Below are 72,089 nucleotides of genomic sequence, written 5' to 3'. Positions count from 1 at the left end.
GCAAGCCATACCTGGATAAGTTCGTTATCGTCTACATAGATGATATCCTCATCTACTCCAAAAGCGAAGAAGAACACGAGCAACATCTTCGACTAGTGTTGGAACTCTTGAGACAAGAGCAACTTTATGCCAAATTCTCCAAGTGTGAGTTTTGGTTGAAGGAAGTCCAATTCCTGGGTTATATTGTAAGCGATCAAGGTATCAAGGTTGATCCCACAAAGATCGAAGCTATCAGCAAGTGGGATACCCCCACTACACCGACTCATATCCGCCAATTTTTAGGTCTCGCCGGTTACTACCGAAGATTTATTGAAGATTTCTCTCTAATTGCGAGTCCTTTGACTGCGCTGACTCACAAAGGGAAGAAGTTTGTTTGGGAAACCGAACACGAATTAGCATTTCAAACCTTGAAGTAGAAGTTAACCACCGTGCCTATCTTATCACTTCCTGAAGGCAGTGTCGATTTCGTCGTATATTGTGATGCCTCGAAAAATGGTTTTGGTTGCGTATTGATGCAAAGAACGAAGGTCATTGCTTATGCTTCTCATCAACTGAAGATTCACGAGCGAAACTACACTACTCATGATCTCAAACTTGGAGCCGTTGTTTTTGCGCTCAAATTATGGAGACACTATCTTTATGGAACTAAAAGTACTATCTTCACCGACCACAAAAGCCTGCAACACATATTCGATCAGAAACAACTGAACATGAGACAGCGACGATGGATCGAGATGCTGAACGACTATGATTGTGAACTTCGTTACCATCCTGGCAAGGCCAATGTTGTAGCCGACGCTTTGAGCCGAAAGGAGAGGATGTCACTTCTTCGTGTCCGGGCCCTGAACATCACCATTCATTCGAACCTCAATAGCCAGATCCGAGTAGCCTAAGATGAGGCTCTCAAAGAGGAGAATATTTCTCATGAACACTTGAACATTCTCGTCTCTCGATTCGACGTTAAGGAGACTGGACTCCGATACTTCGCCGGAAGAATTTGGGTGCCTAGTTATGGGGATTTGCGAAGCCTCATTCTAGACGAAGCCCACAAGTCAAGATATTCGATTCATCCAGGAGCCGGTAAAATGTACCACGATCTCAAGGAACAGTATTGGTGGCTTAATCTTAAGAAGGATGTTGCAACTTATGTTGGGAAGTGTTTGACTTGTTCAAAGGTTAAGGCCGAACATCAGAGGCCCTCTGGGTTACTTCAGCAGCCAGAAATCCCGCAATGGAAGTGGGAAAGGATAACGATGGACTTCATCACGAAACTACCAAAGACGGTGGGCGGATACGATACCATCTGGGTTATCGTTGACCGTCTTACCAAATCTGCACACTTCTTAGCCATGAAAGAAATGGATACAATGGAAAAACTCGCTCAACTATACATAAAAGAGATTGTATCTCATCATGGTGTGCCTTTATCGATTATTTCAGACCGAGACGCCCGTTTTACTTCTAGATTTTGGCGTTCTTTGCAAGAAGCCTTGGGGACTCGTCTCGACATGAGTACTGCGTATCACCCACAGACCGATGGACAAAGCGAACGCACGATTCAGACTTTGGAGGACATGTTGTGTGCTTGTGTTATTGATTTCGGAAAGGCTTGGGAAAGGCATTTGCTGCTAGCCGAATTCTCTTACAACAACAGTTATCATTCGAGTATTAATGCTGCACCTTTCGAAGCGTTGTATGGCCGCAAATGCCGTTCTCCTATTTGTTGGGCCAAAGTAGGCGAAAAGTAAATCACCGGACCCGAGTTAGTCCATGAAACAACCGAGAAGATTGTCCAAATTCAAGCGAGACTCAAGACAGCCCGTGATCGCCAAAAGAGTTATGCCGACCTTAAACGTAAAGACTTCGAATTTAACGTGGGTGACCGTGTAATATTGAAGGTCGCACCTTGGAAAGGTGTGATCCGTTTTGGAAAACGTGGAAAGTTAAACCCGCGATACATTGGTCCTTTTGAAATCTTGGAGCGTGTTGGACCCGTTGCTTACCGTTTGGATCTTCCGACTCAATTGAGCTCAGTTCATCCTACCTTCCACGTATCAAATTTGAAGAAGTGTCTTGCCGAACCGAAACTTGTCATACCACTGGAGGAACTTACGATTGATGATAAACTCCACTTCGTGGAAGAACCTGTTGAAATTATGGACCGTGAGGTCAAAACTTTGAAACGCAACAAGATTCCGATCGTCCGAGTCTGATGGAATGCCAAACGAGGACCCGAGTTTACCTGGGAACGAGAGGATCAAATGATGTAGAAGTATCCTCACCTTTTCCAACTCCTCCATCTACCTCAGCTTAAAATTTTGGGACAAAATTTTCTTTAACAGGTGGGTAATGTAACGACCCTGGATTTTCCGACTTATATTATTAATATTTATTATTAATACTTGCGTTGTACTAAATGTATTCTTATACATTTTACTTATTACCGTATTTGACTTTCCATGTCCCGACTTGTCTTTGTGACACACGCTTTTCACGAATAATATTTAGAATATTATTTACGTTCATGATTAATTATTATTAATCATTTTTAATTAACTAATGTAAGTAGTTAATTACTTGGGCTTTTATTAATTTATTGCTTACTTATACTTGGGCTTATATTATTGGACTTGGAAGCCCACCCTACTTTTCTTAATGGACTACTAGTAAGCCCACTATTATGCTAATGATTCTTTAAGGTTAAGCATGGATTAATTAGTTAAGTGTGGAGACAAAAATGTTTCAAGCATGCATGACTATCTTCCCATGTATTTAACTTTATACCTCATACTAGCATTCACCACCTTCCAACACTTGAAAGTTGAGTTTTGACTTCCCCTCTTGGCCATCAAAACCGTCGGCATTGGGCAAGGGATGAGTGAGCTCCATTTTTCTTTTTTTTTGTTACTTATTTGCTAGTTTGAACTCATTCCACACACACCTCATTCTTACACTACTTTCACTATTTCTTTTTCTCTCTAAATTGTAAGTAAAGTATTTTCTTTCTTTCTTTTTTCTTCCTTTGAAACCGAATTGTATCATCATCAAATTACTAGATTGTTGTTTGTTGTTAAAGATCAAGCTTTCTAGCTTGTATCTTCAACTAATCTTGCTTCTTCCATCCTTTGTTTTGATGAAGAACCAAGAACAAGGATCTAAGCTTGTTAGCTTATGGTTCTACACTTGAGATATTATAAAGATCTAAAGTTCATAAGCTTTAAGATCTTACTTGTGTTCATGTTTTGTAAACTTAAGGTTTATTTTCTTAAAGATCCAAGCTTTGGCTTGAATCTTCTTAAGTATGAAACAAACATGAACTTGTTACTTGTAGATTTAGTTTATTTCTTCCTTTTGTATGTATTTTAAATTTGAGATGTTGTTATTTTGGTCAAGTATTACTAGTTAAACTTGATCTCATTTTTCTTGAAACTAAAGTATAAACTTTGTAAGTTCAAGAACATGGAAGTTTAACTTTCTAGTTATAACTTCATACACTTATGTTAGATCTAAGTTTCCATAGCTTATGGTCTTCCAATTTTGTTGTAAACAAAAGCTTATGAGCTAAAATACATTCTACAAGATTAAAATCTGAGTTTCATAACTTATGGTTTTATTAAAGTAAAGATCCAAGTTCCATAACTTAGGGTTTAACTTAAGAACACTAGATCTAGACTTTCTAGTCTAGGATCTTCAAGATCTAACTAAGATCTAAGTTCTACAACTTAAGATCTTGTTTATTTAGTTTACATTCAAGTTTATAGCTTAATATTACTATTAGAACTCATGTATGTGTCGGATCTAAGATCTTGATGTAACTTTGGTTCATCAAACTTCCTACAACCCTTAAATGAGTTGTGCTACATATCTTAGACATACACTAGTGTTATAATGGTCAAAACTTGGTAAAGATGATGCAAACACATCAACGAGTGTACACTTCAAGCTACAAGCATCAAGGATGAGAGCCGTGATGAACATCAAGCACCAAGAACCCACCGGAGCACTTTGCTTACTTTTTTGAGGTCTGATCAGTAACCTGGGCTACTGGAAAAGTTAATTTCCAGAATTTTCGGTTCGATTAGATGACTTTTCGTTTAAGACTCGTCTTAATCCGATTTACGGTTTAGGATTTATAACCTTCCGAAAGTCACTACACCTTTGTAACGTTGTGCTGAAATTTCTGACCTACTCGCACTTAAACTGTCGCCACGGTCAAACGAAGACGAGTTTGGTTCTGAAAAATTGGTCAGTGGTTAAAGGACTCATATACGGAGCCATAATCACTAGTCTCACCTCATTTCAGTTTGTATAGAGGTCATAGCAGCTGAACGAAGTCAGCCTTTGTTTCGATCTCTATTCTTGATTGAAAACTTACTTTACTTTTTACCTATGATGATGAATGATGATGATACTTAAGACCTAATTTACATACTTTTAAACCTTTTGGAACGATTTACTGACTTAGTAACTTTTGACTTAGGTTGAGGACCTTTCGGACCAACTACTTGCTTACTTATCTCGTACCGACTTTACTACTTTTCACTGTGAGTTATCGTATCCCTTTTTACTTTAACTATTTTGGGAACTGAGAATACATGCATGTTTTATGTTTTAAATACTAGGCACGAGTACTTAAACTTTATATGTGTGGGCTATACAACGGCATAAACTTTCCCCTTAGCTCGGTAACGTTTAGTCATTGATCTTTGAACCGGTGAACGCGAATCTTAGATATGGATCCATAGAGTTTGACATCCCCACTCGGGCTAGTAGCGCTAGCATTTAACGGGTGTTTAATACTTCATAAACTTACGCACTCGCCAAGTGTACTTTTAGGGGGTTGGTGACCATCCTAAATGTATCTAAGTGTGTTTTACGATTACAAGTCATTTCTAGTTTAACCTTGAGATCATTGTTCTTCATTTATCCTTAATTAATCACTAAGTGATTTTTAATAGCAATCATTGTTCTAGTGATATTGGCTTGCGTGTGTTGATACTTGATGATCATAATAAAAATATCTAGATAAGAATTAAGATCACAAGTTGTTGATTAACACTTATGTGTTATGCCTAATCTTGGTTAACTTGTCATTAAGATGTCATTAGGCGTAATTAATCACAATTAGTGTTTTTATGACCAAGACTCAATTGAGTATGGAGAGAGCATCTATCCTAAGTATGTTTAGAAAGGTTTCATGAATTATAGATGCCGGGAACTAGTCAAACTTTATTTGGTCAAAATTTGAGACAGAAGAAACTGCGATCGCACTGCGGTTGACCGTGGTGGAGACCGTGCAACTTGTTTTCACAAAACTTCGTTGCAATTCAGTTTGGAGTTTCACGGTTGACTATGCGGTCGACCGTACCTCGACCGTGTGTTTGCCTGAACTTTTAATTTCATTCTTTAACCTTTGTTTGGCTTGGTCGTTTGCAAGATCAAGTATGGATTAGTGACCTTGCATGTTTTATGTTAAGATGTCAGTGATCACTTATGTGTATGTGTGTGTGTCATCATCAAAACATATTCTTTGGTTAATTACACTTTGGTTAATCATACTTAAGTTTATCGTTTAGTGTAGTAACCCACATTCAACTGACATTCTCCCCCTTTTTGATGATGACAAATCATACAAGTGATGAGGGACATTTTGCTATAAATACGCAAGTGTTAACACTCACTTGTATCCATCTTTCTCCCCCTTTTGTCGAAGCAAAAAGGTTAGCTACCCCTGGAACTAAGCTCGCCCTTAGAACAAAACTCCCCCTTAAATTGTACACGTTGGAAAAACATATATAATAAAACACAACAAGCAAACATTTTATTCAAATTAAGCACGAAACATAGTAATGCATATATGAAAATATGCATGGAGGGTACAACAATTGAATGCAGCTCTATTAAGCATGGGTGATGATGCATTTGATTCCTTAGGGAAATGTGAGGTTCAGTGCGTTGAGATGCTTGAATAGAAGCGTCAAGCGACGACCATAAGGATAGGATTGTGAAGGATCTTGTTTAAGATCTTGCATCCTGGAAGCCATTATGTAGGTAAGATTTACTTGTATGGACTTGGTTAAGCACCACATGAGTCCAAGTTTAGTCATGGAAACTTTATCATCATCTTCTTTTCTGAAGAAGATGTTGTGACTTATGATCATTTTACATGTTCCATACTCTGGTCGAATGTCATTTTCAAAAACTCCTTCTTGACAGAGAGTACTTAGTTTTAGTTCTGGATCAATGAAGAGTGAGGTTAATGCTCTTCTCGGAATGAACTTTGGAAGGATTTGTATATGATTCTTCGTATCATAGAACTCAGCTCCTTTTGTGGGCACTCTAAGGATGTATCCAAATCGCTTAAGCGTCATCACGTGGTCTTGATCAAGCAGAGTGAATTTTACCCTTCGGTCAGAGGTAAATTCAAACTTTGAATAGAATTACTTGACAAGTGAAGGAAATGTGTAGGTTTTAAGTGAAAAAAATGATCCCCATCCAATTTTATCAAACTCACTTTGAAGAGTAGGATAGTCATAGAACACTTCATGTTCTTCTTGGATGTGTCTTGAATCATCTTGAGAGTTCTTCTTTTCATCACATGGAAGTTTGTTGTGAACTTTTATCATTTTGAGATTTGAGTGATGTTTGGAGTTTGAGAAGATAAAGGGTTTTGGAGAGCTCATTGTTTTGAGGTGCAAGAAGTTCTTTGAGAATTCTCAATTTAAAGAATCTTGAGTAGAGGATTTTCATCCATTTTGAGTAATTGTTTTGTTCAAGAATTTTAAAGAACAAGTTAAGTTTGATTGCTTTTAGATACTGTTTGTAAGTTAGTGGTATAGATTTGCTATTGGTGTGTATTTAATGAGCCTTGAATGAGTTGCAGTTAATTTGCGATTACTTTCACTGTCAGCCGTGTCTGCGACCGTATGTCATCTGCAGTACATTTTAGCCTTTTTGATCTTTCGCAATTTTGAGTACGAATAAGGCATTACAATATTTAAATGTGTTATGTCTACATTCAACCATAGCATGATTGTTTTACATATTCCTTACTACAATTATCTTTCTTCAAGAAAGTCTTAGAGTTATTCACTTGAATCCTCATCCTCGGTGTCGCTTTCCTTGCAGGTCAACTTCTTTATTACCCCTTTCATCATCTTCACAACTTTTGACTCCTTTTTGAGATTCTTAATCTGTTCTTTGTAGAATTTGTCCAACTTTCCCATTATCTTACTTTCTTGAGCTTGTTCATTAGCTTCTTCGTCTTCACTGTCAGGTATCACAGTGTTTTATCTACTGGTTCCTACTTCACCAGACGTCCTTTTTCGTTTTAGGGTGGTTGCTTCTGAAGTTTTAGGTCCTTTAAAGATGGCTAGTGTAGGTTGATGAAAGTTATCGCTTGTGACACCCAGATAGTCAAACACTTTATTGAGGTGTAGTCCATAAGGTATTGCACGAGTGGTTTCTGTAATCGTTCTGTTCATCCTCGATGCCATGAGATACGCGATGTTTACTTCGATGTCAGTTTCTAGGCACCACATAAGAGAAAATTGAGTGGCATGGATATTTGCGTGATTACCAGATTTGCAATAGACGTTGTGGATGATGACTTTATTCCAAGTGTCATATTCAGGGCGAAGGTGTTTCCCTTGTACACCAGACTTCTCTATTTCAGCTCTTGGAACATCATTTTTGCATAGTGTATCGATTAGAGGAATTTTGTCTGAAATGAAGTCAGGAAGATTTGAGAGATCATGTTGCCTGTTGTAGAAATTTTCTCCCTCAGTGGGAACATCCAACATGATCCCGAAATCCTTGAGTGAATAACGATAATTTACCCCCAGAAGGTTGAAAAATACTTCGTCATTCACAAAGTTGAAATTGGCATAAAATTCTCGAATGAGTGAGGGATAGATAGGACCTTTTAGAGTGAGAAAGGATTTCCATTTGAGTTTTTCAAACTGCCTTACAAGTTCAGGCATTTCAGTGTGAGCAACTCTTCTTCCTTCGGCAATTTTTCTGCCTGACAGAAATTCAATGTTGTAGACAATTCTTTCTTTAAGATCAGATGGTGGATCATATGAGTCTTTTCTTTTTGCTACAGCAGTCTTGCCTTTTCCTTTTGCCATTTTCTACGCAATGACACTTTTAATTAATTCAAAGTGCATAATTCAATTGTAGGCAACATGTTTTGCAAACTTTAATTATCATCAATACTTAGGTGTTTTGATGTTAATATTCTTCACATTTTCACTCTTCATTAGTGTTAATGAGTTTGCAACTAGATTAGGTTTTTCACAAAGTTCATTTGTGTTCTAGACTTTTGAAATCATCATCAACACATGTTTTGACATTCAACATTACTACACTCAATTCGCAACAATGTTATTCATATCATATGAACAATGCTTCTATGAAAATCTAATCTAGATGTATAGTGAACCCTAGAATCGTTCAATGTTAAATCAATGAATAGATACAAGATAATCATTACTACAATTGTTTTCAAATTGTTCTTCAAGAGCAATTTCAATTGTTTACATCAATTTAGGTTTTGATTCATTCTAGTTAGGGTTTCTTCATAACCCTAATTCATTATACAAACACAATTGAATGTTAGGAAATCAAGGATTAATCATACCGAATGTAGGATTTGAATTTGAAGGAATGCGCATTTTTCTTCGTGCGGTCGATCTCCTCAGACGTGTGTAGGTGTGTGTGTTTTGAAGTAGGTTAAAAAGAAATAAGAGTGAGGGTTTAGTTTAAATTAAAACTGAATCAGACCACACACGATCGAAGCACGATCGACCGTGGTGTTAGCCGTGTAGATATTTTTCCATGAACAGGGCAGGGGTCTGCGGTCGAGTACACGGTCAGCCGTTCTGCTACCGTGGATCCTTCTGATCACTCGTTTCTTCACTTCTTCTTTCTTCAAGAGCGTTTTGACGATTCTTAGGTTCTATAGAATACTTGAGGACAAGTTTTCTTTTCCTAACATTGAGTGATTACATCCTTCCGATGTTTAATCATCAATGACACGTAATATACTATATCTATACGTATATCTATACATACATACATACATATATATATATATATATATATATATATATATATATATATATATATATATATATATGTTCAATCACACATAGTATACACAAAACGCATCAACCTATTATTTAGCATGCAATACATGTTTTCACATAAACACACAATCCTAAGGCAAGTAACCTTCCTACACTTAATCTTTTAAAATCATTTGTTTCAAAAACAATTTTGCATTTGTAAGAAAAACCTTTCTTTTATACAAAGTCTTTTGATAAGGTTATTCTCATTAGCATTTTGATCATTGATTTTGATTGATTTTAAGATTACCCAATCCTTGACTTATCCCTACCATGGAATTGCTAGCTTGGTCCATTTTTCCCATATTTTCAATTTTCCTAATAATAGATAATGGACTTTGATTACAAGATTTGTGTTTGCTAGAGTCGTGACACACATTCATTTCATGTTTTCCTCTTGATGAATCAAGTTTTCTTTTCAAAGTGTTATTTTCATCAATTAGAGCTTTGTTAAGTTGTGTAACTTTGTGTAATTCTTTCTCCAAAAGTTTTACTTTGTCACGACTACGATCATACACAAATTTAATAGTCTTGTAATCATCTAACAATTCTTCATAATTAGAAGGATAGAATACATGTACCTCATTGCAATCCATGTTGGAGACATCATCTTCTTTGAACGGAGATTCAACCTCTTCTTCACTTTGACCATCTTGATCCATGTCATTCCAAGAGCTCATAAGGCAAAAGTCTTCATTTTCATTCAACCCTTTTGCTCGAAAATCACCAACCCTTTCAAAGCCCTTCTCTAATCCTTTACCCTTTAAACTCTTAGAGTTTAAATCTTCTTGAGAACATAGTGAGTCCCAAAATTCTTTTGCACTTTCACATGAGATTATCTTTAATCTTTCTTCACTAGAAAGAGTTTCATGAAGTAGTGAAATTGCATCAAATTGTTTCAAAACATCATAGTTTTGAAAAGTTGGCTTCACTAGTCTTGAACTAGCTTGTGGTACAAAGTCTCCTACTTTGATTATTCTCCACAAGTAGTAATCCTTAGATTTGAGGTAAGACTCAAATGTTGATTTCCACACATCAATATTCATTTTATCAAAGATTGGTGCTTCTTTCACCAATTCTTCCAAGTATCCCATCGTTTGAGTTGATCCGAGAATCGTTGACTCAAGTTTTTGCACGAAACGAATTGTGACGCTTTCGCGATCGTTTGTAGCGCAATGATTTGAGCAACCGCTCTGATACCAATTGTAAGTAACTAGAGGGGGGTGAATAGTTACTTAATACGTTTTTAACATTTTTTCGATTGATCACCAAATTTGATTTTACTTTGATCAACTAATTCAACTCAAACTTGATGTGTGTGGTGTATATGTTCAAAATGATAAATGAAGTAATTTAAAGAACATAGACACATGGATTTATAGTGGTTCGGGTGGATGTTAACTAATCCACCTTAATCCACTCCCCGATTACACTAATCGGGATTTGTTGCTTCACTAAGCACTTTTCTCCAAACCCGGTGGAGATCCGATTTACAAGTCTTCAATCTTCTTTAGTAGACAACAAACCTAATCTTTCTATCCATTCGAAAGATCAACTCTAACCTAGATCAACTTGTCTTCACATTGGACAAGTATTAATCTCCAAATAAGATTAATCAACTTCCTAAGTCCCTTTAAGGAAGTAGATCACTAAGCTAGCATATGCTTCCACTAATTGAAGTTACAAGACTTATACACTCTGCAATGATGATCCTAACATAATACTAGGACATACATTACATTAAGTAAACTCACAAGATAAATGAATTTGATTAGTAAGTTTACAACAACCCAATTCTATATCTATAAGATCATAGAATCTTCTCTTGCTTGATCACATTTGAGTAGTAATTGATGCACTTGTGATCACTGGAGATATGCCTTTTAAATGTGCAAGAGGGGCAGCTTTAAATGAACTCAAATGTTTGCCTTTTATAGTGAGATTCGAAAAATAGTCGTTGACACACGGTTCCCAGCACGGTCAACCGTGGTGAGACCGTGCGTGCTCCAGTCCAAAATTGGTATCCGTTGTATAGCCGTTTGACTCAGATTTTGTAAAAACCCGGATTTTTTCGATCTTTTTATACTTATGAGATTAATATTTACATAAATTAAACCTTACCAACATGATAATCAATCCAAATTGTTGAGATTTATGTTTTTAAAAAAAGTTTTACACAACGTTTGACCGTCCAATTTGACCGATGATATCACGAACTATATAATAAACGATAATTATATGTTTGTGTATATATATAAATATATTTATATATATTTAACATGATCTAAGAATGGTTTAACGTCTTATTGTGTACTAATAACAATAAGTTATAAGTATACTTTGAGACTACTAACTTAAGTTTTCAAAATGATAAATATACGTAACGTTATTTGACATATATACCTTTAACCTATAATACTTATACAAGTATCGTATAAATATGTATTTAATCACTTTTAAAGGGCTTATATACATAAAACAATATAAATATATTTACAAAAGATAGCTATATTTGAATTCTCGTTCCGTTTCCTTAAAATTTCTACATGTATACCTAGAGTATATGTACTCGTATCATACCCAGCTCCTATACGTATTTACTATTAGTATATACACATCACAATCACTTTATTAGCAGCCATGAGTCAGCCAATTTTGGATCTTAGCATGCATGATTAATCAATTTGGCATATTACAAGACTTTTGCACAATATTACAAATTTATACATCTTTTCACCACCATTTATACTCCATTCCAATTTCATTTTTACGACACATTTTCTCTAACCAAAAACACACTCTTAGGAACCTTAAGTGTTCTTCAACAATTCAGCAAGTTACCATGAAGATCTAGCTTCAAAAACAAGCCTTAATCTTCATAAGAAAAACCTTCCAAGAACACTTCAATAATCCTTCCAAAAATACAAGTTTACTTCCAACCTTTTGATCCAACTCCACCACTCTTTTGATTCTAAGATTTTTCTCATCTTTTAGAGTAACTTTGTCCAAGTAACTTGAGGTAGTAACCTTGTTCATAACCTTATTCAATTCATATTTATATAGCTATCTTATTTTGTGTTGTAAAATTTTAACAACAAGAACATAGTTTGAATGATTTCAAACTTGTTTGCAAACTAAATAGATCCTTCTAACTTAACTTTTAAAACACTTCAAGACCTGTAATATATCATAATGATATGCTAACTTAACAAGATATAACTTGATTTTACAAAGAACATCTTAAAAACTGAATCTACGTCGTCGGAGTGCAACCGGGGGCTGCTTTGGGTTGGATAATTAAAAACCATCTTAAGCTTTGAATTGGAAGTTCATGTTCTGGAAAAATGATATTTCTTATGAATATGTTAACACATAAAAATTTCATGGTTTAACTCAAAGTGCAAGTATTTTTAGAAAAATGATCATTAAATGTTGTTTTTATGATGGAAAATGATCACTTTCATAAGTTTCACCAAAGGTTGACCTATAACCTGTGATTTCGAATACAAACTAAGGTATTATCAGTTCATATTCTTAAAATTTGACTCGATCCAAGGAAGTGGCAAGTTGAACCAACAAAAACGGAGTTGTAATGAAGAAACTACGACTAAAACAAGATCGGGTATCCGAAGCTAGTTTAGCTACGAAAATATTTGGAGAAAAATTAAATTAATCATATATTTTCTAATTAATATGATATTTCATATATATTTACTTATGATTTGATTTTATATATTTCAGGACCACCCGTAAATAACACGAGAAGATTAATCATAAGACCTCATGATTGTACGCAACACGTCATTTGACAACACGGTACTTTATGTACGCAACACGTCACTTAACAACATGGTACCATGGGTCGAGATTAATTCTGATCAATACGAATACGATGGGGTCTTTATTTATTTTATTTAAGCAACTAATTGTGGACCACTAACATCGGACTGCTAACTACGGACTAAGAAAATATTAAAAGTATTAAAAGTATATATATATATATATATGTAACGATTACTTGAAAAGAAAATATGTTGATATATTATATATATGGTTAGGTTTGTGATATCTATCGGAGACCAAGTCGAGTTAAATACCTTCAAGGCAAAAGTGAGTATATAGTCCCACTTTTAAACTCTAAATATTTCGGGATGAGAATACATGCATTTTATGATTTACGTTATGGACACAAGTGATTAAAAATATATATTCTACGTTGAGTTGTACCACTGGCATACTTCCCTGTAACTTGGTAACTATTATTTACATGAGGTATTGTAAATTCGAATCCTGTTGATAGATCTATCGGGCCTGACAACCCCAACCGGACTGGACGACCAGTATTCAACGGTTGCACAGTAATTCGTTTCGGTGACTACACTTGGTACGGTGTAGTAAGATTTCATAATAAAGGGAATATGCGACGTTGATTAAATGTTAAGTATGGTTATCAAGTGCTCAACAACTTAGAATATTTTTATTAAAACGTTTATATATGAAATCTTGTGGTCTATATTTATAACGCTGCCGGCATTAAACCTATATCTCACCAACTTTATGTTGACGTTTTAAGCATATTTATTCTCAGGTGATAACTAAAAGCTTCCGCTGCAACATGTTGAATTTAAGCAAGATCTTGAGTATGCATATTTGTGTCAAAAATAAAACTGCATATCGGAGGATTTGTAATGTAAAATATGTTGGAAGTCGTATTGTTATTATCACATGTAAAGTTTGTAAGTCTAAGATTATCGCTAAACGATAATCATTATTAAGTTGTTTAAACCTTGTATTTGTAATAAAAGCTATGGTTTGTATTGTAAAAACGAATGCAGTTTTTGAAAAATGTCGCATATAGAGGTCAATACCTCGCGATGAAATCATATGTTATTGTATTCGTCCTTATGGTTAAGGTCAGGTTATGACATGTGGTATCAGAGCGCTGGTCTTAGAGAACTAAAAAATTTGCATTAGTGTGTCTTATCGAGTTTGTTAGGATGCATTAGTGAGTCTGGACTTTGACCGTGTTTAATTTCAAAAACTATTGCTTATCCTTGTTGGTTAAAAAAAATTAATATGTAAATATTATGTGGTATTAACGTGCTAGTTTTTATGTGATAGATGTCTGGCTTAGAACTTGTTATCACATTCAGCGACTCCGAACCAGAATCTTCAGATGGTGTTCCAGTCATTAACCTGTCAGATGATGAAAACGATACCTTTGGGGAAGACTCACAATTTTCGGATGAATCAATTGAAGAGGAACCGGAAAGTGATCCTGAGGAGGAAGAAATACAGGAAATTACGAAAGACAAGTTTGAAAGAGGAAAGAAACGAAAGGCTACTGAATTGGAAAATCCAAATCCAAAGTTTAGTGAGGATGTTGTGGCACCAACTCCACCAGACACTTCCACCCTTATTCCTGCTATTCCTATTAGTTCTATCCCGACATCCAGTTCTTCAGCCCCTCTGCCAAAATGCAGGGAGACAGTCAAGATAACCTATAAGTGATTTCTTTGAACACAAACGTTTTGGGTTAAATGATGCGCTGTTGTTTTAAACCATGGGATCATATAACGTTTTGTATAATATTACTAGTGTGGCTTGCTTAATGTTTGATGTAAGATAAGCATATGTAAAATATTGAAGTGTGAAATGCAATAATTTTCCATGGTTGAGTATTATTTGGGTGATAGTAATTGATTTCTGTACTAAGCTATTAAGTATGAACTTTAACGGGTAGGTACTACCCTAGATATAATTATAAAACGCTAATAAGAAGAAAAGGCTTTTATAATAATAACTGGTTCATATTATTAATTAGCTACGATGTACTGTAAATACATACTACATCTATAATATTCCGTGTGAATAATTATTTTTTTTCATTCTTATTGAAGATTATGGCGCGATTGAATCGAATGACGGAACAAGAAATTGAGGAACTCATCAATCAGCGAGTGGACAACAGAATGTTATGGGTCGAGGCTGTGAGAGGTGCTGCAGTTAACCCAAATCCTCGTGTGGGATGTACTTACAAAACTTTTCAAGGTTGCAAGCCCTCATCATTCAGTGGAACAGAATGACCAGTCGGTTTAACCCGGTGGATCGAAAAAATTGAGTCTGTGTTTAAAATCAGTGGTTGTATTGAGAAAGACATGACCAAGTATGCATCGTGCACCTTATAAGATAGTGCACTCACATGGTGGAAAAACTATGTGAAGGCCGTAGGATGAGATGTAGCTTATGATACTCCCTGGGAAGAATTCAAAACAATGCTAATCAACGAGTATTGTCCAAGGAACGAGGTTAGGAAGTTGGAAGCTGAATTACGAACCCTGAAAGTTGTTGGTACTGAACTCACCAACTACAATCAGCGATTCATGGAATTAGCTTTGCTATGTCCCGAATTGGTACCAATCGAAGAACGGAAGATAGAACTGTACAAAGATGGTTTGCCTAAAAATGTCAAAGCAAATGTTACAGCATCGAAACCCAAGACTATTCACGAAGCCATCACCATGATGAACGAGTTGATGGACCAGATTATTCTGGATAAGAACACCGATGTCAAGACATCGGGAAACAAAAGAAAGTGGGAAGGTAATCATCAACAATCCAACAAGAAACAAGAAACCACGTAAGGTGCGGGTAGCGGTTCGAACTCAGGTTACAAAGGACGAAATCCTCTATGTAACAGATGCCACAAACATCACTCTGGTTATTGTAATGTGGTGTGCGAAAATTGTAATCGAAGGGGTCATCTTGCTGAAGATTGTCGGATTCCTGTTACAAATACAAATGGCACCAAGACTCCTGCCACTAATGCAAATAGAACTGCCTTGGCCACTGTTACCTGTTATGGTTGTGGGAAACAGGGTCATTATAAGAGCCAGTGTCCGAATCCAGAGAAGAATAATGGATCTGCACGTGGAAGAGCATTTGTTATTAATGCTAGAGAGGCGTGTGAAGACCCGGAGCTTGTTACGGGTACGTTTACCATTAATAACTTATCCGCATCTATTATATTTGATACTGGTGCCGATAGAAGTTACGTGAGTAGAGACTTTTACGCTAAATTGAATTGTTCATCGTTACCTCTAGATGCTAAGTACATGATTGAGTTAGCTAATGGTAAACTAATTAAAGCCGATAAAAATTGCCGTGATTGTAAAATAAATTTAGCCGGAGAAATATTTAAGATTGATTTGATACTCGTAGAATTAGGAAGTTTTGATGTAATAGTCGGCATGGACTGGATGTCCAAAATAGGAGCTGAAGTTGTGTGTGCCAAGAAGGCAATTCGCATTCCTCGTAAGGATAAAACGCCAGTAATGATTTATGGAGAGAAGGGTAACTCAAAGCTAAAACTCATTAGTTGTTTGAAAGCTCAAAAGTGCTTGAAGAAAGGGTGTTATGCTATCTTAGCACATGTTAATAAAGTCGAAACGAAGGAAAAAGTGAAGAGCATCAATGGCGTGCCTGTGGCAAGAGATTTTCCTGAAGTCTTTCCGGAAGAGTTGCCGGGATTACCTCCATTTAGATCTGTAGAATTTCAAATAGATCTAGTACCAGGAGCTGCACCAGTGGCTCGTGCTCCATATAGACTTGCACCGTCTGAGTTAAAAGAACTTCAGAGTCAGTTAAAAGAATTACTGGACCGTGGATTCATATGACCAAGTACTTCACCGTGGGGAGCTCCGATTTTATTCGTCAAGAAGAAATACGGATCTTTCCGAATGTGAATAGATTATCGTGAATTAAATAAGTTAACTATCAAGAATCGGTATCCACTACCGAGAATTGATGACTTATTTGATCAATTGCAAGGATCATGTGTTTACTCGAAAATCGACCTAAGGTCAGGCTATCATCAACTACGTGTTAAGGAAGAAGACATTCCAAAAACTGCTTTTCGGACACGCTACGGTCATTACGAATTTTTGGTTATGCCGTTTGGGTGGACTAATGCGCCAGCTGTATTCATGGACCTCATGAATCGAGTTTGTAGTCCGTATTTAGATAAGTTTGTTATCGTTTTCATTGACGATATTCTTATCTATTCCAAGAGTGAGCAAGAGCATGAGCAGCATTTAAGGTTGGTATTAGAATTGTTAAGAAAAGAACAGTTATACGCCAAATTTTCTAAGTGTGCGTTTTGGTTGAAAGAAGTGCAATTTCTTGGCCATGTTGTTAGTAGCAAAGGAATTCAGGTTGACCCAGCTAAAATTGAGGCCATTGAAAAATGGGAGACTCCTAAGACACCAATGCAGATACGCTAATTTTTGGGTTTAGCCGGTTATTATAGAAGGTTTATTCAAGATTTTTCCCGAATAGCTAAACCATTGACAACGTTAACACAAAAAGGGAAGAAGTACGAATGGACCTTTGAGCAGGAGAGTGCATTTCAATTACTCAAGAAGAAGTTGACCACGGCACCTATTTTATCGTTACCTGAAGGGAACGATGATTTTGAGATATATTGTGATGCTTCGCGACAAGGTTTTGGTTGCGTCCTTATGCAACGGAAGAAAGTTATAGCATACGCATCCCGACAATTGAAGATTCATGAGCGGAATTATACGACGCATGATTTAGAATTGGGAGCAGTAGTGTTTGCATTGAAGATATGGAGACACTACTTATATGGGGTTAAATGCACTGTGTTTACCGATCATAAAAGCCTTCAACATATCTTCGATTAGAAACAGCTGAACATGAGGCAACGTAGGTGGGTCGAGCTGATAAACGACTATGATTGTGAGATTCGCTATCATCCCGGGAAAGCGAATGTAGTGGCCGACGCTCTAAGCAGAAAGGAACGGGAACTAATTCGAGTACGAGCAATGAACATAAAAATTCACATGAATCTCAACTCACAAATCAAAGAGGCTCAACGAGAAGCTCTTACTAAAGAAAACATAGGAAATGAAATAATGAAGAAGTATGAGAAGCAACTCGTTATGCGGGAAGACGGAATTCGATATTTTGCAAACCGTATTTGGGTACCGAAGTTGGGTGGATTAAGGAAGTTGATATTGAATGTGGCACATAAGACAAGATACTCGATACATCCTGGAGTTGGAAAGATGTATCAAGATCTTAAGACGCATTATTGGTGGCCTAATTTGAAGACAGACGTTGCAACGTATGTTGGGGAATGTTTAACTTGTTCCAAAGTCAAAGCAGAACACCAGAAGCCGTCAGGGTTACTTCAACAACCAGAAATCCCAGAATGGAAATGGGATGGTATTACCATAGATTTCATCACAAAGTTACCTAAGACTGCCTGGGGTTATGACACCATTTGGGTAATAGTTGATCGACTCACCAAATCTGCACATTTCTTGCCTATAAAGGAAACGGATAGAATGGAGAAACTATTACGATTGTACATAAAGGAAATTGTTTCAAGGCATGGAATACCTATTTCCATTATATCCTATCGTGATAGTAGATTTACATCAAAGTTCTGGCAATCACTACAGGAGGCCCTAGGAACTCGTTTGGATATGAGTACCGCATATCATTCACAAACTGACGGGCAGAGTGAAAGAACAATTCAGACTCTTGAAGACATGCTCAGGGCATGTGTGATCGATTTTGGAAACGGATGGGATAAATATCTACCATTAGCAGAATTCTCGTATAATAACAGTTATCATGCGAGCATTAAAGCTGCGCCATTCGAAGCACTGTATGGAAGGAAGTGTAGATCCCCTATCTGTTGGAATGAAGTAGGATATCGACAATTAACTGGTCCCGAGATCATACACGAAACGACTGAGAAGATAGTACAAATCAAGGAGAGATTGAAAACAGCCCGTAGTCGCCAAAAGAGCTACGCCGATGTCCGAAGGAAACCATTAGAGTTTCAGATCGGTGACATGGTTATGTTAAAGGTGTCACCTTGGAAAGGTGTAATACGTTTCGGTAAAAGGGGTAAACTGAACCCAAGGTATGTAGGCCCGTTCAAGATCATCGAACGCATTGGACCGGTAGCTTATCGACTCGAGTTACCGCAACAACTCACCGGAGTACATAATACATTTCACGTATCAAACCTTAAGAAGTGTCTTGCAAAGGAAGACCTCACCGTTCCTCTTGAAGAAATCCAAGTCGACGAGAAATTACAATTCATAGAAGAACCAATCGAAATCATGGACCGTGAAGTTAAACAACTCAAGCAGAGCAACATACCAATCGTTAAGGTTCGTTGGAATGCTCGAAGAGGTCCCGAGTTTACTTGGGAATGAGAGGATCAGATGAAACAAAAGTACCCGCATTTGTTTCCCGAGAACGCAAAATAGGTACAACTTTAAAATTTCGGGACGAAATTTATTTAACGGGTAGGTACTGTAACTACCCGGATTTTTCCGATCATTTTATACTTATGAGATTAATATTTACATAAATTAAACCTTACCAACATGATAATCAATCCAAATTGTTGAGATTTATGTTTTTAAAAAAAGTTTTACACAACGTTTGACCGTCCAATTTGACCGATGATATCACGAACTATATAATAAACGATAATTATACGTTTGTGTATATATATGTATTTATATATATATTTAACATGATCTAAGAATGGTTTAACATCTTATTGTGTACTAATAACAATAAGTGATAAGTATACTTTGAGACTACTAACTTAAGTTTTCAAAATGATAACTATACGTAACGTTATTTGACATATATACCTTTAACCTATAATACTTATACAAGTATCGTATAAATATGTATTTAATCACTTTTAAAGGGCTTATATACATAAAACAATATAAGTATATTTACAAAAGATAGCTATATTTGAATTCTCGTTCCGTTTCCTCAAAATTTCTACATGTATACCTAGAGTATATGTACTCGTATCATACCCAGCTCCTATACGTATTTACTATTAGTATATACACATCACAATCACTTTATTAGCAGCCATGAGTCAGCCAATTTTAGATCTTAGCATGCATGATTAATCAATTTGGCATATTACAAGACTTTTGCACAATATTACAAATTTATACATCTTTTCACCACCATTTATACTCCATTCCAATTTCATTTTTACTACACATTTTCTCTAACCAAAAACACACTCTTAGAAACCTTAAGTGTTCTTCAACAATTCAGCAAGTTACCATGAAGATCTAGCTTCAAAAACAAGCCTTAATCTTCATAAGAAAAACCTTCCAAGAACACTTCAATAATCCTTCCAAAAATACAAGTTTACTTCCAACCTTTTGATCCAACTCCACCACTCTTTTGGTTCTAAGATTTTTCTCATCTTGTACAGTAACTTTTTCCAAGTAACTTGAGGTAGTAACCTTGTTCATAACCTTATTCGATTCATATTTATATAGCTATCTTATTTTGTGTTGTAAAATTTTAACAACAAGAACATAGTTTGAATGATTTCAAACTTGTTTGCAAACTAAATAGATCCTTCTAACTTAACTTTTAAAACACTTTAAGACCTGTAATATATCATAATGATATGCTAACTTAACAAGATATAACTTGGTTTTACAAAGAATATCTTAAAAACTGAATCTACGTCGTCGGAGTGCAACCGGGGGCTGTTTTGGGTTGGATAATTAAAAACCATCTTAAGCTTTGAATTGGAAGTTCATGTTCTGGAAAAATGATATTTCTTATGAATATGTTAACACATAAAAATTTCATGGTTTAACTCAAAGTGTAAATATTTTTAGAAAAATGATCATTAAATGTTGTTTTTATGATGGAAAATGATCACTTTCATAAGTTTCACCAAAGTTTGACCTATAACCTGTGATTTCGAATACAAACTAAGGTATTATCAGTTCATACTCTTAAAATTTGACTCGATCCAAGGAAGTGGCAAGTTGAACCAACAAAAACGGAGTTGTAATGAAGAAACTACGACTAAAACAAGATCGGGTATCCGAAGCTAGTTTAGCTACGAAAATATTTGGAGAAAAATTAAATTAATCATATATTTTCTAATTAATATGATATTTCATATATATTTACTTATGATTTGATTTTATATATTTCAGGACCACCCGTAAACAACACTAGAAGATTAATCATAAGACCTCATGATTGTACGCAACACGTCATTTGACAACACAGTACTTTATGTACGCAACACGTCACTTGACAACATGGTACCATGGGTCGAGATTAATTCTGATCAATACGAATACGATGGGGTCTTTATTTATTTTATTTAAGCAACTAATTGTGGACCACTAACATCGGACTGCTAACTACGGACTAAGAAAATATTAAAAGTATTAAAAGTATATATATATATATATATATATATATATATATATATATATATATATATATATATATATATATATATATATATATATAACAATTACTTGAAAAGAAAATATGTTGATATATTATATATATAGTTAGGTTTGTGATATCTATCGGAGACCAAGTCGAGTTAAATACCTTCAAGGCAAAAGTGAGTATATAGTCCCACTTTTAAACTCTAAATATTTCGAGATGAGAATACATGCATTTTATGATTTACGTTGTGGACACAAGTGATTAAAAATATATATTCTACGTTGAGTTGTACCACTGGCATACTTCCCTGTAACTTGGTAACTATTATTTACATGAGGTATTGTAAATGCGAATCCTGTTGATAGATCTATCGGGCCTGACAACCCCAACCGGACTGGACGACCAGTATTCAACGGTTGCACAGTACTTCGTTTCGGTGACTACACTTGGTACGGTGTAGTAAGATTTCATAATAAAAGGAATATGCGACGTTGATTAAATGTTAAGTATGGTTATCAAGTGCTCAACAACTTAGAATATTTTTATTAAAACGTTTATATATGAAATCTTGTGGTCTATATTTATAACGCTGCCGGCATTAAACCTATATCTCACCAACTTTATGTTGACGTTTTAAGCATGTTTATTCTCAGGTGATAACTAAAAGCTTCCGCTGCAACATGTTGAATTTAAGCAAGATCTTGAGTATGCATATTTGTGTCAAAAATAAAACTGCATATCGGAGGATTTGTAATGTAAAATATGTTGGAAGTCGTATTGTTATTATCACATGTAAAGTTTGTAAGTCTAAGATTATCGCTAAACGATAATCATTATTAAGTTGTTTAAACCTTGTATTTGTAATAAAAGCTATGGTTTGTATTGTAAAAACGAATGCAGTTTTTGAAAAATGTCGCATATAGAGGTCAATACCTCGCGATGAAATCATATGTTATTGTATTCGTCCTTATGGTTAAGGTCAGGTTATGACAGATTTGAACACCACTTTTTGGCACCTATACTCCTTCTAGCACCTGCAAAAGAAACCAAACACCCTATACAAGTACTATATGCATTAAGTGTGTGAGATTTGGTCTTATTGCATGAAAGTGACTAATCATTCCAAAAGTGGCATACCCAACATTCTTGGAGAAGTGTCTTGATTGATATTTAGGGAAATTTCATATTGGTCAAGACTTAGTTAGTCACTTTAATGCTCTTGGTTCAATTCTAAAGGCTAGTCACTATATCATTAACTTCCTAGTTCCAATTAATCTCAAGTCATGTTTTATTTGAGTTTAGTTAGGGATTAATTGAATAATGTCTCTATAGGATAATCATGAAGTATGTAGGGAAATTAATGTTAAGTTATTATTGAACAAGCAATCATACTTAGTTACTTAGACTAGACCAAACAGACAATTAACTATTGTGAACCATTTTACACTTAATCTATTGGAGTAAGTTAGTTACTTAAATTCTAACTAATGAGCACATGGCAAACATATTAAGTTGACAAGTTTATGAGTATTAAGCATATTAGCAAGTAGCAAGTAATACTCACATAGCAAGAGATAGTTATTCTAAGATCAATCATATAGATACTTGTACAACTTATAATTCTTAATAAGTATAATGTGCAATATAACACATTTCATGATTAATGTGTAAGCACACATTAATATCTAACACATGCACAAGGGAAGAGCAATCTCTAGTTGGGTCTTGGTGACCATCCTAAATGTATCTAAGTATGTTTTAGGATTACAAGTCATTTCTAGTTTAACCTTGAGATCATTGTTCTTCATTTATCCTTAATTAATCACTAAGTCCTTTTTAATAGCAATCATTGTTCTAGTGATATTGGCTTGCGTGTGTTGATACTTGATGATCATAATAAAAATATCTAGATAAGAATTAAGATCACAAGTTGTTGATTAACACTTATGTGTTATGCCTAATCTTGGTTAACTTGTCATTAAGATGTCATTAGGCGTAATTAATCACAATTAGTGATTTTATAACCAAGACTCAATTGAGTATGGAGAGAGCATCTATCCTAAGTATGTTTAGAAAGGTTTCATGAATTATAGATGCCGGGAACTAGTCAAACTTTATTTGGTCAAAATTTGAGACAGAAGAAACTGCGGTCGCACTGCGGTTGACCGTGGTGGAGACCGTGCAACTTGTTTTCACAAAACTTCGTTGCAATTCAGTTTGGGGTTTCACGGTTGACTATGCGGTCGACCGTACCTCGATCGTGTGTTTGCCTGAACTTTTAATTTCATTCTTTAACCTTTGTTTGACTTGGTCGTTTGCAAGATAAAGTATGGATTAGTGACCTTGCGTGTTTTATGTTAAGATGTCAGTCATCACTTATGTGTATGTGTGTGTGTCATCATCAAAACATATTCTTTGGTTAATTACACTTTGGTTAATCATACTTAAGTTTATCGTTTAGTGTAGTAACCCACATTCAACCGACATATATATATATATATATATATATATATATATATATATATATATATATATATATATATATATATATATATATATGGAGAGGATCCAGTGAGAACTCAGCACGTGTGAGAACCTGACAACTCTAATTAGAATAATTTTGGTGAAATTCGAGGAATTTTTGGTGAAATTCGAGCAATTTTAGTGAAATTCCAGCAATTTTGGTGAAATTCGAGCAAAAAAATTGGCGGGCGAGCAAAAATCAAGAAATTCGAGAAATTTTGGTGAAATTCGAGCAAAAAAAATGGCGGGCGAGCAAAAATGGTGAAATTCGAGCAAAAATGGGAGCTGCTGAAAATGCAGAACGAAAATTGTGGAACCGAATTTGTAGAACAGAAAAATATAGAACATGTTCAAATTTCTCAAAATTTGTTCGAATTGCACCTGTTCTACATCAAAATCAACTCTTTTTTTTAAATTTAGCCCGATTTAGAGTTTAGGGTTTAGGGTTTTCGGGTTTACTCCGTAAACCCTCATCCCTAAACCCTAAACTCTAAACCATTCGTGTAAAAACCTCAATCTAAACCCTAAATCTAAACCCTAAACTTAATTTGAAGAAAATCGATGTAGAAACGAGTGTAGAACATGTCGTTCTACAAAAATTGTAGAAACAAAGCAAATGCATCTAAAATTGTAGAATTGTTCTAATAGCTCAAAAATTGCTCGCCCTTCTTTTTTTTGTTCTAATTCAAACTTTTTTGTTCTAATTCAACAATTTTTGTTCTAATACAAAAAAATGCTCGCCCATCCTTTTTTTTTGCTCGAATTTCATTTTTTTGTTCGCCCTTCTTAGTTCTCATGGTTCTCAATGCAAAATTGGTTCTCATTTGATCCTTGTACTATATATATATATATATATATATATATATATATATATATATATATATATATATATATATATATATATATATATATATGGTAGGATCAAGAGGGAAGTAACCAATCGGGGGGAAGCGGGGGGAAGCAAAAACTTTTTTTTTTTCGTTTTTTGAAAAAACTTTGGTCACGAACATTATAGATGTGATGAAAATATACACATTTAGTAGAGACACTTTGTGATAAATGTTTTTATTTTAGCGGGAAAACGCTCGAAGAAGCAATATATAACAATTATCGTGTTTTTCGAGCGTATGTTGAGGTTTTAGCTATTGGGGCTTAGATTTAGGGTTTAGGGTTTAGATTTAGGGTTTAGAATTAGGATTTAGATTGAGTTTTTAACACGAACGGTTTAGAGTTTAGGGTTTAGGGTTTGGTGTTTTGGGTTTATGGAATAAACCCAAAACACCAAACCCTAAACCCTAAACTCTAAATCGGGCTAAATTTTACTTCACAAAATATGAATAAAAAAAGCGTTCATTTTCTTCACGAACAATATTATGTTGAATGTTATTTTTGTCGATCGTTTTCCCGCCTAAATAATAACATTCATCACAAAGTGTCTCTTCTAAATGTTTATATTTTCGTGTGATCTTGATGCTGGAAAAAAATTCCAAAAAAACGAAAAAAAAATTGATTCCCTCCGCTTCCCCCGATTGGTTACTTCCCCATTGATCCTGCCCCTATATATATATATATATATATATATATATATATATATATATATATATATATATATATATATATATATATATATATTATAAATTATTTATATGTATACCTTGTTCTTAATTCAATAGTGATTCACGCAACTAGCAAAACATCACACCATCTTCCTTAAATTTAATTTTACAATCTTATAATAAATATAAATATTAAAATTAAGGTTTGTTGAGTTCGGTTGACATTCTTAAATTTAATTTTACAATCTTATAATAAATATAAATATTAAAATTAAGGTTTGTTGGGTTCGGTTGTCAACAGAGAAAAGAAATAAAGAAAGAAAGAAAATAAGAGTTAACTGGTGTGTTTGATAAGCATGTATGCATTAGTATGTGTGTGTTCAAATATAGAAAAGAAACAAGTGTGGTGGTCCCATGTTTAATTTATAAAATAAATCAAGAGTAGACAAATGTACACCATGGATCACATGTATACTTCCATGAAAGTCCACAACTACATTTAGTAAACAAGTGTACACCATGGACCACGTGTATACTTCCATGAAAGTCCACCACCACATTTAAATATATATAGACACAAATATTTTATCAGTTATCTGGAACACTACGCACCTCATTAAGCAGTCCTAACGAGGCCTAATTTAAATAAACAGATATTCTTCGCGATCGTTTTTACGAAGCGAATCTAACAATATTTTTAAATAATTATAAACACGTAAAAAATGCAGCATATAATATCACAAATAAATTTCTAATGGCAAAAAAGTAAACTTACGTCTAGGCCCGAATTTAGTCTGTTACACTTTGCTTGTTTAAAGGGACCTCTTTCTTGTAAAGAACAGGTTTCTAAAGTTAATTTTTAATAATTCTATTTTGCATCTGGTAACCCATTTTTTTCTTTAACAAAAGTGATTAAAAGCTACTAAAATGAACAAACAACTTGTTTAAATATCTCAAGGAACACAATATATTTTAAACAAACAATACTCATTTCAATATTTACTATAGCCAATAAATGTATACGAAGTACAATTTACATCAACTAACAAAATGTTTGAAAACTACAAGTCTGCTCAACGCTTGATATAAATTTGGATATTCAAATGGTAACTTTGCTTTTCTACTCATTAATGTTTTTTCATACTCCATTCCACTTGTTTAAGGTGGTGTTGACTTTAGTTCTTCATCTTTAATTAGTTCAGGTTCAGCAATAAATTCATTGTAATCTTCATTTGCAGAGTGATCAACATGGTTATTTTAATCCTGAAAGCAGAGGACATACAAATACCAAACTTGTAAAAATTTCTATCAAAATTTTCTGGATACATAACCAATATTCTCATTTCAAATTAACAAAAAATGTAGTAGCAATACTGAAACAATATGTTCTAAGTATTAACAAAAAAGAATTAATCCCTAACCCTATTTTTTAAAAGGAAAAACAAAAATACCATAATAATGGAGAGGTGATGGCTGAGCTTATCAATAACGGGAGGTGAAGGTACGATTCAGCGGTGGTGACGATAATAAATATTCAGTGAGCCTAAAGTGACCAGTTGTAATCGTTGTTGACTGAGGAAGCAAAGTCATCTACGGTAATCTAATGTGTGGTGGCGGCGATGACAATGGAATCAGTTAACAGCGGAAGGCTGTAAATGGTGGAGGCCACACAATATAAATCTACGAATTCTTTAAGATAGGGATTTTGATAAATGAAAGATTATTCATAGGAAAAGAAACATATATGTTAATGGACGCCAATATGGAACCGGTTAAAAATAAAAAAGAGGTTTCAAAAAGTTAAAACCGGTTTTGCTTGAAAAGAGGTTCCTATAGCAGAACTAAAGGAACCGGTTGTTAATGAAAAAGAAGTTTCAAAGGTCGAAAGCGGTTTTTTGTGAGAGATTTCTATAGTAGAATAAAGAAACCTCTTTTTAAGCAAACTTCAGAAAACCGGTCTCTTATGATCTTTGAAACCGTTTTTTATAGACTTATTTAAAAACAGGTTCCTATTAAAGGATTCTTTGCTATTTTTGTAGGAGTGATTGAGAATATGAGATCAGTATATCACTACTAAGCATAATATAAGGCATAATATTCAGGGCATTATATATATATATATATATATATATATATATATATATATATATATATATATATATATATATATATATATATATATATATATATATATATATATATATATATATGATCAAGAGGGAAGTAACCAATCGGGGGGAAGCGAGGGAAGCAAAATATTTTTTTTTCGTTTTTTTGAAAAAACTTTGTTCACGAACATTATAGATTGGATGAAAATATGAACATTTAATAAAGACACTTTGTGATAGATATTTTTATTTTGGCGGGCAAACGCTCGAAGAACTAATATATAACAATTATCGTGTTTTTCGAGCGCGCGTATGTTGAGGTTTTAGATATTAGGGTTTAGATATTAGGGTTTATGGGGTTTAGATATTAGGGTTTAGAAATTTAGGGTTTAGGGTTTAGATTTAGGGTTTAGATTTAGGACCTAGATTTAGTTTTTAACACGAACAGTTTAGAGTTTAGGGTTTATGATTTAGGGTTTAGGGTTTGGTGTTTTGGGTTTATGGAATAAACCCAAAACACCAAACCCTAAACTCTAAACCCTCAACCCTAAACCCTAAACTCTAAATCGGGCTAAATTTTACTTCATAAAATATGGAAAAAAACGTTAACATTCTTCACGAACAATATTATCTTGAATGTTATTTTTGTCGATCGTTTTCCCGCCTAAATAATAACATTCATCACGAAGTGTATTTTGTAAATGTTCATATTTTCGTGTGATCTTGATGCCTGAAAAAAATTCCAAAAAAATGAAAAAAAAAATTGCTTCCCCCCTCTTCTCCCCGATTGGTTACTTCCCCATTGATCCTGCCCCTATATATATATATATATATATATATATATATATATATATATATATATATATATATATATATATATATATATATATATATATCCCATCACATCTTGACTATATAAATTCAGTTATGTACACTATATATATATATATATATATATATATATATATATATATATATATATATATATATATATATATATATATATATATATATATATCCCATCACATCTTGACTATATAAATTCAGTTATGTACACTTTGACTAATTAGTCATTAGGTATTTACTTAACAATGATGATGTATGAATAATGGATAAGTTTCAAATTAGTTCTACAAGGGTGTCTGAAAGTTAAAGTAGTTTTATTTCTCAATTTGTTATAGTATCAGACTATCTCATTTGTTCATGATTTTAGCTTTTAAAATATGTTGGATGATTTTGGCTTTTGAAATATGTTAGATCATTTTAGTTTTAGTTTTGAATCATGTTTGATGAGATTGTATGTTTGGCTTTTAAAACATGTGTAGATTTTTATTAATACATTAAAAAATTACTCCGTAATAAATAAAATAAATAAAAAAGTGCATAAAAATAATAAAAATAACACACACACACACACACACACACACATATATATATATATATATATAGAGTATAAACATCATCGTCTTCTTCCTTTTTCCTGTATGACTTCACTATCACCATAAAAACCTAGCTTTATTTTTCCATTGTTCCGCATATATTGCCCAATTGATTTATTACCCAACAAATTATCACATAACCAACAAAATCCCCCACATCATCAGCGACATCTTCATCTTCCGCGTTTCTGATTGACAAATGTCTCCGACGATTTTAGCCACAAACGTCCCATTACAGGCGTTTGTAGAGAGGATAAAGCTACAAACACCGTGTTATCTGTGGGCTAATAGGTCGAGAAATAGGACTGATGAACTTTAGTTTGTACATAAGGCTACCAATTAAATTTTGTTAAATCAATCCTTGTGATTTGTACAAAATTACTACTCTACTCCTTATGACTTAACTACTGACATCATCCTCGTGATTTGTACAAGATTACTAGTTTACTCCTTATACTTTTCTTTTCGTTGAAGATAGTTCTCGTGATTTGCATATGTAACTGAGATGGTCCTTTTACTGACACTCGTTAATAAATTTCATTAAATCAGTCACATGCCACACACGAGGGTATTCTAATCATTTTATCTTTTCTTCTTTCATAAACTTCTATTTTCTTTTCTCAAAGCTTCAGAAACCCTAATTTTTTTTTATCAAAACCTAAATCACCTGTTAGAATTGCCCTTTTTTTAAGGATAAAGATGAAGGCAATGAATGAAAAAATATAAAATGACAATTTTTCCCTCACCTGCTTTGCACATGACCGAGTTAATGGAATTTTTTAATGACCGACATTAAAAAGGATTATCATAGTTACATTTGCAAACCACGAGGACTATCTTTAACGAAAAAAGCATAAGGAATAAACCAATAATCTTGTACAAATCACGCGGACTATCTCATTAATTTAGTCATACTTTTCTCTCAATTATACACTTTGTATCAAATAGACAAATAGTATCAATTTATCAATTCTCAATTGTTCATTATAAATCAAGATATGAGTTAGTGACTATACACCAAGCTATAAAGTTACATACCTTAACATCCATATTGCATATATGACTCTGGTATAAATTTACAATTTACAACTTGAAATAAAATATGAAATAAAAAACTATCTGATGTAAAACTGATTATGATTGTAAAACTGATTAACTTGCGTTTAGTCATTTCTAGACATAACTTGCGGGTCTAGGCTTGGTTATGTGCCTATTGTTGGATACCGATTGAGTGAACTTGTTGAACTCTGGCGTCTGATATCGTGTAAAAGGTCATGCTTTAATCACGATATTATGTCTATTTATTAGATATTCTAATTACAGTAAGTCAAGATACAATCTGATTGGTCAAGGAGTTAAAACTGTTTTCACATGTGAACACACCCAAGATTCGGGTCGGATATAATATTAAATAAATAACGTAAACTTCAAACCCTTCTTAACATTGCGGCTACAAACAGAGAGCCATTTTTTCCTTTTCCCCTTGCCCCACAAGGTGAGGCCCATAACACTAGTTACAACTCAATAATTGAAATTAACACTTGAATTTGACAAAGGTTAAAATATAGACAATGGTAGTTAATTTCACGGGAAGATAGGGAGAGCTCTGAATACTTGTATAAAAATTGAAAGTAGAATCAAAGTTGTAACAAATAAACAATTAGAAAAGAAATGAATATATATATATATATATATATATATATATATATATATATATATATATATATATATATATATATATATATATGTGACGCCCCGTACAAAACCATCGTGTACGGTTCATCAACAACAGGATCATTACAAGGTCAAACACTACATGTGTTTGAAAACCATTTTTGCATTCATAAAAAGATAGCGTTTTACAAAAGATAACGTGCTTCCTATGAATAGAAGTGTTAACATAAGTATGTGACCCAAAGGTCGTTACAAAGCCTGTGTTTGAAAATAACGTAAGTTACGAATGCAAAATAAAAGTTTCATGATTGAGACATCTCTAAGTAATGCAGCGGAAATCTTACACAGCAGGTCCATAACAGCAAGTCTATAACACCAAGACAGCAAGTCTAACAGCGGAAGCAACAACGTCTAAGCACCTGAGAAATACACGCTTAAAAAGTCAACACGCATGTTGGTGAGCTATAGTTTGTTTGTAATCAGTAACGTAATGTAGACCACGAGATTTTAGTGCTTCAAATAGCGTTTCAAAACAGTATGATAAAGTATATGCTTAACCGTGGGCACCCGGTAACTAACTTAACGTAATAATAATACCCCCTAAAAGTACACTTGGTGAGTGCGTATGTACTCGAAGTATCAAACACCCGTTAAATGCTAGCGCGACTAGCCCGAGTGGGGATGTCAAACCCTATGGATCCATATCTAATATTCGCGTTCACCGGTTCAAAAACCAATGATTAAACGTTACCGTGCTAAGGGAAATGTTTATGCCGTTATATAACCCACACATACAATAAGTTTAAGTTCTTGTGTCAAGTAAGTAAAACATAAAAAGCGCATGTATTCTCAGTCCCAAAAATAGTATAAGTAAAAAAGGGAAGCTATAACTCACAGTGAATAAGCAGTAAAAGTCGATACGAAAAGTATGCAAGTAGTAAGTCGATCCGAAAGGTCATCAACCTAAGTCAAAGGTTACTAGGTCAGTATATTGTCCCAAAAGGTTAAAAGTGCATAAATTAAGTTTAAGTGTCATCATCATCATCATCATTCATCAAAGCTAAAGTAAGTTTAACAAGAATAGAGATCGAAATAAAAGGCTGACTTTGGATAGCTGTTACGACCTCTCGACAAATCAAAAAGATGCGTAGTCAGTAGCTATGGCTCCGTATGTGAGTCCTCTAACCGCTGACCCATTTTTAGAACCTAACTCGTCTTCATTTGACCGTAGCGACGGTTTAAGTGCGAGTAGGTCAGAAATTTCAGCACAACGTTACAATGGCGTAGTGACTTTCGGAAGGCTATAAATCCTAAACTGTATATCGGATTAAGTCGAGGCCTAAATGAAAAGTCATCTACTCGAAACGAACTATCTGAAATTAATTTTCCAGAAGCTCAGGAGTCTGATCAGACCCTGAAAAACAGCAAACAAGTGCTCCGGTGAGGTTCTTAGTGCTTGATGCTCATCACGGTTCTCATCCTTGATGCTTGTAAGCTTCAAGTGTACAACTCTTTGATGTTTTAGCATCACTTTGACCAAGGTTCAACCATCAACACACAACTAAAAGAAAAATCTATCATTCTACAAGTTTTAAACATCAAGATTGCCTCTTTATTGCATGAATCCAATAAAGCTTCAACCTTTGTCCATTTTACACAAGTTCATGCATTTATATCATATGTGATGATGAATACTTGATCTTTATCATCACAACAAACAAAAAGGTTCCAAGTAAGTGAGATCTACAATAATAACTTAGATCTCAAGTATTAAGAAAAACCCTAAGCTAGAAAGCTTGGATCTTTACAAGATTAATGAGACCATAAGCTAGAAAGCTAAGATCTTTAACAAAATAATGAAAGTAATGAGACCATAAGCTAAAAAGCTAAGATCTTTAACATAATAATGAAACCCTAAGCTAAAAAGCTTGGATCTTTAGTGTTCTTAAAGATCTTGAAGCATAAAGCTTGGATCTTTAAGATACATGAAGATTACAAACACAAGTTTGAATCTTTATAAATAAAAAAATAACAAGATTAAAGCTAAAAAGATTTAGATCTACAAAATAAGTGAAGATTCAAAGCTAGAAAGCTTGAATCTTCCGTGTTCTTGAAGGATTCAAATCCATGTTTGAATCTACAAGATGTAATCAAGATCAAAAGCTAAAAAGCTAGACCCTTTGATGATGATGATGAATTTGTAGATGAGAAGGGAAGAAGAAGAAGAAAAATCAAATACTTACATTTTTTATAGTGAGAAAGACTAGAGAGAGAATTAGAGAGTAAGTGTGTGTAAATTGCAAATGAGATCAAGTGTAAAATTGTTGAAATAAGGCTTGTATTTATAGGTGGTGAGGGTGTGGGAGGGGTGAGGTGGTCGTAGGTTTAGTGGTTGTCTAAAGTTGGTGCTTATGTTGGGATCCCATGCAACAATTGTGATTATGGTTAACAAAAATGCTAGTATGTTCCCTCTAATAAATGAGCATTTGTCTTACTTATTAATGGGTCACAAGTTACTAATAATTGGGCTAATTAAATAGTCCACTAACTAGTGTAGGGTGGGCTAAAGTCCAACAAGGTAGAAAGTCCAACAAGACTAACTAGTGTGCTCTAGTAAATTACTAAGCGTAATTAAGCATCCAAAAACCTAAGTAATTGTTATTATAAAATAACAATTAGTATTTCGTAGTCATAATATTCCGATTATGACCAAAGTTAAACGTGTACCAAGTATATAGCTCGTTTCAAACGTCTAGTGACACCAACGGTCGTAAAAGCATTCGGGGATCAAGTTAATTGATTACACACTTAATAGCATGTTGTAACGTATTAATGAAAGTAATTAATCATTAATTAAGATCCCAGAGTATAAACTAGCTCAGTACGCACATATACGCAGTTTCGTGAAAGCACAAAGCACAAAAGCAAGTCGAAAAAGCCGGGTCGTTACATTACCCACCTGTTAAAGAAAATTTCGTCCCGAAATTTTAAGGAGTGACCTACAATGGTACCGTATTTGAAAAGAAGGAGCGTATCAAGTTCTGTGAGACTCGTGGGCTCAGAAGTGAGTTATTTACCTTGAAAGGTACTTCGGCGTATAAAAGTAAGAATAGGTATATGCCATTAATTAAGTCTCTTGTCCTAAGAGATCAACAAATATATTTCGTTTCTTGTTAACATGAATATGTCATCTGAATATATACCCACAAAAGGAATGATGATATTTTTAGCCTTACAGGCATCTTCAGTAAGCTGGATCCATGAAATACACCATGAATGTTACTAAACTTATCTAAAATATTGAGCGGTTATGTCGCAATACAAAGCTGACAGGTAGAATGGAAAACCTGGTGATCATAACCATGCAATTTGGTGTCTGGATAGTGTTAGCCACGGATTTTACTAACCCCTTAATTTTGGAAGGAGACCATAGGCATAGAGAACCCGATATTTAAGAAATGTTTGTTTGATTAAATGGATTGAAATTTTTGCCGAAAGTGACAAATCAGACTTACATGCAGTGCCAGCCATAATTATTTATAGTGTCTTCAGGGCGGTCTGAACGAACAATGAAGGATATCACCCAGTTTTCCATGATGCATGTGATCTTATCCTTGAATGGAATGAAAACACAGTTCCATAATGTAATTTTATCCTTTCAATTACATGTTGAAGTTAGGGTTAACATTAACTAGAACAACATATAGTTGCAACCAATGAAGGAAGGATTATGTAGAGTATCCACATCAGTGTTGTAAATGTTTTAAGCAATCCCCTTCCAAGAGGATAACAAGATTTATAGATTCTCAAAGTATCTTATATTACATTTCTTGAAAGAAAATCGCACGAAAGGTGTGATCTTTGAACGAGAGTGAACTCTTCGAGCAGTTCGTTCTGAATTTATCATTATACTTAAGGGGATGCGCGGATGAGAAGATACGTGAACCCTTGGTCATAAAGAATGGTTTACTCTAAGTGAAAGGAATCTCAAAATTGATTCCTTGTACCTCAACCTACTGATTCATAGAGATGATATTTACGAGGGTGTTCCGATTAGCCGTGAAACAGTAAGAGTAGAAACCCGCCTAGTGCCTTTTCTATGATAGGGTGACCACTGAGTGTACCTCAGAAAACTGATTTATCGGCCCGCGTTTTTGCCATGTCTAACCTTAAAAGGAACATTTTATGAGCGTAACGACTTCCTAACAAATTTTTATAAAACTGCCGTCCAAGGTGGCTCAAGAGTTTTTAATAAAGATCTTAATAGTAAGTTTCATCCCTAACGGAGGTCGAAAAAAAGTGTGGTCCATACATGGTGTAGTCTAATACGAAAACCTTTAATAAAATCAACCAAGGAAGTTTTGAAAATCCTTTAAACGTTTGATGTGACAACATAAACGGAACGAAGTTCCTAGTAAATTTAGAAGTATATACAACGTGCACTATTTTGCGCAAAACTATTTGTCGTAAGTTAAATAACTCGATAAAGGAGCGATTTTTAACTAATTTGAAGGTATAACTTCGTGTGTACTAAAATAAGTAAGGGTAAATCTATTAATTTAATTATATACATATATATATGATTTTATAAATCTCATAAGTGATAGAAAAATTTTATTACTTTCATTTGTCCATAAATATCGTGAGGACCGCGTAAATAAACAACGTGTAAAAATTTTAATGAACATAGTTTTTCGTATTTCAGAGGTTACGAGTTGAAAAAGATTGAGTGAAAAATCTTTAAATCATCGGGTGACATGTCACTAGGTGATGAAAACTTAATGAATTAAATGTAGTTTTGATAATTTTCAGGACATAAGTCTTTGGGCCAAAAATGTTCACGTGTGAAGCCGTTGCTAAAAAGTGAGGTATGAAGGATAGAGCGCGAGGACGAGAAGTTAATCGCTTCTTGACTTTGCAAAATGCCAAACATGTTATGACTAATACTAAAGTCGAAATACTGATGGTGTTTGTATCACTAAATGAGAGTTCCCTGGAATAAGTCAGGACTTAGAGTTATGTAAGAAAGAGCATCGCTCCGACAGGTATGACAAATAAGATCCCTGGGGTAACGTAGTAATTTTGAATGGTTTAAGTGTTAGTGGATACCCGAAGGCTCTACATGACGTGGTAGTAAGTGCCTTCATCACATACACACACACATGAATTTTTTAATTTCGACGGTTGTAGAGTCTTCATGATGACTTAGATACGAATAAGCAACGAAAAATTTTATATGACAAGGAACGAAAATTTTATGGAAATCGTTTAAGGTGACAATGTAAGAAAAGAAACGAAGTTCTTAGTAAACTAGGGTTATGTACAACACGAACCATTCAAGGTAAAATATCTTTTGAATAAAAGATTTGATTTTTAAAGCGAAAGTAAAATTTCATATGTATTTGTCAAAAATAAGTAATCATTTACTTTACTTTATATATAACATATACGATTTCAAAAATTTGCACGTATGGAAAATGAAATGAATTTATTTTTTTATAAAACTTTAAGAGGATCGCACAGTAAAATAGTGTGTGTAAAATTTTGGCAACAAAATTTTCATATTTCGGAGGTTACAAGTTGGAAAAAGATTGATGAGAATCGAGTAAAAGACTTCTAAAAATCTCTGGTGATATTTGAGTAAAAATGTTACGAGGTAATGAAAACTGTTGAATTTAAATGTGGTTGATGACTATTAGTAGGGCATAAGTCCTTTGACCAAAAATGCTTAAGTGTGAAGTTGTTGCTTATAAGTGAGATACGAATGGGAGAGTATGAGGATGAGATTTAAACACTCATTGATTTTAGAAAATTTCGAACTGGTATGACTAATATCGAAGTAAGAAGGGTGCTGGTGTGATTATCATCGATTAAGAAATCTCTCGAAATAAGCTAGGTTTCAGAGTCGCGTAAGAATGAGTATCAAATAAGATTCTTGGGTAGTCTTTCATATAGAATTTGAATCGCTGAAGTGACGGGATACAATTTCCTTTATGTATCGTTGTGAAAGTTTATCCATAGTATCGGTTTCTCTCATGGCTAAAAAGTGAGTAGGTTTGGTGAGATGGTCATCAATAACCCAGATAGTGTCCTAACCGCCTACCGCTTTCGGTAGCTTCGTGATCAAATCCATTGTTATCCCTTCCCATTTCCATTGTGGGATTTCGGGCTACTTTTCTCCTCGTAAACTATTAATGGCTTACCATTCTTACTATAAATAACTTTCGCTTTCATCCTTGAAAGCCAGTCCGTTCCAACTATTTCATCAAAGCTTCCTAACTTGATGAGTATTAGGTTAATCCTAAAGTCCATTCCAACTTTTACATCAAGCTTCCTAACTTGATGGGTATTAGGTTAATCTTAAGGTTTATTCCAACCAAATCTTATTATACCACCGTGAAAAATTCTATCAATCTTCTCAAATAACATCTGCTTGCGCATAGGTAACTAATCCTTTCCTACTACTACTTTAAACTTCCAAGTTTTATTGACATGAGGTCATCTCCAAATGACCCACCTGTAAATTTTAAGGTACTACCTTAAATTATTCCTCTATCTCTGCCAGCTGACCATTAGCTTTCCCTATAGAATACTTAACTCTAATGGTTGTTAATGGCTTATTAATCATAACACTAAGTTTCTTAGATATAAGGTTTCTATCGCTCTAGTATTAATCAACTCCGAGACAATTAAACGTTGTGATGAAACGTACCCTAACTAAAATCAGGATCCATGCGAGCTTCCATAGCTGATATAATGATTTCTCTATCGCAAGTAAGTCCAAGGTTTTTCTTATTTGAGAACTTTCTCCTTAAGTGTCCAGGGTGTCTACATCTATAACAGCGTTTTGGGTTATCAGTTCTGTAATCAAGGCCCTTCTTATACAGTATCCGGGCTACGTGGTTATTCTACCTCTAACAGACCATAATGCATATACTCAAGTGGTTTCTGCCAAATTTTCCTTTGAATCGCTTCATATTCCTTATATAGTAACTTTGGGACTTCTGCATGATTTACTTCAATATAATCACACTGGCCTGGCGTCATTATATTGTGCTAAATCGTATGTTCATTCCGATTGTCACTCCATATGGTCAATGTAACGTGTTCACTTCAAGTTCTACTCAATTTCACCTAACGGTGCTTTACCTTATTTCAAAACAAATTCTACATAATTAATCTCACGGTTTCTAGGTGTGGGTGCGTAGGTTCCATAGGTCATGCATCAATGCCTAAATGTCTCGAAATTTCTTTAAAATGTTCGAGTTCAGGTAACGTCGTTAGGTTCCTTTCTAGAAATTCAATCTGGTCTCGTATCGAGTTCCACGTGTAGCAAGTAGTAATACGATATGTCTTGAGGCGATTCCCAAGTTCTTGGGTATGGCTGAGCATCAGTGGAAAACACTTTGACCTTGCGAAAGGAGATGTCCTCCAGACTTCTCCAATTCCTAAGAGTGTCGGGGACCTAAGTCCAGAAGTGTCGTTAGATCATCGAGTAGTGGTGTATAATGAAAGAGATAAGTGACGGTCATGAAAGTGTACGGGATACGAGTCATTTTGCAGAAACTGAACATCCTTCTAATGTTCGTACGTTGTACATGGCAAATTAGGGTGAGCTCGGGGTGCGGTTACTCCGACAAGTCCTCGCATATCTCCTCCTCCGAGGATCAACCTTAGTGGGCGTATATTCCGAGGGGTACTTCTCCTAGATTGCGTGAAGTAATGTATCGATCTCTGGAACGGTGGAACGGTAGTAACAGGTAGATTACAATACTAATCCTTAGGGTTAGATGAGTGGGAAAAGGGTTCAGAAAAACATCTAAACTAGGAAAGATAGATTTTCCAAGTCGGTAAAGCGAACAACGGACATGTAGCGAGAACGTAATCAGGCATAATAACTACAGCAGCCTAGATTGTCTACAGCAGTACATAGCATGGCAGTAATAACAGTACTGACAGAAGTATCATACCGAAGTAACATGCTAAAAGCAGATAATAGCATGCAGCAAGATCATATGGCAGTATAAGTAAGCAGTAGCATGCAGCAGTTCCATAAAAACAAGTAAACGAGCAAGTTATAGATTAGTCCTATTAGAAAATCCTAATCGACTCAGTCAAGACTCACTAATGCAACCTAATTCCCTACAACCAATGCTCTGATACCAAATGTAACGCCCCGTACAAAACCATCGTGTACGGTTCATCAACAACAGGATCATTACAAGGTCAAACACTACATGCTATTTGAAAACCAGTTTTGCATTCATAAAAAGATAACGTGCTTCCTATGAATAGAAGCGTTAACATAAGTATGTGACCCAAAGCTCGTTACAAAGCCTTTATTTGAAAATAATATAAGTTACGAATGCAAAATAAAAGTTTCATGATTGAGACATCTCTAAGTAATGCAATGGAAATCTAACACAGCAGGTCTATAACAGCAAGTCTATAACACCAAGACAGCAAGTCTAATAGTGGAAGAAACAACGTCTAAGCACCTGAGAAATACACGCTTAAAAAGTCAACACCCATGTTGGTGAGCTATAGTTTGTTTGTAATCAGTAACGTAATGTAGACCACGAGATTTTAGTGCTTCAAACAGCGTTTCAAAATAGTATGATAAAGTATATGCTTAACCGTGGGCACCCGGTAACTAACTTAACGTAATAATAATACCCCCTAAAAGTACACTTGCCGAGTACATATGTCCTCGAAGTATCAAACACCTGTTAAATGCGAGCGCGACTAGCCCGAGTGGGGATGTCAAACCCTATGGATCCATATCTAATATTCGCATTCACCGGTTCAAAAACCAATGATTAAACGTTACCTTACTAAGGGGAATGTTTATGCCGTTATATAACCCACACATACAATAAGTTTAAGTTCTCGTGTCAATTAAGTAAAACATAAAAAGCGCATGTATTCTAAGTACCAAAAATAGTATAAGTAAAAAAGGGAAGCTATAACTCACAGTGAATAAGCAGTAAAAGTCGATACGAAAAGTATGCAAGTAGTAAGTCGGTCCAAAAGGTCATCAACCTAAGTCAAAGGTTACTAGGTTAGTATATTATCCCAAAAGGTTAAAAGTGCATAAATTAAGTTTAAGTATCATCATCATCATTCATCAAAGCTAAAGTAAGTTTAACAAGAATAGAGATCGAAACAAAAGGCTGACTTTGGACAGCTGTTACGACCTCTCTACAAATCAAAAAGACGCGTAGTCAGTGGCTAACTCCGTATGTGAGTCCTCTAACCGCTGACCAATATTCAGAACCTAACTCGTCTTTGTTTGAACGTGGCGACGGTTTAAGTGCCAGTAGGTCAGAAATTTCAGCACAACGTTACAAGGGCGTAGTGACTTACGGAAGGCTATAAATCCTAAACCGTATATCGAATTAAGTCGAGGCCTAAACAAAAAGTCATCTACTCGAAAGGAACTATCTGAAAATTAATTTTCAGAAGCCCAGGAGTCTGATCAGACCCTGAAAAACAGCAAACAAGTGCTCCAGTGAGGTTCTTGGTGCTTGATGCTCATCACGGTTCTCATCCTTGATGCTTGTAAGCTTCAAGTGTACAACTCTTTGATGTTTTAGCATTTCTTTGACCAAGGTTTAACCATAAACACACAACTAAAAGTAAAATCTATCATTCTACAAGTTTTGAACATCAAGATTGTCTCTTTATTGCATGAATCCAATAAAGCTTCAACCTTTTTCCAATTTACACAAGTTCATGCATCTATATCATATGTGATGATGAAGACTTGATCTTTATCATCACAACAAACAAAAAGGTTTCAAGTAAGTGAGATCCACAATAATAACTTAGATCTCAAGTATTAAGAAAACCCTAACTAGAAAGCTTGGATCTTTAAAAGATTAATGAGACCATAAGCTAGAAAGCTAAGATCTTTAACAAAATAATGAAAGTAATGAGACCATAAGCTAAAAAGCTAAGATATTTAACATAATAATGAAACCCTAAGCTAAAAAGCTTGGATCTTTAATGTTCTTGAAGATCTTGAAGCATAAAGCTTGGATCTTTAAGATACATGAAGATTACAAACACAAGTTTGAATCTTTATAACAAAATAACAAGATTAAAGCTCAAAAGATTTAGATTTACAAAATAAGTGAAGATTCAAAGCTAGAAAGCTTGAATCTTCCATGTTCTTGAAGGATTCAAATCCATGTTTGAATCTATAAGATGTAATCAAGATCAAAAGCTAAAAAGCTAGACCCTTTGATGATGATGATGAATTCGTGGATGAGAAGGGAAGAAGAAGAAGAAAAATCAAATACTTACATTTTTTAGAGTGAGAAAGACTAGATAGAGAATTAGAGAGTAAGTGTGTGTAAATTGCAAATGAGATCAAGTGTAAAATAGGTGAAATAAGGCTTGTATTTATAGGTGGTGAGGGTGTGGGAGGGGTGAGGTGGTCGTAGGTTTAGTGGGGGGACAAGGGGGATACCTTTTTGCTTTTTGGTTAATGGTTGTCTAAAGTTGGTGCTTATGTTGGGATCTCATGCAACAATTATGATTATGGTTAACAAAAATGCTAGTATGTTCCCTCTAATAAATGGGAATTTGTCTTACTTATTAATGGGTCACTAGTTACTAATAATTGGGCTAATTAAATAGTCCACTAACTAGTGTAGGGTGGGCTAAAGTCCAACAAGGTAGAAAGTCCAACAAGACTAACTATTGTGCTCTAGTAAATTACTAAGCGTAATTAAGCATCCAAAAATCTAAGTAATTGTTATTATAAAATAACAATTAGTATTTCGTAGTCATAATATTCCGATTATGACCAAAGTTAAACGTGTACCAAGTACATAGCTCGTTTCAAACGTCAAGTGACACCAACGGTCGTAAAAGCATTCGGGGATCAAGTTAAGTGATTACACACTTAATAGCACGTTGTAAGGTATTAATGAAAGTAATTAATAAAGATCCCAGAGCATAAACTAGCTCAGTACGCACATATACGCAGTTTCGTGAAAGCACAAAGCACAAAAGCAAGTCGAAAAAGCTGGGTCGTTACAATATATATATATATATATATATATATATATATATATATATATATATATATATATATATATATGGGGAAGATCAAGTGCTAAGTGGGATAAGGGGATAAGTGATTTTGTGATTTTTATATTTTTAGTTCTACGGCTCCGATTTAAAAAAAAAAAATTGTTGGTATCTATTTTCATTGTGTAGATTCAGAAAATAAATAATTTTTTTTTAACTAGATTGTTAAGATGCATCTGATGCATGTTATCCGTTGTTTGATGCATGTTAACTGCTTTTCATAAAAAAAAAAAGAAAAAATGACTTTTGATTAAAAAAACAGTGTTTAGGGTTTAGTAATTAGGGTTTAGAAATTAGGGTCTAGGGTTTAGAAATTAGGGTTTTAGAATGAGTTTTAAATACGCACGGTTTAGAGTTTAGGGTATAAGGTTTAGGTTTTAGGGTTGAGGGTTTACGGAGTAAACCCGAAAACCCTAAACACTAACCCTAAATCCTAAACTCTAAATCGGGCTAAATCCAAAAAAAACTCAAAAAAAACCTCAGAACACGTTAACATACATCAAATGCATTTTAAGCTCCTGTTTAAAAAAAAAATTATGAATCTACACAATGTCAGTTAATCACGGAATTTTTTTTAAAAAAAATTGGAGCTTTAATGTAAAAGATATAAAAAACTCATTTTACTTATCCCCTTATCCCAATAATACCATTTATCCCTATATATATATACATATATACATATATATATACATACATATATATACATCAAATGCATTTTAAGCTCCTGTTTAAAAAAAAATTATGAATCTACACAATGTCAGTTAATCACGGAATTTTTTTTTAAAAAAATTGGAGCTCTAATGTAAAAGATATAAAAGTCTCATTTTACTTATCCCCTTATCCCAAAAATACCACTTATCCCTTGATATATATATATATATATATATATATATATATATATATATATATATATATATATATATATATATATATATATATATGTGTGTGTGTGTGTGTGTGTGTGTGTGTGTGTGTGTGTGTGTGTGTGTGTGTGTGTGTAACTTTTTCTCGAACGGCGACCTCGGCGTTGTTAGGAATTCGATAGTGGACCCTAACAAGAACATGTGATTTACAAAAATCACATAATCCGCATACAACAAACGAATAAGCGATACGATAAATAAAAGCATAAACGACACGGATATTGAACGTGGTTATATCCCAACTCCAAACACGGAGAACGGTTTACTCCACGGGCGCAAACCAGATAATTTTTCTTATTATTTTTGTGCACTCCTATCATATAACGTGGCTTTTTACCCCGGACCCGTTCATTTACATCTCGACTTTTTCCGGACACCCGACCTCTTCCCCTGTTCACGTCCAAAGTCAGCCTGATTTGAACCTCCGTTGCCACAATGATTACAGCCATGCCACCTGGTCTGATACCACTTTTTGGATTGATTTAGGTCCACCACCATGTCCTGCTTATAATTTCAAGAGTTCCCTAGTACTCTAAAACCAATCGGTGATAGAGGTAGGTTCACCTAAGCTTATATACAATCATTTATTTATTTCCCATTCCTATGTGGGACACGCTCTAACCAATTAGCTCCAACAATTACCCCCTAATCGGTTTGTTCGCGGGATCATCAAATCTGAATTGGTGATTGTTGTTTGGGTCCATAAATTCCCAACAACTGGTATCAGAGCCAGGTTCAATGAAGTCGAGACAGGTGATCTGGTATGGGTTGATAAAATGGGTTGTGTTTAGATCATCCTTCAAGTGTGGGATTGTTGGATGTGTGAAGGATATAAAAACAACAAGAAAAAGTGTGTTTTAGTGTTAAGGCGCGACGTGGCTCATTAAGGCGCGTCATGGCTCAACACTTGGATTGAGGTTCGAAAGTGCAAAGCTGTCGGTTCTGAAATCATGCCTTAAGCCACGACGCGACTCCTCCAGCCACGATGCGGCTTAAGCCTATCCGAGAGCCTGACGAGGAAAAACACGTTTTCTTGCTCCCTAAGCTGTTTCTTTCTTATCTTATGCATATAAATACATCATATTGTAACCCTAAAGTGTATGTACGAAAATATCAATAAAAATCACTCTAATTGGCCGTGGACTAAAGTAATCTAACCGATTGCATATAACCACGTAATTTCTTGTGTCATTTTCTCTACTTTTCTTTATTATCGTTCATTTGTTGGTCGTGGGATCACCAAATATGAATTGGTGATTGTTGTTTGGGTCCATAAATTCCCAACAGGCATCACGTAGAGGGGACTTAACCACCTTCGCAATCATATGCCACCCACACACACGTTAATTCACGACGATGTTGATAGTATCATCGAAGGTTAGAGAAACTAAATAATAGTGTAAAGGATTATCTGCAAATATATTTGTCGATTGTTAAAATTGAAGGTTATACTACTTTTAATTTTAATTGCCAGACTTTATATAAGCAACATATTTAATAGTAACATTAAAAGAAGATGAGACTATATTCAGGTGCACCTTCTGCTTATTTTTATCATACAGACAAACTAATCATAGCAATTGAAAACAAACACAAGCTTCCTCAACTATAAATCATGCTTATTCTTACCATATATGAAGTACAAATATGAAATCCCTTTGAACGCCAATATGCTTATATGTTGATTATTGGTTTGATATTATAATCAACTTCCATAATTTGAAAATTTCCGTTTACGAAATCATAGTGCCCGCCCATTAGTTTGAGTTTCTTATCAGCTACTCCAGTTCGAACATATGGGTATGATAGTAAATTCACCAAAGAATTCATCACTGACTCCTGCATGAATACAAAGTAGACAATTTATACAAGTCATCATGCGAGGTTATTTAGTATTTGTGACGACCCGAAAATTTCCGACCAAATTAAAACTTAATCTTTATATAATTCTGACTTGATAAGCAATGAATTTTAATAAATCTTGAACCTCCAGAAAGAGTTTTACACAAGCTTTTGGTCACCCTTTTATTCCGACGATTCACGAACGTCATAACTTGATTTAATTGTTTAATTGTTTAATTATTGTGTACATATATGGATTTATATATATTTAACTTGAAAATATGATAATTAAATATCTCATTAAGTATATTAACAAGTATTATATATATATATATATATATATATATATATATATATATATATATATATATATATTCATACTACTAATTTAAAGAGTTTTCAAACAATATATATGTTTCTATTTAAACGACGTAATTAACTTATGTTAAAATATATTTACATATAATGTATTACGAGTGTAAATACATCCTTACAAGTATTGAATACACTTTATAATATACTAATACATATAAAGAATAGCTATACTCGTATTTCCGTTCAATTTCCTCAAAGAATTCTACTCGCATTCATACGGTATTTTTACCCGTATTATACACAGCTTCTAGAAGTATTTACTATTAGTATATACCAGTAGAAATCTGCAATTATTTGTGTAATATTTCATCCATGATCTAATCAATTTAATATGTCATGCATGACTTAATACAATTTAACTTATCTTAGATATTTTCACTAAAAGCCAAAATTATAAGCTTATAAATAAGGACCATTTTAACTCATTTTTACTTCACATTTTCTTAAACTAAAAACACACACTTGAATGCTCTCATATCATACTTTAATCTCAGCAACTTTCCTCTTCATAATCAAGGTAAAATACTTCTCAAAATCCTTGTTCAATTCCTTGTATAGCAGCTATCTTATTATACTTATAAAACTTGTAAAAACTAGAACTTGTTTTGGTGAACACCAAGCTTGTTTGAAAAACTAATCTAATCTTTCTAACATAACTCTAATAACACTTATTTATATGTATTATGATGTTATATTAAGTTAATATAAGAACTTATAACTTGTACATATGAAGAACACCTTGAAACTTAACATATATCCTTTAATCTCCATTCGGTAAAAAGCGGGCTGTTTTGAATTGGGAATTAAAAACCTATCTTAGACTTTGAGTTCGAGGCTAAGACTTTGGAAATATGTTAATATATGTAAATAAGACTTCCAGTATTTTTTCATGATTTTAGACAAAGTGAAAGTATTTTATCAAAAATCATATATTGGGTGGATGCCGGGATTTTTCCAAATCTGTCCACCGACACAAAAAGAGGGTAAAGCTCTAAAAATTACTACTTGGGATGAACTTTTCGAATTGGTTTTGTAAAATTTATTTCTTAAGGAATCCATAGCAATTTGATTCACTTTAAACGGAGTTGTAATGAATATTTGGCGAGCAAAACAAAATCTGCTAAAATTAACGTTGTATGGACGAAATTTATATTATAAAAACTATATTAACCATATCCTTGTTAAATTTTCCTATATCCTATATATATATTTGGACATGTTATCAGTAGTATAACAAAATATTATAATCTTAGTTAATTCTGTGATTGTATATATGTATAATAATATTCTTGGTACGTCCTAACACAATAAGTATACAATACGTTTTGATAAATCCTAAGACAATACGTACACAATAAGTCTTAGTTAATTATAAGACAATACGTATACAATACGTCTCTGGGTTGATGCAAAGAGAATACGTATACAATACGTCATGGGGTAATTCTAAGATTATATATATGTATACCGATTATTGGACTGTTGGACTTTTCGGACTATTTTGGACTACTAACAAAGGACTACTAACATAAAATGTTAAAAATTATTATATAAGTATTCTATGAACTTGCTTTATTTTATTCATATGTCGTATTATTATCTGAATCGTTATTATTGTTATAGGTTCGTGAATCCAAGGACGACGGTCATATTTTTAATAAGTTGAAAACTTATTATTAATATACTTTTACTACTGTGAGTATATAGTCCCATTTTTAAACTCTAAAAATATTTTGGGTTGAGAATACATGCATTTTATGTTTTACGCCATGGATACAAGTACTTAAAATATATTCTACGTTGAGTTGTACCACATTGCATATCTTCCCTAATAGCTTGGTAACTAATATTTACATGTTGTAAGAACATGTAAGCGCGAATCCTATTGATAGATCTATCGGGTTTGACAACCCCAACCTGGCTAGTCACTCTAGTATCGTAAATGGTTGCATAGTACTTCGTTTTTACTACACTTGGTACAGTGTAGAGAGATTTCATAATAAAGGGAATATGCCACATTAATGGTTAAGTATGGTTACCGAAGCGCTCAACAACTTATAGAATACTTTTATACACTTGTGAGTGTACATATAATTATAACTATGAAATCTTGTGGTCTATATTTATATCGATGATAAACCTATATATCTCACCAACCTTTGTGTTGACTGTTTACGCATGTTTATTCTCAGGTCCTTAAGAAAGTCTTCCGCTGTTGCATTATCTGAGCAAGTTGTGCATGGAGTCTCATACTTTTATTTAACTAAAGTGTTGCATTCAATAAAACCTTTGTCATGTATTATATTTGACTGTTACGTCACGTGTGTAATATTTGGAAACCGATGTATTTTGGGGATTATTTCTTAAATAATCGCCCACTTGTTTAAAACATGCATTATGTATAATAATGATGTGCTTTTTATGAAACGAATGCAATATTTTCTAAAACGTATCATATAGAGGTCAAATACCTCGCTATGGGACCAATGAGAACGTACTACGTTTATAGTAATATGGACGGGTCGTTTCAGTTGGCATCAAAGCGTTGGTCTTAGCGAACCAGAATTTGCATTAGTGTGTCTAACTAGTAATTGTTAGGATGCATTAGTGAGTCTGGACTTCGACTGTATCTGCATATTATAAATTTTGCTTATCATTTTTGTTAGAAATTACCTGCCTATCAATTTTTAATCTAGACACGTTTTACTGCAATTATTGCGTAGATAGTGTATAGACATATTCATATCTTATCATATCTATCACGGTAGACTCTGCCTAACATCTTTCGTAAATTCCTTCGTAACTTATGGGATTTTGGTATTAAATATACATATGTAAATTATGTATTAAGAATATCAATCTAACTCCTAAATTTTTTTTTTCATATCAACAATCATTTCTCTGATCGTGTAAAGCAGATCCTTCACAAAGCTCGAGTTCATTGGATTCTAAAAGCTATTCCGATATGGAATTTCATTTGAGCTCCGAGAGTAGTTTAACTGGAATGAACCAACCAATTAGTCATCACTTTTTTTTGAATGAATTGGGAGTGGGTTCGTGGACGAATCCAAGGCAATCTCTTTCATGAACCTAATTCGCCTCTCGGTGGAGAACATGAGGCACTTACCGGCGAACCCGTTCGTAACACCATTTCTCTCTCCTTTCCAGGATATGCCGCAACGAGTATAATATTACTAATATTATTGAGGCTATCTGACCTTTACTCCGTATCTTGCATGGTGAATTATTTACTGTCATGAAAAGCAAAACTTCATTAGCAAGTGCATCCTACATTATTTCATTCCCTTTATAAAGCTCTTGACCTCTCTTTTTATTCAAGAAACTTTAAACATCTTCTTACACAATACAAAACAAAACAAATTCTCATCATCTATACTCACATCAAACCACTACCAGCACCAGCACCAGCAGTACCAACAACATCACAAGCCGCATTACGAGCATCAACATCATACGCACCGCAGGCACTGAGGGATACCAACAATAATGAGTGATGAAGTATTAATTCATTATTTCATTTACGTTGAAGAAATATTCAGTGATTATGTAATCTCTAAAGTTTTAGGGATTATTCATTTCTAGTTCCAACCGTAAACCAAATGAGATTAATATAATATTAACTCATTAAATTCATATTACATCTGAAGAAAATATACATACATATATTTTCATAAAGACTGTAATAAAAATTCTTTTGTACAAAATATTACTTGTGAAATTATATTTTAACGGATAGGTAATACCCGAGAAATACTTAAGTTCACATTAATATGTTACACTGTACATTTTCAATGATGTTTCGACAATCGTTAATTATACTCTCTCATTTCATAGCAATATACATCATTTTACAAAATTCAAGACAACCATTTTTCATACCAATTCAATTACATATTCTGATTTTGACAGATCAAAATCCAAGTCAAGATTTAAGAAGTGCCATCAATCTTAAATTCCTACATCCTTCAAAATCATACTTTAAATTCAAACTATACTAGAACATCACTTTCATTCACAGAACTCATAAAGATATTCCTATCATTCAAGATTCACGACGAATTCATTATACGGATATTGACGATGACAACCTGCATCTAAACCCTTCAAAATTCTTGAAAACACCTCAACTAAGGAACAATCGAACCAATCACACGATACATACGAAGAATATATGCATATAGATATGCATTCGGAGGACACTTGAACCTAAGCAAAGGTTCAACACATATCCGTGTCAGATCCTTTAGCATTATTATTACCTAAAATAACTTTACAATCCCTTTTCAAAATAGCGAATTTTGTCACAGCTCCAAAAAGACAACTTCGACTTTTCATCTGGAGTAGCCTTATTATAACCTTGATATATATGTTGTCTTCTCGCCATCGTTACCAGGGAACCTTTTATATTCCACCACATTAGTAGTAAGCTTACCAGCAACTTTATTGCTCTTTGACTTAAATCTCTCTGAAAGATCACTATAAAACCTTATCATGTACCCATCTACATCTTGTAACAATAATTGTCATACCAAACCCCAGGAAGCATCAATAATTATTCTTGAATCTCACATCATTTCTACATATACATATAACGTTATCCCCTGAAATTATAATTCTGAAATCCAGAATATCACTTCAGCCTATGAATCAGTACTATGAAGTTTTGAAAAAGCTGAATGAAGCAGCAGAAACTGTAGACAACTGTAACAGTCAAAAGTTGATGATAAAGAATATTGTGTTAGTAAAGCACAGAAAAAGAGAAGCTTTAGAACAGGAAAATGGATTGAGCAAACCTTGAAGGAGGCTGTGGATAAATCACAAGGACTAAATCTGTCTTCAAATAATCCAAATGATTCAGTGTCTGCTGAAGTCTTTAGCGAATACCTTGCTCCTTACTCTAAACCCTTGTGGACAATATTCTTAATCATCCTCTGATATTAGATATTCTAAGATATCATCATATCTTTCATTATAAATATCCTCCATATTTTTGAAGATATTTTCATAACTATTCTTATCTGAAATAATTCATATTTTCGCGCTATCTATGTTACATCATAAAAGAAACTATTTTAGTTTCTAAATTCTGGAACCTTCGAGTTTAAAATATGAATGTTTTGAAGTAGTGTTAGGAACTGAAGCATGAGTTAGTATAATATAATGACACTTGATCAACGTGATTATATTACAGTAAGTCATGCTGAGTTTCTAAATGGAATGTAATGATTCACAGATCACAACGTCATCATGTGCCATGTTACATGACTCTTACATTCAATCTAATCTCTAAACATATCAAGAACATATTCTATTGATAGTTCTATCTTTTCCTTTGGATTCTGGAAATTTCACAAGTCAAATTGTGCTATTACAATTTCTCTCTTAGAGCATTAGCTATGTTCATTCCGAATTTCATATCTATGAATTCTAGACCATTATTCGCTTGACTTGAAGTCGGGAAAAGAAGACGAAAGCATGAAACTCCAAAATATAAGGAAAAATATAAGCACGAAGACAACGCAGAAATTACAAACAGTGTATATTGATGCGTATAGCAATATAAAGACACGGGAAAACTAAGAACACTATAAACCCAAGAGCATAGTAGAAATTAACGGATTCCTCCTGTGAAAGATGAAAAAGAAGAATGACAGATGTGATAGTCAAGAATATATCAAGAATTAAAACTGGATGGAGCATATTGACGAATGTTTCGAAAGTACGAAGAAAGGAAGAAAGTATAAAAGATGGGAGATGTGGAAATAAGGAAACGTAGGAGGTTGATTTATAGTAAAATATCCGACAGAGAAATCGAGACAAATTATTGCATTAAATCGAAGAGGATCATAATTTCCTTAATCGCCGAAGAATCAAATTTTATATAGATTACAAAGATTTTCTTTAATCCGGAGATCAACCGTGATGACGTCAAAAGATAAGACGAGTCCCTATTTTCTCATTTCACTCTTTTACGATAGCTTCACTCATACGTTTCGAGTAATCGAATCATTTTATCCATATTTCTCAATCATGATAAAACCCTATGAATCAACTTATATTCGTCATAATAACATTCTTATTGTTAGCCATGACGGCCTCGATCAAATTTTGGGACGAAATTTCTTTAACGGGTAGGTACTGTGACGACCCGGAAATTTCCGACCAAATTAAAACTTAATCTTTATATAATTCCTACTTGATAAGCAATGAATTTTAATAAATCTTGAACCTCTGAAAAGAGTTTTACACAAGCTTTTGGTCACCCTTTTATTCCGACGATTCACGAACGTCATAACTTGATTTAATTGTTTAATTGTTTAATTATTGTGTATATATATGGATTTATATATATTTAACTTGAAAATATAATAATTAAATATCTCATTAAGTATATTAACAAGTATTATATATATATATATATATATATATATATATATATATTTTCATACTACTAATTTAAAGAGTTTTCAAACAATATATATGTTACTATTTAAACGACGTAATTAACTTATGTTAAAATGTATTTACATATAATGTATTACGAGTGTAAATACATCCTTACAAGTATTGAATACACTTTATAATATACCAATACATATAAAGAATAGCTATACTCGTATTTCTGTTCAATTTCCTCAAAGAATTCTACTCGCATTCATACGGTATTTTTACCCTTATTATACACAGCTTCTAGAAGTATTTACTATTGGTATATACCAATAGAAATCTGCAATTATTTGTGTAATATTTCATCCATGATCTAATTAATTTAATATGTCATGCATGACATAATACAATTTAACTTATCTTAGATATTTTCACTAAAAGCCAAAATTATAAGCTTATAAATAAGGACCATTTTAACTCATTTTTACTTCACATTTTCTTAAACTAAAAACACACACTTGAATGCTCTCATATCATACTTTAATCTCAGCAACTTTTCTCTTCATAATCAAGGTAAAATACTTCTCAAAATCTTTGTTCAATTCCTTGTATAGTTGCTATCTTATTATACTTATAAAACTTGTAAAAACTAGAACTTGTTTTGGTGAACACCAAGCTTGTTTGAAAAACTAATCTAATCTTTCTAAAATAACTCTAATAACACTTATTTATATGTATTATGATGTTATATTAAGTTAATATAAGAACTTATAACTTGTACATATGAAGAACACCTTGAAACTTAACATATATCCTTTAATCTCCATTCGGTAAAAAGCGGGCTGTTTTGGGTTGGGAATTAAAAACCTATCTTAGACTTTGAGTTTGAGGCTAAGACTTTGTAAATATGTTAATATATGTAAATAAGACTTCCAGTATTTTTTTATGATTTTAGACAAAGTGAAAGTATTTTATCAAAAATCATATATTGGGTGGATGCCGGGATTTTTCCAAATCTGTACACCGACACAAAAAGAGGGTAAATCTCTAAAAATTACTATTTGAGATGAACTTTTCGAATTGGTTTTGTAAAATTTACTTCTTAAGGAATCCATAGCAATTTGATTCACTTTAAACGGAGTTGTAATGAATATTTGACGAGCAAAACAAAATCTGCTAAAATTAACGTTGTATGGACGAAATTTATATTATAAAAACTATATTAACCATATCCTTATTAATTTTTCCTATATCCTATATATATATTTGGACATGTTATCAGTAGTATAACAAAATATTATAATCTTGGTTAATTCTGTGATTGTATATATGTATAATAATATTCTTGGTACGTCCTAACACAATAAGTATACAATACGTTTTGATAAATCCTAAGACAATACGTACACAATACGTCTTAGTTAATTCTAAGACAATACGTATACAATACGTCTCTGGGTTGATGCAAAGAGAATACGTATACAATACGTCGTGGGGTAATTCTAAGATTATATATATGTATACCGATTATTGAACTGTTGGACTTTTCGGACTACTAACAAAGGACTACTAACAATGGACTACTAACATAAAATGTTAAAAATTATTATATAAGTATTCTATGAACTTGCTTTATTTTATTCATATGTCGTATTATTATTTGAATCGTTATTATTGTTATAGGTTCGTGAATCCAAGGACGACGGTCATATTTTTAATAAGTTGAAAACTTATTATTAAATATACTTTTACTACTGTGAGTATATAGTCCTATTTTTAAACTCTAAAAATATTTTGGGTTGAGAATACATGCATTTTATGTTTTACGCCATGGATACAAGTACTTAAAATATATTCTACGTTGAGTTGTACCACATTGCATATCTTCCCTAATAGCTTTGTAACTAATATTTACATGTTGTAATAACATGTAAGCGTGAATCCTATTCATAGATCTATCGAGTTTGACAACCCCAACCGGGCTAGTCGCTCTAGTATCGTAAACGGTTGCATAGTACTTCGTTTTTACTACACTTGGTACAGTGTAGGGAGATTTCATAATAAAGGGAATATGCCACATTAATGGTTAAGTATGGTTACCGAAGCGCTCAACAACTTATAGAATACTTTTATACACTTGCGAGTGTACATATATTTATAACTATGAAATCTTGTGGTCTATATTTATATCGATGATAAACCTATATATCACACCAACCTTTGTGTTGACTGTTTACGCATGTTTATTCTCAGGTCCTTAAGAAAGTCTTCCGCTGTTGTATTATCTGAGCAAGCTGTGCATGGAGTCTCATACTTTTATTTAACTATAGTGTTGCATTCAATAAAACCTTTGTCATGTATTATATTCGACTGTTACATCACGTGTGTAGTATTTGAAAACCGATGTATTTTGGGGATTATTTCTTAAATAATCGCCCACTTGTTTAAAACATGCATTATGTATAATAATGATGTGCTTTTTATGAAACGAATGCAATATTTTCTAAAACGTATCATATAGAGGTCAAATACCTCGTTATGGGACCAATGAGAACGTACTGCGTTTATAGTAATATGGACGGGTCGTTTCAGTATTAAAGAAACTTTCGTAAACAAATATATTTTCTCTGTTCAAGTTACCAATCTTTTTTAACTCATAATCGTTTACCTTCTCAATAAGTGTAAGAAGTTCTTCATCCGATGCACAAGGATTTTGTGCAATAACCTTTGCTTTCGCAGGCTGGCCAATGCTAACCCAATCATCTATAAAGTCACTTTATATGACAAAATAAAAAATAAAAAAATGACAGCAGTTAGCAAATGTTTCTTCTATATAACTTATTATATACTCCAACGTTACTTAGTGTTTTTGTAAGCGGAGTAAACACAGTGGTAGAATCGGGAATTTTTTTCACCGGGGCGAATTTTTCTTTAAAAGCGTTCACATTCACTGAAATTTTTTTTATAGCAAAATTAGAAGTTTTGGAGGCAAAATGTGGAGACTATGTAAGCTTTTGGGTCAATATATGAAAATCCAAAATTTTAGGCCTAAAAATTTCAAATTCACTTAGGGCGGGTGCCCCACCCCGCCCCACTCTGTTTCCGCCCCTGTGTATACATTATACATGCAATTATGCAAAAGTGACTTACAAGGAAGTTTCGATGTTTGGTAGAGACAATAGTCGTTCAATTCCACCACATCGACTATGTCCAATGACAAAGATAACTTCAACCTATATGATATGATAAAGTGACATGTAATTTTTTTAAAAGGCAATATTCTAACATCCACAAATATGTTCAATTTTCACATATATGTCCATCTGTAACATCCCGCGTTTTTCCGTTAAATATATTTTTAACATTGTCTTTTTTTTTTTTTAAATAATATCCTTCGTTATTTAAATTCGTAGTTTCCGTTGACTAACGTTCATAATATTCCCGTTATTTAATTATAACATCACTTGTTTACTCGAGCGTTTTTAAAATATTCCGTTTAGGTATTTTCCGCACCCGACTACAAACTCGAGGGACTAAAATTGACACGGGGCAAACTAGTTGACTAGGTCAACTAGTCCACCCCAATCACCACCATTCAACCATCTCCCTCTCTCTCTTTCTCTCCATCTCAAGAACACACACATAAACCCATTCCATTCATTCATCATCTAAAATCAATCTTGGAAGCCCACAACAAATCCGACTACATATTCTTGATCCTCTCATCATTCTCTACGATTTGATACTAACTACACCGAGTTTGGGTAACTTTCTAAAAACTCTAGATTTCTATAAATTCGTGTTTTTGACTTGAAATTGTGTTAGTTAGTGTCTATGGCTCGTGTCTAGCATGAATATATGTTTTGTTTGCTCGATTTGTTGATTGGGAGTAACTAGTATGAACTTTGAAATGGGTGTGCTTAATCCTTGATTTTGGATGAGTTAATGTTGTTAAATTGTTAAAGTGCATGTTTTAATTGTGTTACTAGTATCATTAGCCACATTTTGATGTGTAGGTTGATTAAGAAAACTTCAAAAACCCGATTAATGATTTTGTGATGTTTGACTAGGGTTTGATAGTTCTTGACATGAACTTTTGATGCTTGAATGCCATGAAATGTTAATTGTTAGTGTTTAGTAGTAATGTATGCTTCATTACCTTCAAAACGGCATATCATATGTGTGAATTGGATTCCCGAAACTTAAAATGCATTTGATGAGCTTGAAACTTTGAAAATGGATTCTTAACGATCACTTGACGGAAAATCGGTTATTGAAATTGATGTTTTTGTTTAATGAAACGTGTTTAGTTGTTTTCCTTGTCAAATTACCTTTCCAACGATATATAGTATGCATTTTGGATGTTTTCGGTTCATGAAATATGTTAATTTGAGTTTTGGTTCGTGACTTGGACCATTTTTCTGCAAACTGCATGTTTCCCAGGTATTGCGCGCCGCGCATATACCCGCGCGCCGCGCAAAACAGAAATCCCAGATATTTGCCCCCTTTAGTTGAGTTCTGACCTGGTTTTACACTTGGGTGCGCGCCGCGCAACCCATTGCGCACCGCGCAAAACCCCCAGGCCAGGCTCTTGTGTTTTTAAATGTTCTCAAAATGTTTCTCGCTTAACCGTAACTCCGATTAACATGAAAATCGGCTATTGTGTTCATATATGATTTCTCATCAGGGGAAAATTGTCGGATACCCGACCCGACCCCGTTGACTTTGACTTTGACCAAGTTTGACTTTTAGTCAAACTTAACCAAACTTTTATGCAAATGTTCTAACATGCTTTTATACGTGATTCTTGCATGAAACTTGACAAATTGATTCACATGCTATAGTTAATCGAGTCGTAACGAGCCATAGGACTAATTGAACACATTTCGCCCGACCTTGTGTTGTAACCGGTCAATTGATATAACTTACTTGTTTAGGTCAAGGCTAAGCAACTTTCATGCACACGTTTTCTTTGTGAAGTACATTTATACTCGTGCACTCGAGGTGAGATCATAGTCCCACCTTTTCAACAACTTTTTATACTTTTAAATTGTGGGCTGAGAAACATATACTTTGTTACATTTTGTACTACTTACTTTTATACTTTGAACACAAGTACAGGGAAAACAAACATTCCACAGCGAGTTAGAACAAAAATCCTCAATTCGATTATCATTAGTTACACTTGCAGGGTGTAAGCGAGAACTTATATTGTGTGGCCATACGGGTTTGACAAACCCTCATTACGGACGGTTCGCTACCGTCTACGGATGAAATATATTTTCGAGAAACAGTGTATGTTCTAACACTATTGTGATGGGGTTCTATGGAAGGAAACGTTAAGTCTTGATAATTGGGTGCTCGCGAACAATACTTTTGGAATGCAAACGATTATGATAATCAACGTTATGGGAATACTAAATCTTGTGGTTCAAAAACAACGTTTATTACAAACACCTATGATTTCACCAACGTTTTTTCGTTGACAGTTTTCTATATGTTTCTCAGGTTCATACTTGGCTATTTGATACATGCTTCCGCGTACACTCATACTTGCTTGGGGTCAAGCATACATGCATACACTCTGATTATTTGCTTGGAGTCAAGATACATACATACATACGCTAGTGATAGCACCTTTGGATTCAAACTTTTGTTTACATACTTACGCTATTTATAGCAACTGTGTTTTTAAACTAATTATGTCGCAAGTTATTTCATTTATACTTTATGACTTTTGTAAACTTAGACTTGTTGTCGAACGGTTTTGTAAACTAAACTTGCAAGTCTTGTACCTTTCAAATGAATGCGACATAATTTTGGTCAAACGAGTCTCATATAGGGACTACGACCACGCAACGGGACCTAAGTTAACGACGCCGTCAATAACGGTTTTGGTCGGGTCGTTACAAGTGGTATCAGAGCGTTGGTTGTAGGGAACTAGGACGTGCATTAGTGTGTCTAACAGAGTCGTTAGGACGCATTAGTGAGTCTAGATTACAACCGGATAGTTAGCATTTGCATTCTGACATACATTTGCTATAGATAGCACTTACTTGACTACTTGTGCATTATACTTGAATCATTCTTAGGCAAACTTTTTAATGGTACCCAACCTTCATCATACGAACTCGTATCCCGCCACTTTTTGGTAACACACGTAAATTCATGATTCATACACGTATGGATGACGACGACTTCATTAGTCACACTTGTTCGGGAACTCTGTCTCCCGGATTGTTATTTGCCACCGTTTCAACTTACTATCGGTTTTCCACTGGTGTTTCTTACTATCTACTTTTTGGTGTTACTACCATCACTACTCTAGGTGAGTATCGTCGTCAACATTTATCACTACGGTTGCGTGCTACTCGTTATCATGACTCGTTACTCTTTTCATACCTGAATACCTTATTGTCTGACACGAACCACATTGACGTGAACAATCATTTATACACTTCCCTCGGGGAACGCTTCTTTATAGTTGCACTAATTCTTTCGATTCAATACGAGTCACGTTAGAGACGTCGTTACACTTTGTTTATTTTAAACTTCACGATTACACGAACTTGAATCTATAGAGTGATGTGGGGATGGAGGTATGAGTTAGCGTAATATAACGACACTCGATCAACGTGGTTATATTACGGTAAGACATACCAAAGTTCTAGTGACGCGTGATGGTGGTTAGACTCGATCAACCTAAACACCACCATGTGCCGTGTACATGACTTCATCTATTCATGTTTGGACATCTGAAAAACTCCGAAAGTACTGACAACAACCATACCGGGGACACACCTTCGAATATTGTCGAACCATATTTATGCTTCCGAATGAATGACGAATTCTTTCAACTTCAAACATACGTTATACATGAATACTAGCTCGTCCTCGCGCAGTTTTATCAACGAACTACAATATACCTGTTATGCTCACACCGAGGTGGAAAACTTCTCTCGCCTTACACTCGTACTTCCGTTTAAGGAAATATTTTATCTAAATTCTCAATGGAGAGAGAGACTCTTCACACTATACTAGTATTCGCCTCGAGGGTGAATAGTCCTATCGAACATTTTCGGAAACCGATAAATCTTTCGCGGCGCGAAATTCTTGAGAAACAGAAACTTGTTCCAACAAATGTTTTCATGTCCTAACAAACTTTTTCAAATATACCTTAAGGAAATGTACCTCGTTTCGGATCGAGATTCTCATTTCACTTCTAGATTTCAGAGTGCCTTACAAAAAGCTTCGGGACCACGTTTAAACATGAGTACCGCGTATCATCCACAAACCGACGGACCAAACAAACATACGATTCAAACCTTGGAAACCATAAAACGAATTTGCGTTATCAACTTCAATTTACTTGAGAAAAGTTTTTGCCTTTAACCAAATTCTCTTACAACGATGGTTATCATTCAAGTCTTAACGTCACACTTTTCGAGGACCCGTATAGCCGTGAATGTCATTTTCTTAAATTGTTGAACCGAAGTAGGTGACAACCGAACCACCTGACCCGAACTCATTCATGAAACAACCGGAAAATTTTTCAATTCCAGGAAAGGCTCAAGACGACCCGTAGTCGCCAAAAGAGCCATACAAGGATTAAACGTAAACCTCTCGAATTCCAAGTGGGTAACCGCGTAACGTTAAAAGTCGCACCTTAGGAAGGTGCAATCCGTTTCTGGAAACGTAGGAAGCTAAATCCGCGATACACAAAACCTTTTAAAATCCTGGGGCGTTTCGGACCCGTTACTAACCGTTTAGATTTTTCAACTCATTCGAGTCTCCGTACATCCCACATTCTACGTATCAAACTTAAAGACGTGCCTTGCGAAGCCAGGACTTGTTACCCTCTTCGACGAACCTACTATCGATGACAAACTTTCCTTCCTAGGAGAACCGGTTGAAATTTTGAATCATGAAACCAAACTTTAAACTAACGTAAAATCCCGACTGTCAAAGTTCGTTGAAATGCCCAAGGAAGTACCTTCACATATCCGTAGAATTTGCAACGCAAGGTTTCGAAGAAGAAACAACAACTACTACTTCCAACTAAATTTCGGGACGAAATTTCTTTTAAGGTGTAGGTAATGTAACATCCCGCGTTTTTCCGTTAAATATATTTTTAACATTGTCTTTTTTTTTTTAAATAATATCCTTCGTTATTTAAATTCGTAGTTTCCGTTGACTAACGTTCATAATATTCCCGTTATTTAATTATAACATCACTCGTTTACTCGAACGTTTTTAAAATATTCCGTTTAGGTATTTTCCGCACCCGACTACAAACTCGAGGGACTAAAATTGACACGGGGCAAACTAGTTGACTAGGTCAACTAGTCCACCCCAATCACCACCATTCAACCATCTCCCTCTCTCTCTCTTTCTCTCCATCTCAAGAACACACACATAAACCCATTCCATTCATTCATCATATAAAATCAATCTTGGAAGCCCACAACAAATCCGACTACATATTCTTGATCCTCTCATCATTCTCTACGATTTGATACTAACTACACCGAGTTTGGGTAACTTTCTAAAAACTCTATATTTCTATAAATTCGTGTTTTTGACTTGAAATTGTGTTAGTTAGTGTCTATGGCTCGTGTCTAGCATGAATATATGTTTTGTTTGCTCGATTTGTTGATTGGGAGTAACTAGTATGAACTTTGAAATGGGTGTGCTTAATCCTTGATTTTGGATGAGTTAATGTTGTTAAATTGTTAAAGTGCATGTTTTAATTGTGTTACTAGTATCATTAGCCACATTTTGATGTGTAGGTTGATTAAGAAAACTTCAAAAACCCGATTAATGATTTTGTGATGTTTGACTAGGGTTTGATAGTTCTTGACATGAACTTTTGATGCTTGAATGCCATGAAATGTTAATTGTTAGTGTTTAGTAGTAATGTATGCTTCATTACCTTCAAAACGGCATATCATATGTGTGAATTGGATTCCCGAAACTTAAAATGCATTTGATGAGCTTGAAACTTTGAAAATGGATTCTTAACGATCACTTGACGGAAAATCGGTTATTGAAATTGATGTTTTTGTTTAATGAAACGTGTTTAGTTGTTTTCCTTGTCAAATTACCTTTCCAACGATATATAGTATGCATTTTGGATGTTTTCGGTTCATGAAATATGTTAATTTGAGTTTTGGTTCGTGACTTGGACCATTTTTCTGCAAACTGCATGTTTCCCAGGTATTGCGCGCCGCGCATATACCCGCGCGCCGCGCAAAACAGAAATCCCAGATATTTGCCCCCTTTAGTTGAGTTCTGACCTGGTTTTACACTTGGGTGCGCGCCGCGCAACCCATTGCGCACCGCGCAAAACCCCCAGGCCAGGCTCTTGTGTTTTTAAATGTTCTCAAAATGTTTCTCGCTTAACCGTAACTCCGATTAACATGAAAATCGGCTATTGTGTTCATATATGATTTCTCATCAGGGGAAAATTGTCGGATACCCGACCCGACCCCGTTGACTTTGACTTTGACCAAGTTTGACTTTTAGTCAAACTTAACCAAACTTTTATGCAAATGTTCTAACATGCTTTTATACGTGATTCTTGCATGAAACTTGACAAATTGATTCACATGCTATATTTAATCGAGTCGTAACGAGCCATAGGACTAATTGAACACATTTCGCCCGACCTTGTGTTGTAACCGGTCAATTGATATAACTTACTTGTTTAGGTCAAGGCTAAGCAACTTTCATGCACACGTTTACTTTGTGAAGTACATTTATACTCGTGCACTCGAGGTGAGATCATAGTCCCACCTTTTCAACAACTTTTTATACTTTTAAATTGTGGGCTGAGAAACATATACTTTGTTACATTTTGTACTACTTACTTTTATACTTTGAACACAAGTACAAGGAAAACAAACATTCCACAGCGAGTTAGAACAAAAATCCTCAATTCGATTATCATTAGTTACACTTGCAGGGTGTAAGCGAGAACTTATATTGTGTGGCCATACGGGTTTGACAAACCCTCATTACGGACGGTTCGCTACCGTCTACGGATGAAATATATTTTCGAGAAACAGTGTATGTTCTAACACTATTGTGATGGGGTTCTATGGAAGGAAACGTTAAGTCTTGATAATTGGGTGCTCGCGAACAATACTTTTGGAATGCAAACGATTATGATAATCAACGTTATGGGAATACTAAATCTTGTGGTTCAAAAACAACGTTTATTACAAACACCTATGATTTCACCAACGTTTTTTCGTTGACAGTTTTCTATATGTTTCTCAGGTTCATACTTGGCTATTTGATACATGCTTCCGCGTACACTCATACTTGCTTGGGGTCAAGCATACATGCATACACTCTGATTATTTGCTTGGAGTCAAGATACATACATACATACGCTAGTGATAGCACCTTTGGATTCAAACTTTTGTTTACATACTTACGCTATTTATAGCAACTGTGTTTTTAAACTAATTATGTCGCAAGTTATTTCATTTATACTTTATGACTTTTGTAAACTTAGACTTGTTGTCGAACGGTTTTGTAAACTAAACTTGCAAGTCTTGTACCTTTCAAATGAATGCGACATAATTTTGGTCAAACGAGTCTCATATAGGGACTACGACCACGCAACGGGACCTAAGTTAACGACGCCGTCAATAACGGTTTTGGTCGGGTCGTTACAAGTGGTATCAGAGCGTTGGTTGTAGGGAACTAGGACGTGCATTAGTGTGTCTAACAGAGTCGTTAGGACGCATTAGTGAGTCTAGACTACAACCGGATAGTTAGCATTTGCATTCTGACATACATTTGCTATAGATAGCACTTACTTGACTACTTGTGCATTATACTTGAATCATTCTTAGGCAAACTTTTTAATGGTACCCAACCTTCATCATACGAACTCGTATCCCGCCACTTTTTGGTAACACACGTAAATTCATGATTCATACACGTATGGATGACGACGACTTCATTAGTCACACTTGTTCGGGAACTCTGTCTCCCGGATTGTTATTTGCACCGTTTCATCCCGTGACATTCCCATAACAAAACACTACCAACCATGACATCCTTCCTCCCCATTATTATTATTATTATTATTATTATTATTATTATTATTATTATTATAATAATAAACTTAAAAGTTTTAAAACTTACAAAAAATTAGTGGGAAGCCTAGAGACAATCTGAGCCCCCACACCTCTAGCAATAGCAAAACCTATCCTAATAAAAATATGAGCAGCAGTACCGTCACCAATATCTTGCGCCATCGAACTCTTCTGAACCCGCTTTAGCAAAGAAACAGCCTCATTCTCTAATTCCCCAAGGGAAGAAAATGAGAAAGGAATGAAACCATAACCAATCGCCAGACAACTAGATTCGTACTTGACCCGCTTCCGACGAGCCGCATCAATCACAGCACGTCCAGGGACAAAGTCAGAAAGCCCAGACTGTGTCAAAGGAGAAGATCCTGTCAAGTCAACACAAACATCGCGACCACAATCCCAGGAATAAAGTAACACATCTGCAGGTCTGAGGGCCCTGTCGTTCCCTCCAGACAACCCAATGTCAACCTCCTTTCTCGCTGAAATCCCAGATCGATAACAAACATCAACAAGGGAATCCCGGACAATATTATGTCGATGCTTAATTCCCACCATACCAGCACAAGACACCGCGTGATCCCCGAAAATATCCCCAGTAAAAACCCTTGAACAGGCAGAGCATGCCGTCGAGATAGAGAACAATAGAACACCTAACCGGTAGCACAACACACATCGGTAAGTCTTTGCGTTCATCGTCTGACCCAACCCCAAAATAGGGACTGCCCTTAGCCAAGCAGAGGTGTGATCACTCTGCTGTGATTTCCATAAGGGCGATTGTCGGGGAGATAACGAAAAAGTGGATTCTGCAGAAGCGGTAACCTTTGTGAAATAAACATCTGCCAATTTCTTCATGAGTATTGGGGCAGCGACCTCACTCGGATTACCTAAAATATCAAACCCAACTGTTTTATTAAACAGACCCAATGTATCTTCAAAAAAAGGGCAAAGACCAACAATACTCGCATGACGTAGTAGCTTGGTCTGCAATCCAGCAGACTGTAATCGAGAAGTCAGAAAAGCATAATGACGAACATCTCCCGCAGAATAAACATTAAACCTTATTATTATTATTATTATTATTATTATTATTATTATTATTATTTAAGTGAAGTGGGTTCAAATTTTGATTTGCTCTTTATCTCTTTTCACATGTGTAAACTGATCACTTTATACATAGATATACGAACAAACCCGCCCTCAGTTATGTTATATGATGACAGATTGACAACTTTGAGCACGAGCCTAGATTTACATGTTGAGGGCGAGGTTATGCCACACGCTTGTCACCGGCGCCCTCGAGGGCAAAGTGGAGAAGGACTCGAGAGCGGATACCGTTAGGAATGGTTTGACTATATATATTGATCATCTTATGCCTAAATAAGCTTTTGGAAATTTAACATAATTAGACAACAACTAAAATGAAGTTGTCAAATGACCTTGAGAGCTACGACTGCGTGTTCAATTATTGCTCCAACTCCAGCTTGTTTTAGCTGCAAAACAAACATTAGTGTGTTATTACTAAATCTAGTTAATATTAACATTTGAAAATAATAAAAGAAAATAAACTTTGTGCTTGATTAAAATAATGTTAAGGTTTAATGGCTGTTTCTTTCACCTGGTTAAATGCAGGGACCATATTTGCAATATTACGAGCCATAAAGGCTTTCCCGGGTCGTAGGTTTAGGATATTCGTAGGAGAAACTCGTGGAATCCGAGCAAGCAAAAATTAGAAACTGCAACAATTTAATATTATTGCCCTTTAATCACTTGATAGGTTACTACGTATTAAAGTATGAAAGTAATTAACCTAACTTGTCATATGCTAGTCTTAATTAAAAATGTGATAATTATGACATAATTAATTACCTTGGGCTCCTGTTTCTCAGCAAGTTTACTATAGTAATCTGGATGCTTACTGCGAATTAGCGTCAATTGAAATAAATTTAAAAAATATGAAATTAACTCGTGCAACATGTTTGTTTCGAAAAAAAATTCAGAGAGAGAGTTTTGGAAAACATTTAAGAACTTTAATAAGAAATTCAAACATGCTTTTATTACTTGTACATTGGGATTATAGCCAAAATGCTCATTCCCAGCAAGTTTCTTGCGCTGGAGCTAAAAAAAAAGAAAATTTGCCAGGTTGCCCTCGCAAGACGCAAGGTGCCTTGCGAGTTGCCCTCGCAAGGCGCAAGCTTGCGTCCTTGCGTCTTGCGAACTTGCCGAAGGGACCCGTCCTAATCCATCTGGACGAAGTCCATATCGATTATAAACGATTCACAATAGTTGATTTCATCGCGAGGTTCATGAATTCTATATGATACATTTTACAAACATTGTATTCGTTTTTCGAAAGACAAACTTTCTTTACATCAAAAGTTGACGACATGCATGCCATTTCATAATACATCCAACTATAATTGACTTAATAATAATCTTGATAAACTCGACGACTCGAATGCAACGTCTTTTGAAATATGTCATGAATGACTCCAAGTAATATATCTAATATGAGCAAATGCACAGCGGAAGATTTCTTTCGTACCTGAGAATAAACATGCTTTAAAGTGTCAACCAAAAAGTTGGTGAGTTCATTAGTTTAACATAAATAATCGACAAAATTGCTCATTCTGTCCTTGTTTTTTCATCTGTTTGCCTGTTTCATCCCTGCGTTTTATTTTCTGCATTTTTCATCCTTAAAAACATTTTAAAGTCACAATTTCATCCCTCACCCTAACGAAGGTTAACTAAGTCCGTTAAAACTATTCGCATGGACTATACACGTAATCTTTAGCTAATTAAACATACAATCAAAAAGGTAAGTAAGCTAGCCCTACTCATCCTTCATAACGAATGACAAATCTGAAAATCATGTGGTATAATTAAATTATGATAACATACAGATACTAACAAAATTACTCAGGTAGCATCCGAGGGCCTAATCCCTTACTAAATAACTCATTCATGTTTCAAATTCATCACAGTAATAACCAATTAATCATGGTAGATAAAAGCTTATTACTCCGTAATTTACATACTAATAGTAAATAGTAATACTGTAATAATCCTTGTAAACTCTACTCCGTAATTAGATAAAACTAGAAAAAATTCGACCGCGCGTTGCTGCGGTTGTGTTCAACGCGTGGTCATATTTGTATATACGTTGTTTGGTACCTAATATATGTAGTAGGTTGGGTTGTTTGTTGGACGTGTACGTATATGTATGAAATATAGCTCGGAATATTTAGTGTTTTTTTGACGATATCCGTTTCGCGTATAGTTAGTCGCGTTGTGTTCGTAAAATAATATCGAGTTGAACGGTGGTCTCGGAAAAATTTAGCTCGCACCGAGCGAGAATATAGGGCCCGTTATTTAGTGTTTTTTTAACGATGTCCGTTTCGCGCATAGTTAGTCCCGTTGTGTCCGTCTGATTTTTTCGAGTTGAACGGTGGTCTCGGAAAAATTTAACTCGGACCGAGCGAGAAGATAGGGCCCGTTAAAAATACGGGTGGAATCATTTTCTTTTGTCTTTTTTAAAATTATATATTTACGTTTTTTACCCCTAAAAAAAGTAGAAAGTTGGGGGTCGTTTTGTATATGAAGTCGAGTTTGAGGGGCCGGGTGTAGTGTGAACGCAAACTCAAAACGACATTCGGGTAAAACTGAAACTACGATTTTGCCCATGCATATTAGTATGTAGGGGTAATAATTTAAACGTCTACCATAATCAACATGCTTCACGATATTTGGATATTTAGATCTTCTTTGATTAAATTATAATCTACTCTTTAGTAAGGAACAATAAAAACGGTGACCAGTTACGAGCAAATTGAGCTTCAATTACTGAAAACCTATAACGGAATCATTACATGTCACATAATAAAACACAGCAATTCAATCGATAAGCCTTATTACATACATCATATGATGATTAAAAACTAAAATACTAAATAGAATGATTTGATATCTGAAATTGAAGATAAATGGACGGTTAGCATCAAATCAAAATCAAAATTGAGGCAAAAAACAAAACGGAGCAATTGTTTATATTAACAAGTTTATGTATTACAAAACGGAGCAACTTTCTAAAATTAGCTAAAGATTACGTAGATAGTCCTTGTGAATAGTTTTAACGGACTCAGTTAACCTTCGTTAGGGTGAGGGATGAAATTGGAACTTTAAAATGCCTTTAAGGATGAAAAATGCAGAAATTAAAACACAGGAATGAAGCAGGCAAAAAGTAGAAAACATAAGGACGATATGGGCAATTTTGTCTAAATAATCATTTCCATTATTTTAATAGACCACAAGGTTTTCATTTCCAGTTCTCATAAATAAGCGTCCCCTGCATAGAGACAAAAATATCAGTCATATGGATTGAACACCTGGTAACCGACGTTAACTTAATGCATAGAATATCCCCAAACAGAACCTCTCGTCTGTAAAATAATAATCTCGAAGTACTAAAGCATTCGTACCCCGAATGGGACTTGTCAAGGTCCATAGATCTATCTTTAGGATTCGCGTCAATCAGGGGCCATTTTCCTAAATTCTTAGGTTACCAGACTTGAAGGGCGATATTCGGTTAATAATCCAACCATAGAATGTAATTTTAAGTACTTGTGTCTATTTCCTAAAACATTTATAAAAACATCGAATGTATTCTCAGTTCCAAAAATATATATAGCAAAAGCATTTAAAAAGGGAGCAAATGAAACTCACCATACTGTATTTTGTAGTAAAAATACATATGACGTCATTTAATAAGTGTAGGGTTGGCCTCGGATTCACGAACCTATATCATTTGTATATTTATTAATATACATAATCGTAACTCAAATAATTCCATCTATTAATGATATAACATTTATTTATTAGTGTTGTTATCATATATAAAATTTATACTAAATCTTAATTAATCTTAATTAAAGTATATATATCTTATTTACATTTTATATTTGAAGTTATATGTTATCTATATTTATTTTGTATACTTTAAATAAATAATTTGTAAAAATATTAATATGGTTATGTTATATGTATTAATATATTTTTATATAATTAATATTTATTTGTTAATATATTAATAATAATAATAATATAAATAATATTTCTACCTTAAAAGTTTAATAGGCTGCTAAAAAGAATAAACCGCTTCCGTCCAGGCTCGAACCCGCAACCTCTCGCTTAAACATAACACCCTTGACCATGCTTCTGTCTTTACATTTTTGATTTGTTAGTACCCCAGAACCCTATAAACTACATTCCTTGCTTAAACCAAACACCTTGAACCATAGCTCTGCCGTTTCATTTTTGTTTTAAGTCATATGTCAATCTATTTAACCTGTTTTACTCCTGTTTCCTTTTTCTTAAAAACAAAACCCATTTAACTTCCTAATCCATTAATCCTCTAAACCTGTAAGTATATTCTATGGGTCCTCCTGGGTAATAACCTTACTCGTGTTTCATCATCGTCGCATTATCATATTATTGTAGTACCACCATAACCACGATCATTTTAATAATATCTATACCGTCACCTTCATTGACATCATCAATTTAATTACCTTATAACCACAAAAGGTTTATTTTAAACCCACTAACTCATTACCCTATACTAAAAGTGTGCTCATACGTAAAACTAATAATGATGTCCAACTCATTTCCCATTATGTAGGCCATTGTACTAATTTGTTCCTATTGTTAATTGGAAAAAAAAAACGCCACATACTAATAATCTAATATACTAATACCAAGTTGTCAACACTTTTAGGCAATGCAATTTATGGTGGCTATTTAAGTGGTTCATAATGACAAAATATAAATAAGGCAGCGAATTTGTAGCAGCAGTAAACAGAAGTTATTTTTGAATTTTGGGTCGTGGTTATAGGATGAAAACAGTGAATTAAAAGTAGTGGTATTAGCTGTGATGGAAGTTGGCTCATTTGATGGTGGAAGTTTGTGTTAACCATCGTCATCTCATCAATAAGCATTGTATCGGACAGAAACAAAAAGAACGAGTAGCAGCACCTGTTGGGTTGTGTTTGGGTGTCGTTCTATCAGCAACAATCATGAACAGAATTCGTTTGCAAGTGGATTTCTTGTTCGAACAAAAATAGTAACGTAGCAGTAACAACGACGAACAATAACAGCTATTTATTAGTAGTAGTTTATGGTTTGATGGAGGTGATTTTGTTCGTAAAAGATGATGGTTTTCGATGGTGGTTTGTGGGTCTCGATCAAGTAGGTTTTGTTTGGTTGATTAAAAGAATAAAACAGAAATACGTACCGTTTGTTCGGGTTGTTTTGTTGATCGGAACAATGGTTGATAACAAATGTTAAAGGTGATGTTCTTGATTTGATCGAACTAGAAGACCGTAAGTTTTGATGTTAGTGTTCATGGTTGATGATAGCGATAAGGAAGATTATAAAGAAGATGATAAGTTGATGATAATTCCTGGTTATGGTTCATGGTTGATGTTGATGGTCGACAAAGCAAGGCACTGTAATTATTTCTAATTGTGGTCGTTTACTTAGACTAAATAGGAAGAAAGTAGTAGCCTAACGATGGGTTATGGTGGTTTGGATTTTTGGTTTGGAACATGAACAAACCGTGAAGGTGGTGACCAGGTGATGGGTGGTGAACTAGGTGTTGTGAAGAGGGTGGCTCAAAGTGATGGCGGCAGTGACCGAAATGTTGAAGGAGAGGTTTGATGAAGAGAGTGAAGTGATGGAATTTTTCATATAGATAATCATATGTATATCTTTATTACTCTACATATATATTATGTCTATATCTACATATCAATATATTTTTAAGTTGAAGAAAGTTAGTAACAAACAAACATAGTGACTTAATTTATCAATCATCTTGTACTAAATTCACGGATGGAATAATATGAAATGGGTTTACGATTTTTCCAAAATAGAAACAGCAAAAGTAAGCAGAAAAGTTGTTAGGTGTTGTCTGAATGTTGGTTTTGTCAATATGAATATGTATATATAATTATCTATATATTCCGTAAATATGATAGTAAAGGAAGGAATCAAACACAATCAAACACAAAGAGAATGTAGATGTGGTGTCTGCAAGCATATGAATTATGCACACATGTATATATAATAATATATCTTATAATTGAATCAAATAATACAAAGAAAACACTAATCTTAATTATCAATTGGACACAGTATCTGTAAATTAGAAATAGTGAGTAGCCAAAGGATTTAATTATTGTAACTACGAACTATTATTTCGTACTCCGTTGTTACACGCTGGCGGATAAAAGTTCTCAGAAAAATTTCCAAATTTTTAGAGTAAATATATTTAATTATTTCAATCATTATTGTGTAAAATTAATCATAAAAAGTTGTCCTTTTTTATTAGCATTCAAACCCAGTGAAAAGTATAGAGTATTGAAATTCAACTTAATTACATACAAACGTTTATTACTAAATTTCATAATCTCGTAATTTAACTTGTTAAACATCAATCAAATAACAAATGAGTGCTACTATCGTTTACTAAATAGTTTCTAAATTTAATATATCTTATTTATATATATAGATATATTTTAAATTATAATTATTACAATATCTTTTTATTAAATTTTTAATAACAACAACATCTAATACTTCAAATTATATTTTGAATTATTATTTATATATACATACACACATATCTATTTACAATTAATTGTTCGTGAATCGTCGAGAGCAGTCAGAGGGTAAATTGGTTATATGAATATAGTTCCAAAATTTTCGAGACTCAACATTATAGACTTTGCTTATCGTGTCGAAATTATATAAAGATTAAGTTTAAATTTAGTCGGAAATTTCCGGGTCATCACACTTGCGACCTTATCTGATCAGATGTTGGATTTTCAGATAAGATTTAGTAAGATTTCTTAGATTTTTGTCGGATAAGATTTTACCCTATTTATAGTATGACCCTGGAACTTTGATTTCACAGTCTCATAAAAATTCCATCCTTGTGCAATTCATTGATTAAAGGCACTTTAAGGTACTAATTTAAGCATTTTTCTTCACTAATTATAGTATTTATTATTTTTTTGTATGATGATTATTTTTAATTATTTGTTATTTACAGTTAATCTCAGTTAATATTCATGGACAGAAGAGCTAGAGCTTCACACCGACCATCACAAAGAGAGTCATCACAACAAGTTGCTGAAAGACGACGACTATTAGCCGACCGTCCCATTCTTCATGGTATTAACGTTGTTGCTCAAGGTGGTTTTTCAGCGTACTGGCGGGGAATAGATGCTGGAGCTTTTCTATATCGTCAAGTTAATGAGTACTATCCCAGACTTGTTAGGGAATTCTATGCTAACTATGTGTTTGATCCACGTAAACTGAAATGTGTTCACGTGAACATGTTTGGTTATTCCTACGATTGGACGTTGGAGGAGTTTGGTGAGATTCTGGATATTCCAGATGGAGATTTCAAGTTTTTCAGTCTTAGCAAGGATGTGAAAAAGGCCCCGAGGAGGTCAGCTACAGGAAATTCATTCTCCACTTCTGGGTTTGTTTCGGGACTATGTAAACCTGGTTTTGACATGCCAAACAGTGGTCCTGTCATTATCAGGGAGGAAGATATTCAGGACCAGTATCAACAGATGATGAATGTCATCAAGAAGAATGTCATGTTTCGAGATGATGCTGATGTAGAGCTATCTGTAACTGAAGTTTTGATTTTGATGTGTTTGCTCAAACAAATCCCAATTAATCTGGCATATGTGGTTGCTAATTGGATGGCAGGATTGCCTGCAGCTGGTGGGAGTGGATTGCCTTATGGCATGTTGTTGAACAACTTCTTTGCTGATGAAGACGAGTTGGTGTATCCTTCTGATCGAGAGGTGTTGAATGCTCAGATTATGTATGCTGCTCCAATTTAATTAATCTTGGTTGATCATGTAATAAAGTAGGTCGTAGGGCCTTTTGTACTACTTAGTTTGTGTGTTTGTAGTATGTCATTCTGGTTAATGAAATGGTATTTTAATTTTAGCCTATCTGTTTTATTGGTCATTTTAATTTCAGTACAAGTTCAAGGACGACGGGAGTAATTTGGTCAATAACTTTTATAAACTTACACTTAAGCAGTAACAAATAAAAAAAAACTCAAATTTAATTGAGTACCAAAAACTTTTATAGATGGACATATACATTAACAGAAGTTAAACAAATAAAAAAAACTCAAACAGCAGCAACAAAAAAATATTAATCATACCATACGCAAAGACGCAAATCAAACCTTGCGACTGGACGCAAGACGCAAAGTTTATGGATCTTGCATGCTTGTCTAGTAACGGGGTTTTTGTTTGGTACCCGTACGGATATGGCACATTACATCCCTAAAAAATATGAAAAGGAGACGGCTCTAATTAGACAACGTTTATTTCCATCCATTAAAGAGAGCACAAACATTTTGATTGGTGATATTGAAAAGAAGCTACTAAAAAGTAGTCGGGTTGGTGTTTCGGATGATGATGTGGTTCGACTAGCAATCATATTAGTTGTAGAGAGAGCTTTTATGGGTAAACAATCTGCCCATGTGGTGAACAAGAAGTTCTTATATTTAGTTGAAGATTTTT

The 72,089-nt window shown here is 34.3% G+C and overlaps 1 pseudogene; it reads right to left on the bottom strand.

Annotated features, from left to right (window-relative positions):
- Nucleotides 1-44,386: 44,386 nt before the first annotated feature.
- Nucleotides 44,387-64,452, bottom strand: LOC139868029 (carbonic anhydrase 2-like; annotated as a pseudogene).
- Nucleotides 64,453-72,089: the final 7,637 nt, after the last annotated feature.

This window comes from Rutidosis leptorrhynchoides, chromosome 9, assembly GCF_046630445.1.
Source record: "Rutidosis leptorrhynchoides isolate AG116_Rl617_1_P2 chromosome 9, CSIRO_AGI_Rlap_v1, whole genome shotgun sequence".
Classification (NCBI taxonomy): domain Eukaryota; kingdom Viridiplantae; phylum Streptophyta; class Magnoliopsida; order Asterales; family Asteraceae; genus Rutidosis; species Rutidosis leptorrhynchoides.
This window is presented reverse-complemented; position numbering and strand designations above follow the sequence as displayed.